The sequence below is a fragment of the Aegilops tauschii genome, chromosome 6 (assembly GCF_002575655.3).
Source record: "Aegilops tauschii subsp. strangulata cultivar AL8/78 chromosome 6, Aet v6.0, whole genome shotgun sequence".
Lineage (NCBI taxonomy): Eukaryota > Viridiplantae > Streptophyta > Magnoliopsida > Poales > Poaceae > Aegilops > Aegilops tauschii.
In genome coordinates this window covers 96,568,805-96,640,893 of record NC_053040.3, presented here as the reverse complement: position 1 = coordinate 96,640,893, position 72,089 = coordinate 96,568,805, and the positions used below count along the sequence as shown (strand labels likewise).

At 43.5% G+C, this 72,089-nt stretch overlaps 2 protein-coding genes and 1 pseudogene across 2 annotated transcripts; all 3 read right to left on the bottom strand.

Annotated features, from left to right (window-relative positions):
- Window positions 1-28,918: 28,918 nt before the first annotated feature.
- LOC109767214 (ABC transporter B family member 4-like) lies at window positions 28,919-34,427 on the bottom strand (annotated as a pseudogene).
- Window positions 34,428-35,241: 814 nt separating this feature from the next.
- Window positions 35,242-35,526, bottom strand: LOC141025548 (ABC transporter B family member 12-like). Its single transcript, XM_073501091.1, has one exon. The coding sequence runs from the start codon at window positions 35,524-35,526 to the stop codon at window positions 35,242-35,244; it is 285 nt and encodes a 94-aa protein (XP_073357192.1).
- Window positions 35,527-36,889: 1,363 nt separating this feature from the next.
- Window positions 36,890-53,268, bottom strand: LOC109767209 (ABC transporter B family member 11-like). The gene is made up of 11 exons (XM_020325970.2): window positions 53,008-53,268; window positions 52,852-52,906; window positions 50,370-50,545; window positions 49,960-50,151; window positions 49,611-49,832; window positions 42,073-42,311; window positions 38,947-39,408; window positions 38,633-38,861; window positions 38,269-38,535; window positions 37,935-38,198; window positions 36,890-37,694 (listed from the first exon to the last, which is right to left on the bottom strand). The coding sequence occupies exons 1-11, from the start codon at window positions 53,266-53,268 to the stop codon at window positions 37,050-37,052; spliced, it is 3,012 nt and encodes a 1,003-aa protein (XP_020181559.1). The 3' UTR covers window positions 36,890-37,049.
- Window positions 53,269-72,089: the final 18,821 nt, after the last annotated feature.

The window sequence follows — 72,089 nt, the reverse complement described above, 5'->3', positions numbered from 1 at the left end:
ATTTGAAATTATTTGGTGTTATTTTAGTATGAACTCTTGGATAGATCGATCAGAAAGAATAGCTTCGAGGTGGTTTCGTACCCTACAAACGATTTCTTCTTATGTTCTCCGCTAGATAGGAACTTTGGAGTGATTCTTCATTGCACTTTGAGGGGTGGTTATATGATCCAATTATATTAGCACTGTTGAGAGATTGTACTAGCGAAAGTACGGACCACAGGCCTCATTTTCAAGCATTGCAATACCGTTTTTGTGCCCGTTTACTATTTGCTACCTTGCTATTTTTTTTAGATTATAAAAATATATTTCTACCATCCATATTACACTTGTATCACCATCTCTTCGCCGAACTAGTACACCTATACAAATTGCCATTGTATTGGGTGTGTTGGGGACACAAGAGATTTCTTGTATTTGATTGCAGGGTCGTTTGAGAGAGACCATCTTCATCCTACACCTCCCACGGATTGATAAACCTTAGGTCATCTACTTGAGGGAAAATTTCTACTGTCCTACAAAACTCTACGCTTGGAGCCCCAACACGTGTCTACAAGAATAAAGTTGCGTAGTAGACAACAATAATGCATGTTCATGACCGTGTTCGCTCTCTAGCTGGCTGCTTCTCAACCTATTTGCTAGCCTTCTCCTGTACTAAGTGGGAATTCTGCTTGTACATCAAAAACTTGAAACCCAAGTTATTCCAGGTGAGTCCACCATATCTACCTATATGCGGTATTACCCTGCCGTCCTAAGTAAATTTGCATGTGCCACCTCTAAAAAACTTGAAATAAATATCCTTTTTGTGTGCCTGGATTGTTCATAGAGCGACAGGAGGTAGTCAGTATCTTCCATGCTAAGCGTGTTATTCTCATGATGAGTGTTTATTCACTCGTCCTTGCATGAGAGGGGCGGTAATAGGGATTCCCTGTCCCAAACTGCAAAAAGAATAGAGCTTACAAATAATCAAACAAAAACTCCTTCGGAGTAATAACCTTTACTTTATCGCTTGGGAACCGCCACTAATTTATTTAGCATGGAAGATACCGATAACTAATGGTCGCGAAGTAAACAAGAAGGGTGCATTTCTCAAAATTGCATTTACCTCTGTTTTAAAAACTTGAGCTCTGGCACCGCTGCAAATCACTGCTTCCCTCAACGAAGGGACTATCTATTTACTTTTATGTTGTGTCATCACCTTCTCAAATAAGCGCCAGAACCTGAGAGAACTATTGTCATGCTCATGCATTGTGTGTAGCTAATGTTGGGTGCATCATGACTGGATCTTTTCTATCATGAATTACAATGTTTAGTCGCTGCTTGAACTTTGGAGGTGCTCTGCATTTATGTTTTGCGGTCTCAGTAAGGGCTAGCGAGATACCACTATTGTCATATTATATCATGGTTGTTTTGACAACGTGTTGTTGTTTGAGATATCTTATTATTGCTTGCTAGCTGATTATGTCATTGATATGAGTTAATATAATTTCTAAGAGTTATTGTTGTCATGGTTAGTCATGATCTTTTTCATGAAAACCTGGGTGTTGTTTAAGCTTATTTATGCAAACAAGAGCAAAAGAGTTCGTCAAAGTTTTTCTTTTTCACTTTGAGTTTATCAACTGAATTGCTTGAGGACAAGCAAAGGTTTAAGCTTGGGGGAGTTTATATGTCTCCATTGTATCTACTTTTCCTAACGCTTTTCCTCTTGTTTTGGACTCTAATTTGCATGATTTGAATGAAACTAACCTGGACTGACGCTATTTTTAGCGGAACTACCATGGTGTTGTTTTTGTGAAGAAATAAAAGTTCTCAGATAATTGGAACGAAACTTTGGGAGGAATTTTTATATGAATAAAGATAATTTCTGGAGCCAAGAACCACCGGAGGGGGGCACCTAGGTGGGCACAACCCACCAGGGCACGCCACCACCTCCAGGCATGCCCAAGTAGGTTGTCCCCACCTGGTGGCCCCGCAGACCCTGAAACCGATGCTATAAAATCACATTTTCCAGAAAAAATCAGGGAGAAAGAATTATCGCGTTCCGCGAGACGGAGCCGCCGCCACTTCATGTTCTTCATCGGGAGGACACATCTGGAGTCCGTTTGGGGCTCCGGAGAGGGGGATCTTCGATCTTCATCATCACCAACCCTTCTCCATCACCAATTCCATGATGCTCCCCACCGGGAGTGAGTAATTCCTTCATAGGCTCGCTGGTCGATGAGGAGTTGGATGATATTCATCATGTAATCGAGTTAGTCTTGTTAGGGCTTGATCCCTAGTATCCATTATGTTCTGAGATTGATGTTGCTATGACTTTGCCATGCTTAATGTTTGTCACTTTTGTTGGGGAACGTAGCAGAAATTCAAAATTTTCTACGCATCACCAAGATCAATCTATGGAGTTTACTAGCAATGAAGGGAAGGGGGGTGCATCTACATACCCTTGTAGATTGCGATGCGGAAGCGTTGCAAGAACGTGGATGAAGGAGTCGTACTCGTAGCGATTCAGATCGCGGTTGATTCCGATCTAAGCGCCGAACCACGGCGCCTCCGCGTTCAACACACGTGCAGCCCGGTGACGTCTCCCACGCCTTGATCCAGCAAGGAGAGAGGGAGAGGTTGGGGAAGACTCCATCCAGCAGCAGCACGACGGCATGGTGGTGATGGAGGAGCGTGGCAATCCCGCAGGGCTTCGCCAAGCACCGCGGGAGAGGAGGAGGGAGAGAGGTAGGGCTGCGCCAAGAGAGACAGGAAAACTCATGTGTTGGGCAGCCCTAGACCTCAACTATATATAGGGGGGAGGGGGCTGCGCCCCCTCTAGGGTTCCCACCCCAAGGGGTGGCGGCCAGCCCTAGATCCCATCTAGGGAGGCGGCCAAGGGGGGAAGAGAGGGGGGCGCCACTAGGGTGGGCCTTAAGGCCCATCTGGACCTAGGGTTTGCCCCCTCCCACTCTCCCTGCGCCTTGGGCTTTGGTGGGGGGCGCACCAGCCCACCTGGGGCTGGTCCCCTCCCACACTTAGCCCACGCAACCTTCTGGGGCTGGTGGCCCCACCTGGTGGACACCCGGGACCCTCCCGGTGGTCCCGGTACATTACCGATAGCACCCGAAACTTTTCCGGTGACCAAAACAGGACTTCCCATATATAAATCTTTACCTCCGGAACTCCTCGTGACGTCCGGGATCTCATCCGGGACTCCGAACAACATTCGCTAACCACGTACATTTATTCCCTATAACCCTAGCGTCATCGAACCTTAAGCGTGTAGACCCTACGGGTTCGGGAACCATGCAGACATGACCGAGACGTTCTCCGGTCAATAACCAACAGCGGGATCTGGATACCCATGTTGGCTCCCACATGTTCCACGATGATCTCATCGGATGAACCACGATGTCGGGGATTCAATCAATCCCGTATTCAATTCCCTTTGTCTATCGGTATGCTACTTGCCCGAGATTCGATCGTCGGTATCCCGATACCTTGTTCAATCTCGTTACCGGCAAGTCTCTTTACTCGTTCCGTAACTCACATCATCCCGTGATCAACTCCTTGGTCACATTGTGCACATTATGATGATGTCCTACCGAGTGGGCCCAAAGATACCTCTCCGTTTACACGGAGTGACAAATCCCAGTCTCGATTCGTGCCAACCCAACAGACACTTTCGGAGATACCTGTAGTGCACCTTTATAGTCACCCAGTTACGTTGTGACGTTTGGTACACCCAAAGCATTCCTACGGTATCCGGGAGTTACACAATCTCATGGTCTAAGGAAATGATACTTGACATTAGAAAAGCTCTGAGCAAACGAACTACACGATCTTGTGCTAGGCTTAGGATTGGGTCTTGTCCATCACATCATTCTCCTAATGATGTGATCCCGTTATCAACGACATCCAATGTCCATGGTCAGGAAACCGTAACCATCTATTGATCAACGAGCTAGTCAACTAGAGGCTTACTAGGGACATGTTGTTGTCTATGTATCCACACATGTATCTGAGTTTCCTATCAATACAATTCTAGCATGGATAATAAACGATTATCATGAACAAGGAAATATAATAATAACCTATTTATTATTGCCTCTAGGGCATATTTCCAACAGTCTCCCACTTGCACTAGAGTCAATAATCTAGTTCACATCACCATGTGATTAACACTCATAGGTCACATCACCATTTGACCAACATCCAAAGAGTTTACTAGAGTCAACAATCTAGTTCACATCACTATGTGATTAACACTCAATGAGTTCTGGTTTGATCATGTTATGCTTGTGAGAGAGGTTATTAGTCAACGGGTCTGAACCTTTCAGATCCGTGTGTGCTTTACGAATATCTATGTCATCTTGTGGATGCTACCACGCGCTACTTGGAGCCATTTCAAATAACTGCTCTACTATACGAATCCGGTTTACTACTCAGAGCCATCCGGATTAGTGTAAAAGTTCGCATCGACGTAACCCTTTCCGACGAACTCCTTTTCACCTCCATAATCGAGAAAATTCCTTAGTCCACTAGATACTAAGGATAAGTTCGACCGCTGTCATGTGATCCATTCCCGGATCACTATTGTACCCCTTGACCAACTCATGGCAAGGCACACTTCATGTGCGGTACACAGCATAGCTTACTGTAGAGCCTATGTCTGAAGCATAGGGGACGACCTTCGTCCTTTCTCTCTCTTCTGCTGTGGTCAGGTCTTGAGTCTTACTCAATACTCACACCTTGCAACACAACCAAGAACTCCTTCTTTGCTGATCTATTTTGAACTCTTTCAAAATCATGTTAAGGTGTGCGTTCTTTGAAAGTATCATCAGGCGTCTTGATCTATCTCTATAGATCTTGATGCCCAATATGTAAGCAGCTTTATCCAGGTCTTCCTTTGAAAAACTCCTTTCAAACAACCCTTTATGCTTTCCAGAAATTTTACATCATTTCGGATCAACAATATGTCATTCACATATACTTATCAGAAATGTTGTAGCCCTCCCACTCACTTTATTGTAAATACAAGTTTCTAACAAACTTTGTATAAACCCAAAAACTTTGATCACTCCATCAAAGCGTATATTCTGACTCCGAGATGCTTGCTCTAGTCCATGGAAGGATCGCTGGAGCTAGCATACCTTTTAGCATCCTTGGGATCGACAAAACCTTTCTGATTGTATCACATACAACCTTTCCTTACGAAAACTGGCAAGGAAACTTGTTTTGACATCCATCTGCCAGATTTCATAAATGTAGCTAATGCTAACATAATTCCGACGGACTTAAGCATCGCTACGGATGAGAAAATCTCATCGTAGTCAACTCCTTGAACTTGTGGAAATACACTTTGCCACAAGTCGAGCTTCATAGACGGTAACATTACCGTCCATGTCTGTCTTCTTCTTAATGATCCATTTATCTCAGATTTCATGGCTTCTAACCATTTGTCGGAATATGGGCCCACCATCGCTTCTCCATAGCTCATAGGTTCATCGTTGTCCAACAACATGACTTCCAAGACAGGATTACGTACCACTCCGAAGTAGTATGCATCCCTGTCGTCCTATGAGGTTTGGTAGTGACTTGATCCGAAGTTTTATGATCACTATCATAAGCTTCCACTTCAATTGGTGTAGGTGCCACAGGAACAACTTCCTGTGACCTGCTACACACTAGTTGAAGTTATGGTTCAATAACCTCATCAAGTCTCCACCATCCTCCCACTCAATTCTTTCGAGAGAAACTTTTCCTCGAGAAAGGAACCGTCTCTAGAAGCAATTACTGTTGCTTCCAGATCTGAAATAGGAGGTATTCTATGAAGATGCATTTATCCGCTTTGGGTTCGAGCTTATCAGCCTGAAACATTTTCACATAAGCGTCGCAGCCCCAAACTTTTAAGAAATGACAACTTAGGTTTCTCTAAACGGTGTCATCTCAACGGAATTGCGTGGTGCCCCTTTTAAAGTGAATGCGGTTATCTCTAATGCCTAACCCATAAATGATAGTGGTAATTCGATAAGAGACATCATGGTATGCACCATATCCAATAGGGTGCAGTTATGATGTTCGGACACACCATCACACTATGGTGTTCCAGGCGGTATTAGTCGTGAAACAATTTCCACAATTTCTTAATTGTGTGCCAAACTCGTAACTCAGATATCTCTATGATCATATGATAGACATTTTATCCTCTTGTCACGACGATCTTCAACTCCATTCTGAAATTACTTGAACCTTTGAATAATTCAGACTTGTGTTTCATCAAGTAAATACACTCAGCATCTACTCAAATCATCTGTGAAGTAAGAACATAACGATATCCACTGCGTGCCTCAGCACTCATTGGACTGCACACATCAAATGTATTACTTCCAACAAGTTGCTCTCTTGTTCCATCTTACTGAAAACGAGGCCTTTCAGTCATCTTGCCCATGTGGTATGATTTGCATGTCTCAAGTGATTCAAAATCAAGTGAGTCCAAACGATCCATCTGCATGGAGTTTCTTCATGCATATATTCCAATAGACATGGTTCGCATGTCTCAATCTTTTCAAAAACGACTGAGTCCAAAGATCCATCTACATGGAGCTTCTTCATGCGTTCTATACCAATATGACTCAAATGGCAGTGCCACAAGTATGTGGAACTATCATTACTATTTTATATCTTTTGGCACGAACATGTGTATCACTACGATCGAGATTCATTTTAGGTGCAAGACCATTGAAGGTATTATTCAAATAAACAGAGTAACCATTATTCTCTTTAAATGAATAACCGTATTGCGATAAACATAATCCAATCATGCTCAACGCAAACACCAAATCTCGATGGTAGAGGGAGCATGCGATGCTTGATCACATCAACCTTGGAAACACTTCCAACACATATCGTCATCTCACCTTTAGCTAGTCTCCGTTTATTCCGCAGCTTTTATTTCGAGTTACTAACACTTAGCAACCAAACCGGTATCTAATACCCTGGTGCTGCTAGGAGTACTAGTAAAGTACACATTCATATAATGTATATCCAATATACTTCTGTCGACCTTGCCTGCCTTCTCATCTACCAAGTATCTAGGGTAGTTCCGCTTCAGTGACCGTTCCCCTCATTACAGAAGCACTTAGTCTCGGGTTTGGGTTCAACCTTGGGATTCTTCACTAGAGCAGCAAATAATTTGTTGTTTCATGAAGTATCCCTTTTGCCCTTGCCCTTCTAGAAACTAGTGGTTTTACTAACCATCAACAATTGATGCTCCTTCTTGATTTCTACTTTCGCAGTGTCAAACACCACGAGTTGCTCAAGGATCATCATCTATCCTTGATATTTATAGTTCATCACGAAGCTCTAATAGCTTGGTGGCAGTGATTATGGAGAACCATCACTATCTCATCTGGAAGATTAACTCCCACTCGATTCAAGTGATTGTAGTACTCAGACAATCTGAGCACATGCTCAACGATTGAGCTTTTCTCCCTTAGTTTGCAGGCTTAAGAAACTTGTCAGAGGTCTCATACCTCTTGACGTGGGCACTAGTCCGAAATCCCAATTTCAGTCTTCGGAACATCTCATATGTTCTGCGACGTTTCAAAAACATCTCTGGTGCCACAATTCTAAACCGTTAGCATTACGCACTGAACTATCACGTAGTCATCAAAACATGTATGTCAGATGTTTCATAACATCTACAGACGACGCTGAGGTTCAGCACACCGAGCGGCGCATTAAGGACATAAGCCTTCTGTGCAGCAATGAGGACAATCCTCAGTTTACGGACCCAGTCCGCATAATTGCTACTATCAACTTTCAACTAAATTTTCTCTAGGAACATATCTTAAACAGTAGAACTAAAGCGCAAGATATGACATAATTTGCAAAGACTTTTTGACTATGTTCATGATAATGAAGTTCATCCGATTATTGAACTCCCACTCAGATAGACATCCCTCTAGTCATCTAAGTGATACATGATCCGAGTCAAACTAGGCCGTGTCCGATCATCATGTGAGACGGACTAGTCATCATCGGTGAACATCTCCATGTTGATCGCATCTACTATACGACTCATGTTCGACCTTTCGATCTCTTGTGTTCCGAGGCCATGTCTGTACATGCTAGGCTCGTCAAGTCAACCTAAGTGTTTCGCATGTGTTCCGAGGCCATGTCTGTACATGCTAGGCTCGTCAACACCCATTGTATTCGAACGTTAGAATCTATCACACCCGATCATCACGTGGTGCTTCAAAACAACGAACCTTCGCAACGGTGCACATTTAGGGGGAACACTTTCTTGAAATTATTATAAGGGATCATCTTACTTACTACCGTCGTTCTAAGCAAATAAGGTGCAAAACATGATAAAAATCACATGCAATCAAATAGTGACATGATATGGCCAATATCATTTTGCTCCTTTGATCTCCATCTTCGGGGCACCATGATCATCTTCGTCACCGGCATGACACCATGATCTCCATCATCATGATCTCCATCATTATGTCTTTATGAAGTTGTCACGCCAACGATTACTTCTACTTCTATGGCTAACGCGCTTAGCAATAAAGTAAAGTAATTTACATGGCGTTATTCAATGACACGCAGGTCATACAAAAATTAAAGACAACTCCTATGGCTCCTGCCGGTTGTCATACTCATCGACATGCAAGTCGTGATCCCTATTACAAGAATATGATCAATCTCATACATCACATATATCATTCATCATATCTTCTGGCCATATCACATCACATAGCACATGCTGCAAAAACAAGTTAGACGTCCTCTAATTGTTGTTGGAAGTTTTTACGTGGCTTGTATAGGTTTCTAGCAAGAACGTTTCTTACCTACGTAAAACCACAACGTGATATGCCAATTTCTATTTACCCTTCATAAGGACCCTTTTCATCGAATCCGTTCCGACTAAAGTGGGAGACACAGACACCCGCTAGCCACCTTATGCAACTAGTGCATGTCAGTCGGTGGAACCTGTCTCACGTAAGCGTACGTGTAAGGTCGGTCCGGGCCGCTTCATCCCACAATGCCGCCGAAACAAGATAAGACTAGTAGCGGCAAGAAGAATTGGCAACATCTACGCCCACAACTACTTTGTGTTCTACTCGTGCATAGAAACTACGCATAGACCTAGCTCATGATGCCACTATTGGGGAACGTAGCAGAAATTCAAAATTTTCTACGCATCACCAAGATCAATCTATGGAGTTTACTAGCAACGAAGGGAAGGGGAGTGCATCTACATACCCTTGTAGATCGCGATGTGGAAGCATTGCAAGAACGCGGATGAAGGAGTCGGACTCGCAGCGATTCAGATCGCGGTTGATTCCGAACTAAGCGTCGAACCACGGCGCCTCCGCGTTCAACACACGTGCAGCCCGGTGACGTCTCCCACGCCTTGATCCAGCAAGGAGAGAGGGAGAGGTTGGGGAAGACTCCATCCAGCAGCAGCACGACAGCGTGGTGGTGATGGAGGAGCGTGGCAATCCCGCAGGGCTTCGCCAAGCACCGCGGGAGAGGAGGAGGGAGAGAGGTAGGGCTGCGCCAAGAGAGACAGGAAAACTCATGTGTTGGGCAGCCCTAGACCTCAACTATATATAGGGGGAGGGGGCTGCACCCCCTCTAGGGTTCCCACCCCAAGGGGTGGCGGCCAGCCCTAGATCCCATCTAGGGAGGCGGCCAAGGGGGGAAGAGAGGGGGGCGCCACTAGGGTGGGCCTTAAGGCCCATCTGGACCTAGGGTTTGCCCCCTCCCACTCTCCCTGTGCCTTGGGCTTTGGTGGGGGCGCACCAGCCCACCTGGGGCTGGTCCCCTCCCACACTTAGCCCACGCAACCTTCTGGGGCTGGTGGCCCCACCTGGTGGACCCCCGGGACCCTCCCGGTGGTCCCGGTACATTACCGATAGCACCCGAAACTTTTTCGGTGACCAAAACAGGACTTCCCATATATAAATCTTTACCTCCGGAACTCCTCGTGACATCCGGGATCTCATCCGGGACTCCAAACAACATTCGGTAACCATGTACATTTATTCCCTATAACCCTAGCGTCATCGAACCTTAAGCGTGTAGACCCTACGGGTTCGGGAACCATGCAGACATGACCGAGACGTTCTCCGGTCAATAACCAACAGCGGGATCTGGATACCCATGTTGGCTCCCACATGTTCCACGATGATCTCATCGGATGAACCACGATGTTGGGGATTCAATCAATCCCGTATTCAATTCCCTTTGTCTATCGGTATGCTACTTGCCCGAGATTCGATCGTCGGTATCCCGATACCTTGTTCAATCTCGTTACCGGCAAGTCTCTTTACTCGTTCCGTAACTCACATCATCCCGTAATCAACTCCTTGGTCACATTGTGCACATTATGATGATGTCCTACCGAGTGGGCCCAAAGATACCTCTCCGTTTACACGGAGTGACAAATCCCAGTCTCGATTCATGCCAACCCAACAGACACTTTCGGAGATACCTGTAGTGCACCTTTATAGTCACCCAGTTACGTTGTGACGTTTGGTACACCCAAAGCATTCCTACGGTATCCGGGAGTTACACAATCTCATGGTCTAAGGAAATGATACTTGACATTAGAAAAGCTCTGAGCAAACGAACTACACGATCTTGTGCTAGGCTTAGGATTGGGTCTTGTCCATCACACCATTCTCCTAATGATGTGATCCCGTTATCAATGACATCCAATGTCCATGGTCAGGAAACCGTAACCATCTATTGATCAACGAGCTAGTCAACTAGAGGCTTACTAGGGACATGTTGTTGTCTATGTATCCACACATGTATCTGAGTTTCCTATCAATACAATTCTAGCATGGATAATAAACGATTATCATGAACAAGGAAATATAATAATAACCTATTTATTATTGCCTCTAGGGCATATTTCCAACAACTTTGGGCCCGGGTGCCATGATTTCAGATCTGAACCGTTTATGTTATCACTATTATATCTATGTTCTAGATCCGATCTTGCAAGTTATAGTCACCTACTACGTGTTATGATCCGGCAACCCTGGAGTGACAATAGTCGGGACACTGCCCGGTGGTGACCGTAGTTTGAGGAGTTCATGTATTCACCGTGTGCGAATGCTTTGTTCCAGTTCTCTATTAAAAGGAGGCTTTAATATCCCTTAGTTTCCAATTGTACCCCGCTGCCACGGGAGGTAGGACAAAAGATGTCATACAAGTTCTTTCCATAAGCACGTATGACTATTTATGGAATAGATGCCTACATTATATTTATGAACTGGAGCTAGTGCCGTATCGCCCTAGGTTATAACTGTCACATGATGAATATCATCCAACAAATCACCGATACAATGCCTACGATTTTCCTACATATTGATCTTGCTAAGTTACTACTGCTACTGTTATTGTTGCACTTGCTAAAAAAGCATTGCTATCATTGTTACCGCTACTATTGTTGTTGCTACTAATATCAAAACTATCATACTACTTTGCTACTAATCACGTTGCTGTAGATAATTAATCTCCAGGTGTGGTTGAATTGACAACTCAGTTGCTAATACTTGCAAATATTCTTTGGCTCCCCTTGTGTCGAATCAATAAATTTGGGTTGAATACTCTACCCTCAAAAACTGGTGCGATCCCCTATACTTGTGGGTTATCACCTACCCCCCTAGGCGCGCCCTCCGTCCTTGTGGGCGCCTCGTGGCTCCTCCGACTTCATCTCCAAGTCTCCTGGTCCAAGAAAAATCATCGCGAAGGTTTCATTCCGTTTGGACTGCGTTTGGCATTCCTTTTCTGCGAAACACAAAAACAAGGAAAAACATGAACTGGCACTGGGCTCTAGGTTAATAGGTTAGTCCCAAAAATAATATAAAATAGCATATTAATGCATATAAAACATCCAAAACAGATAATATAATAGCATGGAACAATAAAAAATTATAGATATGTTGGAGACGTATCATCTTGGCAAGCTCGATCTGATGACTACTCGATAGTTCAGTGTGCCATGCTTTATGACTTAGAATCGGGACTTCAAATACGTTTTGAACATCATGGACCATATGAGATGTTCCAAGAGTTGAAGTTAATATTTCAAGCAAATGCCCGAGTTGAGAGATATGAAGTATCCAACAAGTTCTATAGCTGCAAGATGGAGGAGAACAGTTCTGTCAGTGAACACATACTCAAAATGTCTGGGTATCATAATCACTTGACTCAGTTGGGAGTTAATCTTCCAAATGATAGTGTTATTGACAGAGTTCTTCAATCACTGCCACCAAGCTACAAAGGCTTCATGATGAACTATAATATGCAAGGGATGGACAAGACAATTCCCGAGCTCTTCGCAATGCTCAAAGCTGCGGAGGTAGAAATCAAGAAGGAGCATCAAGTGTTGATGGTTAACAAGACCACTAGTTTCAAGAAAAAGGGCAAGGGAAATAAAGGGAACCTCAAGAAGAATGGCAAGCAAGTTGCCACTCCCAGGAAGAAGCCCAAAGCTGGACCCAAGCCTGAAACTGAGTGCTTCTACTGCACAGGGACTGGTCACTGGAAGCGGAACTGCCCCAAGTATTTGGCGGATAAGAAGGATGGCAAAGTGAACAAAGGTATATTTCATATACATGTTATTGATGTGTACCTTACTAATGCTCGTAATAGCGCCTGGGTATTTGATACTGGTTCGGTTGCTCATATTTGTAACTCGAAACAGGGGCTATGGATTAAACGAAGATTGGCTAAGGACGAGGTGACGATGCGCGTCGGGAATGGTTACAAGGTCGATGTGATCGCCGTCGGCACACTACCTCTACATCTACCTTCGGGATTAGTTTTAGACCTGAATAATTGTTATTTGGTGCCAGCGTTGAGCATGAACATTATATCTGGATCTTGTTTAGTGCGAGACGGTTATTCATTTAAATCAGAGAATAATGGTTGTTCTATTTATATGAGTAATATCTTTTATGGTCATGCACCCTTGAAGAGTGGTCTATTTTTGTTGAATATCGATTGTGGTGATACACATATTCACAATACTGATGCCAAAAGATGCAAAGTTGATAATGATAGTGCAACATATTTGTGGCACGGCCGTTTAGGTCATATTGGTGTAAATCGCATGAAGAAACTCCATGCAGGTGGGCTTTTGGAATCACTTGATTATGAATCATTTGATACTTGCGAACCATGCCTCAAGGGCAAGATGACTAAAACTCCGTTCTCTGGAACAATGGAGTGATACGTCTCCAAAGTATCTATAATTTTTTATTGTTCCATGCTATTATATTATCTGTTTTGGATGTTTAATGGGCTTTAATATGCTCTTTTATATTATTTTTGGGACTAGCCTATTAACCGAAGGCCCAGTGCCAGTTTCTGTTTTTTTGCCTATTTCAGTGTTTTGCAGAAAAGGAATAGCAAACGGAATCCAAACAGAATGAAACCTTCGCGATGATCTTTCTTGGAACGAAAGAAGTCCAAAAGACTTGGAGTTGAAGTCTGGAACTCAGCGAGGCGGCCACTAGGCCGGACGGCGCGCCCCCACCCTCGTGGGCCCCACGGAGCTCCACTGACGTACTTCTTTTGCCTATATATACTCTTATACCCTAAAAACATCAGGGGGAGCCACGCAACCACTTTTCCACCACCGCAACCTTTTGTACCCGTGAGATCCCATCTTGGGGCTTTTCCGGCGATCTACCGGAGGGGGAATCGATCACGGAGGGCTTCTACATCAACACCATAGCCTCTCCGATGATGTGTGAGTAGTTTACCACAGACCTTCGGGTCCATAGTTATTAGCTAGATGGCTTCTTCTCTCTCTTTGATTCTCAATACAAAGTTCTCCTCGATGTTCTTGGAGATCTATTCGACGTAATACCCTTTTGCGGTGTGTTTGCCGAGATCCGATGAATTGTGGATTTATGATCAAGTTTATCTATGGATAATATTTGGTTCTTCTCTGAATTCTTATATGCATGATTTGATATCTTTGCAAGTCTCTTAGAATTATCGTTTTAGTTTGGCCTACTAGATTGATCTTTCTTGCAATGGGAGAAGTGCTTAGCTTTGGGTTCAATCTTGCGGTGTCCTTTCCCAGTGACAGTAGGGGCAGCAAGGCACGTATTGTATTGTTGCCATCGAGGATAAAAAGATGGGGTTTATATCATATTGCATGAGTTTATCCCTCTACATCATGTCATCTTGCTTAATGCGTTACTCTGTTCTTATGAACTTAATACTCTAGATGCATGCTGGATAGCAGTCAATGTGTGGAGTAATAGTAGTAGATGCAGAATCGTTTCGGTCTACTTGACACGGACGTGATGCCTATATTCATGATCATTGCCTAGATATTCTCATAACTATGCGCTTTTCTATCAATTGCTCGGCAGTAATTTGTTCACCCACCGTAATATATGCTATCTTGAGAGAAGCCACTAGTGAAACCTATGGCCCCCGGGTCTATTTTCCATCATATAATCTTATATTTTACATCATATAAGTTTCCGATCTATAATTCTAGTTTCCTATTTATTTTATTTTGCAATCTGTACTTTCCAATCTATACAACAAAAATACCAAAAATATTTATCTTATTAGCTTTATCAAATCTCACTTTTGCGAGTGACCGTGAAGGGATTGACAACCCCTTTATCGCGTTGGTTGCAAGGTTCTTGATTGTTTGTGCAGGTACTAGGTGACTTGCTTGTTATCTCCTACTGGATTGATACCTTGGTTCTCAAAAACTAAGGGACATACTTACGCTACTTTGCTGCATCACCCTTTCCTCTTCAAGGGAAAACCAACGCATGCTCAAGAGGTAGTAAGAAGGACTTCTGGCGCCGTTGCCGGGGAGATTTGCGCCAAGTAAAGTCAAGATTTGATCTCCCGCAAACTAGCCATTTCTGGCGCCGTTGCCGGGGAGATCTACGCTCAAGTCAAGACATACCAAGTACTCATCATAAAATCTTCTCCCTCGCATTACATTATTTTCTATTCGCCTCTCGTTTTCCTCTCGCCCACTTCTAAAACGATTTTCAAAAACCTTTGCCTTTTCTTCACCCCTCTTCCGCTCGATCTTGTGTTACCATGTGCCTTCGTTTTACTTGCATATTCTCTTGCTAAAAGTTTATGGATCCTCATCCACTTGCTAATCTTTTTAAGAGATCCAATTATGATGAACCAATTGCTAGTGAGTTGAGTGCACTAGATTATATTTATGGAGTTTTGCTTGAAATCCGTGAATCTGGAAATTGTGATGAAGTACTTTATAAAGTGATTCACGATAGATCTTTGAATAAAAAGCATGATTGCAATGATATTACTATAAATTCCCTTAATGTCAATTGTGCTAATAATATGCAAAACCCTAAGCTTGGGGATGCTAATTTTGCTATGTCTACTACTTGTTGCAATGATCATGATTGGGGTGATTCTTCTTATGATCTTGAAAATTGATTTAAGCCCCATGATGAATATGAGATTGATGTTTGCAATAATATTGAAAGTGGGTTTGGAAGAGTGTCGACTTTAGATCCCACATATTTGGAGAATATTCAATCTTATGAAATTTTTGATAAAAGTGGGTTCGGAGAGGTCATGACTTTATTTTATGATAATCCCACTATTTCAGAAGAGTGTCAACTTTGCATGCATGTGGATCATGAAGAGAAATATTTATGTGATAGATATATTGTTGAATTTTAGTATGATCCCACGTGTAATTATTATGAGAGAGGAAAATATGGTTGCAGAAATTTTTATGTTACTAAATTACCTCTTGTTATGTTGAGATTGCTATTCTTTCTTTCTTATTCCTTGCATATGCTAGATCTCGCTTGCCTTGCTAATTTGTTTTCTTATAAAATTCCTATTCGTAGGAAGCATGTTAGACTTATATTTGTTTGTCACGTGTTTTATGATGCTCTCTTTGTGTTTCAATTGCTATCTTTCATGTGAGCATCATTAAAAATATCAATGCCTAGCTAGGGGCGTTAAACAATAGCGCTTGTTGGGAGGCAACCCAATTTTATTTTTGTTCTTTGATTTTTGCTCCTGTTTAGTAATAAATAATTCATCTAGCTTCTGTTTAGATGTGGTTTTATGTTTTAATTAGTGTTTGTGCCAAGTAGAACCTTTGGGAAGACTTGGGTGAAGTCTTTGTGATCTTGCTGTAAAAAACAGAAACTTTTGCGCTCACGAGATTAGCTGCCATTTTTTACTGGAGAGTGCTTTTAGGTTGCTTTTGAAGATGATTAATAGACAAATTCCTCACGTCCACCAATTTATTTCAGAATTTTTGGAATTACAGAAGTATGTGTATGAATCAGATTTCTACAGACTGTTCTGTTTTGACAGATTCTGTTTTTTGTGTGTTGTTTGCTTATTTTAATGTATCTATGGGTAGTATCGGGGGGTAGGAACCATAGAGAATTTGGAATACAGTAGGTTTAACACCAATATATTAAAGAATGAGTTCCTTACAGTACCTTAAAGTGGTGGTTTGTTTTCTAATACTAACGGAGCTCTTGAGGTTTTCTGTTAAGTTTTGTGTTGTGAAGTTTTCAACTTTTTGGGTAAAGATTTGATGGATTTTGGAATAAGGAGTGGCAAGAGCCTAAGCTTGGGGATTCCCAAGGCACCCCAAGGTAAAATTCAAGGACACCAAAAGCCTAAGCTTGGGGATGCCCTGGAAGGCATCCCCTCTTTCGTCTTCGTCTATCGGTAACTTTACTTGAGGCTATATTTTTATTCACCACATGATATGTGTTTTGCTTGGAGCGTCTTGTATGATTTGAGTCTTTGCTTTTTAGTTTACCACAATCATCCTTGCTGTACACACCTTTTGGGAGAGACACACATGAATCGGAATTTATTAGAATACTCTATGTGCTTCACTTATATCTTTTGAGCTAGATAATTTTGCTCTAGTGCTTCACTTATATCTTTTTAGAGCACGGTGGTGGTTTTATTTTATAGAAATTATTGATCTCTCATGCTTCACTTATATTATTTTGAGAGTCTTTTATAACAGCATGGTAATTTGCTTTGGTTATAAAATTAGTCCTAATATGATGGGCATTCAAGATGGGTATAATGAAAACATTCATATAAAGTGCATTAAATGCTATGAGAAGTTTGATACTTGATGATTGTTTTGAGATATGAAGATGGTGATATTAGAGTCGTGCTAGTTGAGTAATTGTGAAATTGAGAAATACTTGTGTTGAGGTTTGCAAGTCTCGTAGCATGCACGTATGGTAACCGTTGTGTGACAAATTTGAAGCATGAGGTGTTTCTTTGATTGCCTTCCTTATGAGTGGCGGTCGGGGACGAGTGATGGTCTTTTTCTACCAATCTATCCCCCTAGGAGCATGCGCGTAGTGCTTGGTTTTGATGACTTGTAGATTTTTGCAATAAGTATGTGAGTTCTTTATGACTAATGTTGAGTCCATGGATTATACGCACTCTCACCCTTCCACCATTGCTAGCCTCTCTTGTGCCGCACAACTTTCTCCGGTACCATAAACCCATCATTTACCTTCCTCAAAACAGCCACCATACCTACCTATTATGGCATTTCCATAGCCATTCCGAGATATATTGCCATGCAACTTTCCACCGTTCCGTTTATTATGACACGCTTCATCATAGTCATATTGCTTTGCATGATCATGTAGTTGACATCGTATTTGTGGCATGGCCACCATTCATAATTTTTCATACATGCACTCTTGATTCATTGCACATCCCGGTACACCGCCAGAGGCATTCATATAGAGTCATATTTTGTTCTAAGTATCGAGTTGTAATTCTTGAGTTGTAAGTAAATAAAAGTGTGATGATCTTCATTATTAGAGCATTGTCCCATGTGAGGAAAGAATGATGGAGACTATGATTCCCCCACAAGTCGGGATGAGACTCCGGACGAAAAAAAAAGGCCATAAAAAAAGAAAGGAGAAGGCCCAAAAAAAGAGAGAGAAAGAGAGAAGGGACAATTTTACTATCCTTTTTCCACACTTGTGCTTCAAAGTAGCACCGTGATCTTCATGATAGAGAGTCTCTTATGTTGTCTCTTTCATATACTAGTGGGAAATTTTCATTATAGAACTTCGCTTGTATATTCCAATGATGGGTTTCCTCAAATTGCCCTAGGTCTTTGTGAGCAAGCAAGTTGGATGCACACCCACTTAGTTTCTTTTGTTGAGCTTTCATACACTTATAGCTCTAGTGCATCTGTTGCATGGCAATCCCTACTCACTCACATTGATATCTATTGATGGGCATCTACATAGCCCATTGATACGCCTAGTTGATGTGAGACTATCTTCTCCTTTTTGTCTTCTCCACAACCACCATTCTATTCCACCTATAGTGCTATGTCCATGGCTCGTGCTCATATATTGAGTGAAAGTTGAAAAAGTTTGAGAATACTAAAGTATGAAACAATTGCTTGGCTTTTCATCGGGGTTGTGCATGATTGGAGCATTTTATGTGACGAAAATGGAGCATAGCCAAACTATATGATTTTGTAGGGATGAGCTTTCTTTGGCTATGTTATTTTGAGAAGACATAATTGCTTGGTAAGTATGCTTGAAGTATTATTATTTTTATGTCTATTAAACTTTTGTCTTGAATCTTTAGGATCTGAACATTCATGCCACAATAAAGAAAATTACATTAAAAAATATGTTAGGTAGCATTCCACATCAAAAAATCTGTTTTTATCATTTACCTACTCGAGGACGAGCAGGAATTAAGCTTGGGGATGCTTGATACGTCTCCAACGTATCTATTATTTTTTATTGTTCCATGCTATTATATTATCTGTTTTGGATGTTTAATGGGCTTTAATATGCTCTTTTATATTATTTTTGGGACTAACCTATTAACCGAAGGCCCAGTGCCAGTTTCTGTTTTTTTGCCTATTTCAGTGTTTTGTAGAAAAGGAATACCAAATGGAATCCAAACGGAATAAAACCTTCGCGATGATCTTTCTTGGAACGAAAGCAGTCCAAAAGACTTGGAGTTGAAGTCTGGAACTCAGCGAGGCGGCCACTAGGCCGGACGGCGCGCCCCCACCCTCGTGGGCCCCACGGAGCTCCACTGACGTACTTCTTTTGCCTATATATACTATTATACCCTAAAAACATCAGGGGGAGCCACGCAACCACTTTTCCACCACCGCAACCTTTTGTACCCGTGAGATCCCATCTTGGGGCCTTTTCCGACGATCTACCGGAGGGGGAATCGATCACGGAGGGCTTCTACATCAACACCATAGCCTCTCCGATGATGTGTGAGTAGTTTACCACAGACCTTCGGGTCCATAGTTATTAGCTAGATGGCTTCTTCTCTCTCTTTGATTCTCAATACAAAGTTCTCCTCGATGTTCTTGGAGATCTATTCGATGTAATACCCTTTTGCGGTGTGTTTGCCGAGATCCGATGAATTGTGGATTTATGATCAAGTTTATCTATGGATAATATTTGGTTCTTCTCTGAATTCTTATATGCATGATTTGATATCTTTGCAAGTCTCTTAGAATTATCGTTTTAGTTTGGCCTACTAGATTGATCTTTCTTGCAATGGGAGAAGTGCTTAGCTTTGGGTTCAATCTTGCGGTGTCCTTTCCCAGTGACAGTAGGGGCAACAAGGCACGTATTGTATTGCTGCCATCGAGGATAAAAAGATGGGGTTTATATCATATTGCATGAGTTTATCCCTCTACATCATGTCATCTTGCTTAATGCGTTACTCTGTTCTTATGAACTTAATACTCTAGATGCATGCTGGATAGCAGTCGATGTGTGGAGTAATAGTAGTAGATGCAGAATCGTTTCGGTCTACATGACACGGACGTGATGCCTATATTCATGATCATTGCCTAGATATTCTCATAACTATGCACTTTTCTATCAATTGCTCGGCAGTAATTTGTTCACCCACCGTAATATATGCTATCTTGAGAGAAGCCACTAGTGAAACCTATGGCCCCCGGGTCTATTTTCCATCATATAATCTTCTATTTTACATCATATAAGTTTCCGATCTATAATTCTAGTTTCCTATTTATTTTATTTTGCAATCTGTACTTTCCAATCTATACAACAAAAATACCAAAAATATTTATCTTATTATCTTTATCAGATCTCACTTTTCCGAGTGACCGTGAAGGGATTGACAACCGCTTTATCGCGTTGGTTGCAAGGTTCTTGATTGTTTGTGCAGGTACTAGGTGACTTGTGTGTTATCTCCTACTGGATTGATACCTTGGTTCTCAAAAACTGAGGGAAATATTTATGCTACTTTGCTGCATCACCCTTTCCTCTTCAAGGGAAAACCAACGCATGCTCAAGAGGTAGCATGGAGCGAGCTAATGACTTATTGGAAATAATACATACCAATGTATGCTGTCCGATGAGTGTTGAGGCTCGCAGCGGGTATCGTTATTTTCTGACCTTCACAGATGATTTGAGCAAATATGGGTATATCTACTTAATGAAACACAAGTTTGAAACATTTGAAAAGTTCAAAGAATTTCAGAGTGAAGTGGAGAATCATCGTAACAAGAAAATAAAGTTTCTACGATTTGATCGCGGAGGCAAATATTTGAGTTACGAGTTTGGCCTTCATTTAAAAAAATGTGGAATAGTGCTACCTCTTGAGCTTGCGTTGGTTTTTCCCTTGAAGAGGAAAGGGTGATGCAGCAAAGGAGCGTAAGTATTTCCCTCAGTTTTGAGAACCAAGGTATCAATCCAGTAGGAGACTACACAGCAAGCCACTAAATACCTGCACAAACAAACACCAACTTGCAACCAACGCGACAAAGGGGTTGTCAATCCCTTCACGGTTATTCGCAAAGTGAGATCTAATAGAGATGGATAAACGGTAAAGTAATATTTTTGGTATTTTTGGTTTATGGAACGGAAAGTAAGGATTGCAAAGAAAGTAAATAGAAAACTATAAATTGTAGATCAGAAACGTATATGATGGAAACTAGACCCTGGGGCCATAGGTTTCACTAGAGGCTTCTCTCAAGATAGAAATTGTTACGGTGAGTGAACAAATTACTGCCGAGCAATTGATAGAAAAGCGCAAAGTTATGACGATATCTAAGGCTGATCATGAATATAGGCATCACGTCCATGTCAAGTAGACCGAAACGATTCTGCATCTACTACTATTACTCCACACATCGACCGACTCCTTCCTGCATCTAGAGTATTAAGTTCATAAGAACAGAGTAACACATTAAGCAAGATGGCATGATGTAGCGGGATTAACTCAAGCAATATGATGAAAACCCCATCTTGTTATCCTCGATGGCAAAAATACAATACGTGCCTTGCTGCCCCTACTGTCACTGGGAAAGGACACCGCAAGATTGAACCCAAAGCTAAGCACTTCTCCCATTGCAAGAAAAAAACAATCTAGTTGGCCAAACCAAATCGATAGTTCGAAGAGACTTGCAAAGATATCAAATCATGCATATAAGAATTCAAAGGAGATTCAAATAATATTCATAGATAAGCTGATCATAAATCCACAATTCATCGGATCTCGGCAAACACACTGCAAAAGAGTATTACATCGAATAGATCTCTAAGAACATTGAGGAGAACTTTGTATTGAGAATCAAAGAGAGAGAAGAAGCCATCTAGCTACTAGCAATGGACCCGTAGGTCTGAAGTAAACTACTCACGCTTCATCGGAGAGGCAATGGTGTTGATGTAGAAGCCCTCCGTGATCGATTCCCCCTCCGGCAGGATGCCGGAAAAGGCCCCAAGATGGGATCTCACAGGTACAGAAGGTTGCAACGGTGGAAAAGTGGTTTCGTGGCTCCCCTGGATGTTTTTGGGGTATAAGAGTATATATAGGAGGAAGAATTAGGACAGGAGACCCTCGAGGGGCCCACAAGGTCAGGGGGCGCGCCCCACCCCCCTGGGCGCGCCCTCCACCCTTGTGGCCGCCTCGAGGCTCCTCTGACTTGCACTCCAAGTCTCCTGGGTGTCTTCTGGTCCAAGAAAAATCATGGAGAAAGTTTTATTCCGTTTGGACTCCGTTTGGTATTCCTTTTCTGTGAAACTCTAAAACAAGGAAAAAACAGAAACTTGCACTGGGCTCTAGGTTAATAGGTTAGTCCCAAAAATCATATAAAATAGCATATTAATGCATATAAAACATCCAAAATAGATAATATAATAGCATGGAACAATAAAAAATTATAGATACGTTGGAGACGTATCAAATAGTTTCACAACTCACGCCACCTGGAACACCACAACGTAATGGTGTGTCCGAACTTTGTAACCATACTTTATTAGATATGGTGTGATCTATGATGTCTCTTACCGATTTACCACTATCGTTTTGGGGTTATGCATTAGAGACAACTGCATTCACGTTAAATAGGGCACCGTCTAAATCCATTGAGACGACACCGTATGAACTGTGGTTTCGCAAGAAACCTAAGCTGTCGTTTCTTAAAGTTTGGGGTTGCGACACTTATGTCAAAAGGGTTCAACCTGATAAGCTCGAACCCAAATCGGAGAAGTGTGTCTTCATATGATACCCTAAAGAAACAATTGGGTACACCTTCTACCACAAATCAGAAGGCAAGATCTTTGTTGCCAAGAATGGAAACTTTCTAGAGAAGGAGTTTCTCTCGAAAGAAATGAGTGGGAGGAAAGTAGAACTTGATGAGGTAATTGTACCTTCTCTCGAATTGGATAGTAGCTCATCACAGAAAACTGTTCCCGTGATGCCTACACCCACTAGAGAGGAAGCTAATGATAATGATCATGAAACTTCAGATCAAGTTACTACTGAACCTCATAGGTCCACCAGAGCACGATCCGCACCAGAGTGGTACGGTAATCCTGTTCTGGAAGTCATGTTACTAGACCAGGACGAACCTACGAACTATGAAGAAGCTATGATGAGCCCATATTCTGAAAAATGGCTTGAGGCCATGAAATCTGAGATAGGATCCATGTATGAGAATAAAGTATGGACTTTGGTGGACTTTCCCGATGATCGCCGGGCCATAGAGAACAAATGGATCTTCAAGAAAAAGACTGACGCTGATGGTAATGTTACTGTCTACAAAGCTCGACTTGTCGCAAAAGGTTTTCGACTAGTTCAAGGAGTTGACTACGATGAGACTTTCTCACCCGTAGCGATGCTTAAGTCAGTCCGAATCATGTTAGCAATTGCCGCATTTTATGATTATGAAATCTGGCAAATGGATGTCAAAACTGCATTCCTTAATGGATTTCTTAAAGAAGAGTTATATATGATGCAACCAGAAGGTTTTGTCGATCCTAAAGGTGCTAACAAAGTGTGCAAGCTCTAGCGATCCATCTATGGATTGGTGCAAGCATCTCGGAGTTGGAATATACGCTTTCATGAGGTGATCAAAGCATACAGTTTTATACAGACTTTCGGAGAAGCCTGTATTTACAAGAAAGTGAGTGGGAGCACTGTAGCATTTCTAATATTATATGTGGATGACATATTGTTGATTGGAAATGATGTAGAATTTCTGGATAGCATACTTGAATAAGAGTTTTTCAATGAAAGACCTCGGTGTAGCTGCTTATATATTAGGCATCAAGATCTATAGAGGTAGATCAGGACGATTAATAGGACTTTCACAAAGCACATACCTTGATAAAGTTTTGAAGAAGTTCAAAACGGATCAGTCAAAGAAAGGGTTCTTGCATGTGTTACAAGGTGTGAAGTTGAGTCAGACTCAATGCCCGACCACTTCAGAAGATAGAGAGAAAATGAAAGTCATTCCCTATGCCTCAGTCATACGTTCTATCATGTATGCTATGTTGTGTACCAGACCTGATGTGTGCCTTGCTATAAGTTTAGCAGGGAGGTACCAAAGTAATCCAGGAGTGGATCACTGGACAACGGTCAAGGACATCCTGAAGTACCTAAAAAGGACTAAGGATATGTTTCTTGTTTCTGGAGGTGACAAAGAGCTCGTCGTAAATGGTTACGTCGATGCTAGCTTTGACACTGATCCGGATGACTCTAAGTCACAAACCGGATACGTATTTATATTGAATGGTGGAGCTGTCAGTTGGTGCAGTTTCAAGCAGAGCGTCGTGGCGGGATCTACGTGTGAAGCGGAGTACATAGTTACTTCAGAAGCAGCAAATGAAGGATTTCATATCTGATCTAGGTGTAATACCTACTGCATCGGGTCCAATGAAAATCTTTTGTGACAATAATGGAGCAATTGCCTTAGCGAAGGAATCCAGATTTCACAAAAGAACCAAACACATCAAGATACGCTTCAACTCCATCCGTGATCAAGTCAAGGAGGCAGACATAGAGATTTGCAAAATACATACGGATCTGAATGTAGCAGACCCGTTGACTAAGCCTCTTCCACGAGCAAAACATGGTCAGCACCAAGACTCCATGGGTGTTAGAATCATTACAATGTAATCTAGATTATTGACTCTAGTGCAAGTGGGAGACTGAAGGAAATATGCCCTAGAGGCAATAATAAAGTTGTTATTTTATATTTCCTTATTCATGATAAATGTTTATTATTCATGCTAGAATTGTATTGATCGGAAACCCAAATACATGTGTGAATACATAGACAAACACTGTGTCCCTAGTGAGCCTCTACTTGACTAGCTCGTTGATCAAAGATGTTTAAGGTTTCCTAACCATGGACATGAGTTGTCATTTGATAACGGGATCACATCATTAGGAGAATGATGTGATGGACAAGACCCATCTGTTAGCTTAGCATATTGATCGTTTAGTTTTATCGCTATTGCTTTCTTCATGTCAAATACATATTCCTTCGGCTATGAGATTATGCAACTCCCGGATACCAGAGGAATACCTTGTGTGCTATCAAACGTCACCACGTAACTGGGTGATTATAAATATGCTCTACAAGTATCTCCAAAGGTGTTTGTTGGGTTAGCATAGATCGAGATTAGGATTTGTCACTCCGAGTATCGGAGACATATCTCTGGGCCCTCTCGGTAATGCACATCATAAGAAGCCTTGCAAGCAAAGTGACTAATGAGTTAGTTGCAGGATGATGTATTACGGAACAAGTAAAGAGACTTGCCGGTAACGAGATTGAACTAGGTATGTAGATACCGACGATCGAATCTCGGGCAAGTAACATACCGATGGACAAAGGGAATAACGTATGTTGTCATAACGGTTCAACCGATAAAGATCTTCGTAGAATATGTAGGAGTGAATATGAGCATCCAGGTTCCGCTATTGGTTATTGACCGGAGAGGTGTCTCGGTCATGTCTACATAGTTCTCGAACCCGTAGGGTCCGCACGCTTAACGTTCGATGATGCTATTGTATATGTGATTTGGTGACCGAATGTTGTTCGGAGTCCCGGATGAGATCACAAACATGATGAGGAGTCTCGAAATAGGACGATAGTATTCGGACACCGAAAGTGTTCCGGAGTGTATCGGGTATCTATCGTAGTACCGGAGGGGTTACCGGAACCCCCGGGGGAGGTATATGGGCCATACGAGGGGAGCACACCAGCCCACAAGGGGTGGCGCCCCCCCCCCCCTGGCATGTGGCCAAATTGGAGAAGGAACAAGGGGGGTTCAGCCCCCCTTCCTTTCTCTCTTCCTCCTTCCTTTCTTCTCAAGTGGAAAAAAGGAAAGGGGGGCGCCACTTGGGGAAACCTCAAGTAGGATTCGGATCCTACTTGGGGCGCCCCCTGGCTGCCTCTCCTCCCCTCCCACCTATATATATGTGGGGAGGGGGGCGCCTAGAACACACAACATCAATTGTTAGCTGTGTGCGGCGTCCCCCTCCACAGTTTACACCCCCGGTCATATTCTCGCGGTGCTTAGGCGAAGACCTGCGTGGATCACTTCACTATCATCGTCACCACGCCGTCGTGTTGACGGAACTCATCTACTACCTTGACACCTTGCTGGATCAAGAAGGCGAGGGACGTCACCGAGCTGAACGTGTGCAGAACTCGGAGGTGCCTTACGTTCAGTGCTTGATCGGTCGGAGCTATAAGAAGTTCGACTACATCAACCGCGTTGTCAAAACTCTTCCGCTTTTGGTCTACGAGGGTACGTAGACACACTCTCCCCTTCGTTGCTATGCATCTCCATGGATAGAACATTGCGTGTGTATAGATTTTTTTTGTTTTCCATGCAACATTTCCCATCAGTTTTGTTGTGTGAAAGTTGGTTGAACACTAGCATGGATTCGATATGTGTACCAAGCAAAAAGGCAAGAAATATTGGGAAAAGATATTCACAAACTTTATCATGAGCAAAAACACTAGGTGAAGACACACCCAATCAATACCAACCGTGGCCCATGCTCTCTCAAACATAGATGGTCCACCATCCAAGAGAATGTGAGCAAATTTGTTGGTTTTCTGAAACAAGTTGTTGTCCGGAACCAGAGCGGCTTCGGAGTTCAAACCGATGCAACTTTGTTGGCGGCTTTGTACCATCAAGTCGAGAAGAAGGCATTCATTATGTCACATTGTTGGCTCAAATTGAATGGGAAACCTAAGTGGCGAACCATCCTCGAGGAGATTGAAAGTGGCATTAAGAAGCTGAAGAAAAATGATGGGTCTAGTTCCGCTCAATCAATTGGATTGGATGAGAGGGAGGAAAAAATGGCGGGGCGGACATATACAAGCAATGCCGAAGAGAAACCTCCAGGTCATGGGGAACAAGTGGGAGAAGGAGATGATTACGCGTCATGGTGCGGCAAACAAAATGTCCGCCACTTGGACGGGCATTTTTCCTGTAAAGGACATGAAGAAGGAGGAAATGCACAAGATGTTCATAGATGCACAAAGGGAGAAGATAGAGTTCAAACGGGAAAAGTTAAACTTAGAGAAGATAACAAAATAGAATTGAAGAGATAAGAGAATGTTGCAAAATGGGAGCTTCAACAAGCAGCCACAAATCCAAGGAATTGAGCTCGGGAGAGAGAGAAGTTGAGGCTTGCGAGAGAGTTGGAGGAGTCGAGGATCATGTTGCAGGACATGAACCTCTTGGATGATGAAGACAAGAAGTGGCTGGTCCACACGAAGAAGATGGTCAATGAACGCAAAAACTAAAGTCATTGATTCATCTGTGTATCGCCTATCTATGTATGAACTGTTGGATTTTATTTTGGCATGTAATGAATTGTCATTTACTTTTATCATTGAGTTCATGATAAACCTTTTTATGTCTTTCTTATAGTGATCATTGGAAGTCTATCAATGCCCTAGCTTCAATGAATGAAGACCGATGGGCTACGAAGTGGAGATGATGTCGTCGGGTCATTGTTCATGATGTCTTCACCATGATTTGACTTACTAGTGTGAAAGGTACCGTGCCAGTGGTTATATCATCTAGATTGAGAGTGATATTTCATTCTTGTTTAATAGATGCTCCAAGGAGCAAGGGCATCTCTAACCGATCTCCTAAAAAAATATAGAAGTAAACAACCGAGTAAAATTTAGTGGAGTACTTTTACTCCTCTAAGCTTTGGTTGTTTCTAGCCGATCCCCTAAACTAGCTGAGTCATTTTTGTTGTCAAATAGAGGACGGTGCGTCGACCCGTTGGCTGGGGAGCTGGGGTTGCTGCCAGCCCACCCGAGTTCAAGTCCCGGCTCGGACGCATGGTGCTCACGGAGTTTCTCCTATAAATAAACGCCAACAAGGAGTTTCTCACGGAGTTTCTCCTATATTCATCCTTTCTCGCTTAGTTCCACACTATTCCGAAGTGAGCATGACAAACTCTGACAGAAGTATAAACAACAAGCAAGTGCATAGCCTTGTTTTTGTACTGAAGAAATGCTTCGTATAATCGTTTTGCCATGGGTGATGCAGAACCTCGAGCACTACAGCATGCGGAACCACGGCCTGTGCCTGGTGTCGGTGAAGCAGACAGTGCAGCTGACCAACGTGGCGGACCTCTAGGCACCAACTAACAACACCAGAAGCTGTTGAAGCGAAGCTCGAGGTTGGTTTCAGCGGCGATGGCCGCACTGTGTGTCGGGGTAGAATTCCGGTGCAAGTACGCGCGTGGCTGACCCAATTCCGCAGCCCGCCGCCGTGTCCATCACTGGTTCCAGAGCCCCAAAAATCCGCCATGGCAACCGAGAGAGCCCGGCCAGATTGGTGAACTCCGGCAGTGGCGCGGACCGGGGGTGGGGGTGCGCAGCGGCAGCGGCGACGGATTCAAGGTCAGAGGGTCAGAGGGGAGCTTGGCCGGCTCGAGGCTGCCCTAAGTTATGCAAGTCCATTTCGGCCTAGCCCAGCCCACCCAGCAGCACAAACCAGAAAGAGGGATGCCCTCGAAGAAAAGGAACTCGCCGGTGAAGATGTGGCGTCGCGGCCGACGGGAGCAGCGCGGTCGCCGACCGGCCCAGAGGTATGCGATGCTCTAAAATTTGTATGGATTCTGGGTTTTCCTGTTTCAGAATGCGCGCATCCCAGAGGTAGGCGCGCTTATCAGTTTAGCCGACGTTGTCGCCCTTTCCAAGAAACCTGTGTGTTCGAAGTCATTTGGTATGCCGCAAGACGACTATCCCTACTGCTGCGTTCGAATCCTTTGCCTAGAACCTGCAGTTTTTGTGAAGTAGAGGCTCAGATCTAGATTTTTTTAAGGGTCAGAGCTCAAATCATGTCTCTTCTCTAGGCGTTCTTCTATCAGACTACCAATACTGCTGCAGTTTTTAGTTAGTATTTAAAAGCAATTATTTATTGATATCAGCTTGCACACGGGTAAACATCTTGCATTCACTTCTCAAATCACAAAACACTGTATTGCCTGGCAAAATAATTGTACTAGGAACAAACGGATGTACCCCCTCTACCAAAATATAAGGCGTTTTTGTACTGTCAATTTGAACTACAAAAACGTCTTATATTTTAGTACGGAGGGAGTGGAATCAAAAGGAAAATAATGAATGTCAAATATACACAGTTCTACTTGGAATTTGAGCGAAGTTCTACTAGCGAAGCATAGACTCCATCCTTGATCCGCATCAGGGCCTCATGATTTCCCTTTTCTGCAATTTTGCCTTCCTTGAGGACCGCAATCGCATCAGCCCCTTTGATTGTGGAGAGGCGGTGCGCCACCACTATGGTGGTCCTGCTCACCATGACTCGATCCAATGCGTCCTGAACGATGCGCTCCGATTCCGCGTCCAGGGCGCTGGTCGCCTCGTCAAGCAGTAGTATCTTCGGGTCCTTTATAATGGCCCTTGCGATGGCTACCCGCTGCTTCTGTCCACCAGATAGCTGCACTCCTTTCTCGCCAACCAGAGTGTCGTATCCGAGTGGCAAGCTCGATATAAACTCATGAGCATTTGCTGCCTTGGCCACACCCGTAACCTCTTCCTCTGTCACCTCCCCGTGTTTCCCGTATGTTATGTTTGCACGGATTGTGTCATTGAAAAGAACTGGCTCCTGGGCTACCAGCCCCATCTGATCCCTTAACCAGCTAATTCTCAAGCTCTTAATCTCGACTCCATCTACTGAGATACTACCAGAATCAGGATCATAGAAACGCTCCAGTAAAGAAATTATTGTGGACTTTCCACTACCACTCTCTCCAACTAGTGCTATGGTCTGAAAAGGGAAGAAAAAGTTTTCAACATAGCAGTTTTTGTGGTTGTCAATCATCATATGCGAAATAAATCAGCTGAAAGCTTCTTATATATGATAACACTGCAACTAGATCATGCATCACCTATTTTAAGTATTATTCTTGGTACTATGCTAAGAGGTGGCACATAAAGTTAGTTATCCGAATGAAAACAATTGGGCGCAACAATTAAACAAGACTACAAAAGATTGCAAATCATACCTTTCTTGAAGGAATGTGCAAAGTAAAGTCACTGAATATTTGGACATCAGGGCGTGATGGGTACTTGAAACTGACATTACTGAATTCAATGTCGCTAGTGACATTTTCCAGCATCATACCCTCATCGCTACTTGTATTGATTTTTGACTTCCGATCTAGAATACTGAAAACAGAAATGGCTGAATCCTTTGCTTTTGTCGCATTAGAGGCCAATGCACTTGCGTTTGAAACCCCAACAGTTGCAAAAACCAAGGCAAAGAAAACCTGAAAAAATTCAATGAATTTGTGAATGATTATTAAAAGTTAATTCTCATATACAAATAGTTACTTGAAATGATTTAGCAATTCTTACTTTGGAAACGTCTGCAAAAGTAGCTTTTCCCTGACGTACAAACTGTGCACCAACATAGAAGCATAAAGCAACCGTAAAATACAACACCATGAATGAGAAACCAAAACCAAGACCTCCAACGATTCCACTTTGAATTCCCTGTTTCCTTAAAGCTTCACATTTCTTGTTATATGTTGTAACCACTCTTTTCTCTGCACAGAAAGATGCTATAGTTCTGATACTACTAACAGCGTCAGTTGCAACTTGACTTGCGTCTTCATACATCTCCTGCACAATAGTAGTATGATCACATTATTGTAATGATTGATTCTATGGTATTCAATCTTGAAACAAACATCAAATAACTTTTAGAGTTATGTCTCACCTTAGCTTCTTCACCAAACCCCTTCAAGAACTTCGCTTGAGCATAACCCTGTGCACCCAATAAAGGAATGACACAAGTGATAATCAGTGCAAGCCTCTAGTCTGCCTTAAAAGCTATGACAAAGCCAGCTATTAGTGAAGCTGTAGACTGCACTATAAGGCGGAGGTTATCTCCTACTAAGCGCCGAACATTTAATGCGTCAACTGAGAGTCGTGTACCAAGTGCACCACTGTAAGTGATAAAGCAGAATCTTAATATATGTGTAGATTTATGCACAAGAAGATAAAGTAACTGAGATCATTTGAATATGGTACCTGGAATTTGAGGGATTATCAAACCAAGCAACTTCCTGATGCACAATATTTTGAAATGACAGAGTACGAACACGCTCTATAAGTTTGCCACCAGCAATTCCAAACAAAAGATATTCTGCTGTGATTGCAATGAAAGATGCAATCCCCAGAACTACAAATATCAATGCCCAAAAGCTACAATCTTTTCGCAGCTTATCTGGTGGCTCGTAGAATGATTTTATGCTGCCAGTCATTAGTAGGCCGTACAATGGCAAAATGACTCCATGCACTGATGCTGCTATAGTGCCGAGTAGAAGAAATGGTACCTCCGGCTTGTTAAGATAAAAAAGGCGTCCAACTGCTTCTTTCTGAAGGGTCTTCCCATCGGGAAGGTCCTCATTGTTCTGTTCACCTGTGATTGCATCCTCATGCAACTCAACTGGTAGTCCTAATGTGTTCTTGAAGGAGTGTCTGTTGCTATTGTCAAAAGAAACATTAGTCATTGACCGTCTAACCGACAAACTAGTGCTTTTTGATAAGGAATTGGGCACTTCTGAATCCTGTATTTTACGTCTTTCATCACCACGAGTTTCTTGTAGCCTAATAAGCTGGGAGTAAGCTCCATTGGGATCCTTTACCAATGCATGATGAGGACCTGCACATGTAGGATATTTTTGTGTGGTGAATGAATCATCATAGGCTGACAATAAACATATCATAGAATGGGAAAATTAATGCATATTCAAGAGATTCTAACCTTGTTCGACTATTTTCCCTTGATGAACGACTGTGATGCAGTCAACATTCCTTACAGTGCTCAAACGATGTGCAACGACAAGTGTGGTTCTTTCCACCAATATCCTATTGATTGCCTCCTGAACTATCCTCTCAGATTCCACATCCAATGCACTTGTTGCTTCATCTAGCAAAAGGATTTTTGGATCTTTAAGGATAGCTCTCGCAATTGCAATTCTTTGCTTTTGTCCTCCAGAAAGTAGAGTGCCACATTGGCCAACCAATGTGTCATAGCCCTGGTATGAAATTAAAATGCTATTAGCTTAAATATCAAGAAGTCATTTGAAGCATTCAGTCATTATTTACATACATTTGGTAACTTGTCGATGAAGTTTGCGGCATTTGCAAGCTCGGCTGATCTCTTGATCTCTTCAAGTGTTGCATTTTCTTTACCATAGATTATGTTATCTTTAATGGAGGTCATAAACAACAATGGTTCTTGGCTAACAAGGCCGATCTTCCCTCTTATCCAATCAAGACTCAGATTCTTGATGTTGACTCCATCTATCAAAACTTCGCCAGCCTGTGGATCATAGAATCTTTCAACTAGGCTGATAACAGTTGACTTGCCACTTCCACTCTCTCCAACTATGGCCATTGTTGTTCCACTGGCTACTTGTAATGATAATCCATCTAATATTAACTGCCCGGGTCTTGCATGGTAGCGAAAGTACACATCCTTTAGCTCAACATCACCCTTGATATTTTCCAAGACCATGCCACTCATATCATCTGAATCTATTTCAGGTTTCCTCTTTATTGTTTCGAACAGTCTGTATGCTGCAGATTGACCTTCCGCAATTGCAGAAATTGATGGTGTTGCACTACCTAATGAACTGTTACAAAAATTTAAGCGCCAGGTTTACGACATTAACATAACATATTTAATGGTCACCTTTTCTATTTCTTGGCATGAAGTAGAGTTTAGGAACTACTAGTACTTCATATAGGTATGCTCTGCTGAGGTAACATAAGAAGATAGAGCAATGCAAATAGAATATTTAGCGTACTGCAGTGGGTTGCAAGCTGGTTATTCGATGAATTATATCCATCTACTGAAAATGTGAATCAATTAGTAATCCATCTACTGATAGTGCTATATTCAATATATAAGCTTGTCATATTTATTGTTTGACAAAATGTTAATTTAATACTTCAAACATAATGGTTGTAATTTCAAGTAGCTTCGACAATATCTAGCGATTGCCGTTATAACTTCCTCAGGATTCATGGCACCCTGTTGTGAGGGTGCAATAGTTGCAATTTACATCTGGTTCAAAATTGTGCTTCGTGTGGTCGATTGGGTTGATGTTTTAGAGATTTTTTTTATATATAATCGGATCCCCAAAAGTAGAAATGTACCCCATTTTCTTTTGAATTTATGGTAGATACTTTTTAGGATTATTGTTTGATTTCTTTTTCCCTCAAAGGGAAGGAGGCACCTTGAATCTCGTGGGCCATTTGTATTTATAACAAAATTATTAGCCTTGAGCTCATACCAATTGACATTATTTACCACTAAACATGAATTAGTAAGCAAATGTTAACTCTCTAAAGATAATATCTGAACACACCTTGAAAGGAACATTAAACTTCCATGGAAAGTTCCTTCTAGAATTTACAGCAATATATGTATTCGCAAGTCATGTGTAAGAAAAAAGTTATTTAGAATTTTAAATTTTATTATATAATGTTCTATATTTCCATTAATTCAAGACGTCCTTCAATAAATTGAGGATTATATACGGCAAATATTAAGATTTCAGGGTATTTGCAATGTTAAGGTTTCAGAAACTCACGTTGCGCCAGTCATTACGGCAAACAAAACAGTGATGATCTTCCCTCCAGTGTATCCTTTGTCAATGATTAGCTTTCCACCATACCAGAAACCTAGACCATAGCTGCTAAATATGATGCAGAAGACAGAGCCCATGCCAAAACCATTGACAAGGCCTTCCTCAACAGCAGTCTTGTAGGCTTTCTTTATGAATTTATTATACATTTCTATAGCTTTCTTCTCTCCATTGAAGGACACAACCTGATTACACGAGGGTTGCTAAATTAATGTTTGCTATTTATTTGTATTAGTTGAGATAATTGATATAATTTCGAATGACTAATATAATTTGAACTCACTGTTCGTATAGATCCAATTGTCTGTTCAACTGTGTCTGCAGCATCACTATACGATGTTAGTCGCTTGCTAGAAACCCGGGTTAGCAGCTGTGCAGACACTGCACCAGCGATAGCAACTAATGGTAGTGACGTTAGCATGACAAGAGTCAGGAGCCAGCCTTTTGTGAATGCTATGATAAAACCCCCAAAGAAGGCAGATATGGCTTGTACAAGCTTCCCTCCCTGTAAATCAGAATGCAGGAATGTCAGCACTTGTAGCACTGGATAGGCTGCATAGAATGTATGAAATATGAAATACACTTAGGTGAGTAACACAAAAGTTTATGTAGTAGCAAGAAATATTGATGCTTGTCATTGACTTGCACCTGCAGATCTGCGCACACTTGCAGTGTGATGAAAAATATTATGTTTCCTTATTTAGTAGTACTACAGAGGAAGTATTACCTTCTCACCAAGAGCATCTTGAATTATGACCGTATCGCTAGACATTCTAGAAACTGCTTCACCAGTTGTCATTTCTGTGTCGAAGAATGCAATATCTTGCCTCAGAACTGATTTCAGGTACAAAGAACGGATGCGGGCTGACTGCCTTTCTCCTGACATTGTCCAGCATGACATCTCTGGAAGATAATGAAGGGTGAGCCTCTTTTAGTGGGGTAACTTCTTTGCCATTAGCATAAATTTAACCAGACATATTCAATTTTTAGGAATGCAGTTGGTACTTCATGGAATGAATAGATGATAATTGATAACGAATTGAAGAATGCATTCCTCACCCAAGTGAGAACAAATTTGTGTCTCCTACACTTTTTTTTTCTTGATCACGCACCAAAGTGTGTATCATTTTGTATTAATAAGATGACACTGAGAAGGAGGTGGAAACAACAAAGCTCACCCAATATCTAACTAAATGTCTGACCGCGAACGTGGCGCTATATGATTGCACATAACTGTTTCGTTTCATTGCTCACTGCTCGTTTATTTTGTATCTTTGAACTGCAGTTGAGTTTGATATGAAAATTTACAAGTTTATAGAGTACTCTTCCGATGGAGTTTTGAGTTTTCACGGAGAAGCTGGTTTCCATCTGATATTAAATAACCTTGTTAATTATTCTCTGCATTTAGGTATAGTTGTTAGCGATGATAACTTCCTCTTCGAAAAAGAAAAAGAAAAACAATCCTCTGTGGTTAAGTCCATTTGAAAGTGGTATGTACTGAATGTATTACTATCTTTTCCTGTGTACTATTTCTTGACATCTAAATTTTCAATGACAGGAAACATGTATTGCAAGAATAGAATGGGAACCGCACTTACGAAGAAAGGAAGAAACTGCTATCCCAATGCCCAAATATACGAAGTTGAGAACAACCTGGAGATCAAAAGAACATTCTCTGTTAACTCGTCTAGCCAATCTTCAGGCTAAGTGATCTGATCACCGTAAGCTGGGGCGCACCTTGGTGACAGCGGGGAGGACGGTGCTGGTGGTGCTCTCGCCGAAGGAGTTGATGGCGTCTCCAAAGACGACCAACATGAGGGACCCCGCCACGCCGTTGCCCACCGCCCCCAGCGAGCCAACCACCATGAGCAGCACGTCGAGGCTGTCGGCGTACCTGAACATGCCGAGCAACGACACCTTCTTCTCCGGCTGTTCACCTTTTTCTTGCTCGCCGCCGTGGCGTGCTCCTTCTCCGCTGCGAGCTTCTGCTGTCGCGTCCATTTCCTGGCAGCTACAGCTTGCGTTGCTGGTGTGCTCGACGAGCCCAGGCCTGCACCGTGCCGTGTGTAGTTCCTGTCCCCGGGGGTGGAGGAGGCACTGTGTATAAGCATTTCGCCGGCCGCCCAGAGCCCAAGACAGAGTGCTTTGACTGTTCTTGGGCTGGTTGGGTGCTCCGAAGCAGAGGAAGGGCCCGGGAAAGTTTGCGATGGAAAAGTACTTTTGTGCGCACGGATTTATGGATTTTTGTATGTGGGTTTGCACGGATTTATCGTTGGCATGTGGTGATTTGCTGCGACAATTCAAGATTCACAGCCTACTTTTGTGCGCAGCGTCAGCGTAGTCACTAGTTGGTCAAATGGATTGACCAGTATTGTTTCTAGAAAGGAAAAAAAGGTGCGCTAAGATGGTCTCGGGTGGTCACCGGCACTTGTTTCTTTTTTTAAGTTGACCAATGTTTGTTTCTAGAAAGGAAAAAAAGGTGTCGACAGATCGTAAGCTGGTACGGCCATGAAATATGGATATATTCATGGAATATTTTTTTCCTATCCATGCAGCAATGTCACATCAACAAATCATGCATGTTAACCATAGTTTTCTTTTTTCACTAATCTATCCATGCAATCATGACAACATCAACAAGTCATGCATGACAGTCCTAAGTTATGTTTTTCCATTATTTTTTGGATCTTTTGATAACCAATGAATATTAGATTTTCTTTATTGGCAGTCCTAAGGTATCCGATTGTACAATGAAATATTTTAAGGCGTGACCGATCATTGTCCGCGGACGCGTCCGGACGTTTGAGGGGTCGGATTTGCAAGGTCCTTGGAAGCTCTTTACCGGTTTAGGGCCAGAGGTGCCCTAAGTTATGCATGTCCATTTCGGCCTAGCCCAGCCCACCCCAGCAGCACAAACCAGAAAGAGAGCTGCCCTCGAAAAAAAAGAACTCGCCGGTGAAGATGGCGACGCGGCCAACGGCCGGCGGTCGCCGGTCGGCCTAGAGGTATGCGATGCTATAAAATTTGCATGGATTCTATGTTTCCCGGTTTCAGAACGCAAGCATCCCAGAGGTGGGTGTGTTTATCACTTTAGCCGACGATGTCGCCCTTTCCAAGAAACCTTGTGTGTTCATAGTCATTTGGTACGCCGCAAGACGACTATCCTTACTGCTGCGGTTGTCAAACAAACAAACAAAACTCCCTACTGCTGCCTGCGCGTTCTTTGCGTAGAACCTGCAGTTTTTGTGAAGTAGAGGCTCGGATCTAGATTTTTCTAAGGGACAGAGCCCGACATCCTATCTCTTCTCTAGGCGTTTCTTCGATCAGACTACTAATACTGCGGCAGTTTTTAGTTGGTACTATTTAAAAGCAATTATTTATTGATGTCGGCTTGCATACGGGTAACTTCTTGCATTCACTTCTCAGATCACAAATCACTATATTGCCTGGCAAAATAATTGTACTAGGAACAAACAGATGTAGTAAGAATCAAAAGGAAAATAGTTAATGTAATATACACAGTTCTACTTAGAATTTGAGCAAAGTTCTACTAGCGAAGCATAGACTCCGTCCTTGATCCGCATCAGGACCTCATGATTTCGCTTTTCTGCAATTTTGCCTTCCTTGAGGACTGCAATCGCATCAGCCCCTTTGATTGTGGAGAGGCGGTGCGCCACCACTATGGTGGTCCTACTCACCATGACTCGATCCAATGCATCTTGAACGATGTGCTCTGATTCCGCGTCGAGGGCGCTGGTCGCCTCGTCAAGCAGTAGTATCTTCGGGTCCTTTATAATGGCCCTTGTGATGGCTACCCGTTGCTTCTGTCCACCAGATAGTTGCACTCCTTTCTCGCCAACCAGAGTGTTGTATCCCTGTGGCAAGCTTGAGATAAACTCATGAGCATTTGCTGCTTTGGCCACACCCGTAACCTCTTCCTCTGTCACCTCCCCGTGTTCCCCGTATGTTATGTTTGCGCGGATTGTGTCGTTGAAAAGCACTAGCTCCTGGCCTACCAGACCCATCTGATGCCTTAACCAGCTAATTCTCAAGCTCTTAATCTCAACTCCATCTACTGAGATACTACCAGAATCAGGATCGTAGAAACGCTCCAGTAAAGAAATTATTGTGGACTTGCCACTACCACTCTCTCCAACTAGTGCTATGGTCTGGAAAAGGAAGGAAAAGGTTTCAACATATCAGTTTTTGTGGTTGCCAATCATCATATGTGAAATTAACCAGTTGAAAGCTTCTTATATATGAGAACATTGTAACTAGACCTTGAATCACCTGTTCTTAAGTATTATTCTTGGTTTTATGCCAAGAGGTGGCACCTAAAGTTAGTTATCCGAATGAAAACACTTGGTGCGACAATAATGAACAAGACTAGAAAAGATTGCGAATCATACCTTTCTGGAAGGAATGTGCAATGTGAAGTCACTGAATATTTGGACATCAGGGCGTGATGGGTACTTGAAACTAACATTACTGAAATCAATGTCGCCTGTGACATTTTCCAGCATCATGCCCTCATCGCTACTTGTATCGATTTTTGACTTCCGATCTAGAATACTGAAAACAGTAATGGTTGAATCCTTTGCTTTTGTCGCATTAGATGCCAATGCACTTGCCTGCGAAACCCCAAGAGTTGCCAAAACTAAGACAAGGAAAACCTGAAAAACATCCAATGATTGTTAATTCTCATATGGAAACAGTTACTTGAAATGATTTAGCAATTCTTACTTTGAAAACATCTGCGAAACTAGATTTTCCTTGACGTATAAACTGTGCACCAACATAGAAACATAGAGCAAATGTCAAATACAACACCAAGAACGAGAAACCAAAACCAAGCCCTCCAACGATTCCACTTCGAATGCCCTGTTTCCTTAAAGCTTTACATTTCTTGTTATATGTTGTAACCACTCTTTTCTCTGCACAGAAAGATGCTATAGTTCTGATACTACCAACAGCGTCAGTTGCAACTTGACTTGCATCTTCATACATCTCCTGCACAATAGTAGTATGATCACATTATTGTAATGATTGATTCTATGGTATTCAATCTTGAAACAAACATCAAATAACTTTTAGAGTTATGTCTCACCTTAGCTTCTTCACCAAACCCCTTCAAGAACTTCGCTTGAGCATAACCCTGTGCACCCAATAAAGGAATGACACAAGTGATAATCAGTGCAAGCCTCCAGTCTGCCATAAAAGCGATGACAAAGCCAGCTATTAGTGAAGCTATAGACTGCACTATAAGGCCCAGGTTATCTCCTACTAAGCGCCGAACATTTAATGCGTCAATTGAGAGTCGTGTACCAAGTGCACCACTGTAAGTGATAAAGCAGAATCTTAGTATATGTGTAGATTTATGCACAAGAAGATAAAGTAACTGAGATCATTTGAATATGGTACCTGGAATTTGAGGGATTATCAAACCAAGCAACTTCCTGATGCACAATATTTTGAAATGACAGAGTACGAACACGCTCTATAAGCTTGCCACCAGCAATTGCAAACAAAAGATATTCTGCTATGATTGCAATGAAAGATGCAAACCCCAGAACTACAAATATCAATGCCCAAAAGCTAGAATCTTTTCGCATCTTATCTGGTGGCTCGTAGAATGATTTTAGACCGCCAGATATTAGTAGGCCATACAATGGAAAAATGATTCCATGCACCGATGCTGCTATAGTGCCGAGCAGAAGAAACGGTAACTCTGGCTTGTTAAGATAAAAAAGTCGTCCAGCTGCTGCTTTCTGAAGGGTCTTCTGATCGGGAAGGCCCTCTTTGTCCTGTTCACCTGTGATTGCATCCTCATGCAACTCAAGTGATAGTCCTGAGGGGTTCTTGAAGGAGTGTCTATTGCTATTGCTAGAGGAAGCATTAGTCATTGACCATCTAAGTGACAAACTAGTGCTTTGTGATAAGGAATTGGGCACTTCAGAGCATTGTAGATATAGAAATTTGCAAAATACTTACGGATCTGAATGTGACAGACCCGTTGACTAAAATTATCTCACAATCAAAACATGATCACACCTTAGTACTCTTTGGGTGTTAATCACATAGCGATGTGAACTAGATTATTGACTCTAGTAAACCCTTTGGGTGTTGGTCACATGACAATGTGAACTATGGGTATTAATCACATGGTGATGTGAATTATTGATGTTAAATCACATGGCGATGTGAACTAGATTATTGACTCTAGTGCAAGTGGGAGACTGAAAGAAATATACCCTAGAGGCAATAATAAATTTTATTTATTTCCTTATATCATGATAAATGTTTATTATTCATGCTAGAATTGTATTAACCGGAAACATAATACATGTGTGAATACATAGACAAACAGAGTGTCACTAGTATGCCTCTACTTGACTAGCTCGTTAATCAAAGATGGTTATGTTTCCTAGCCATAGACATGAGTTGTCATTTGATTAACGGGATCACCTCATTAGGAGAATGACGTGATTGACTTGACCCATTTCGTTATCTTAGCACTCGATCGTTTAGTATGTTGCTATTGCTTTCTTCATGACTTATACATGTTCCTATGGCTATGAGATTATGCAACTCCCGTTTACAGGAGGAACACTTTGTGTGCTACCAAACGTTACAACGTAACTGGGTGATTATAAAGGTGCTCTACAGGTGTCTCCAAAGGTACTTGTTGGGTTGGCGTATTTCGAGATTAGGATTTGTCACTCCGATTGTCGGAGAGGTATCTCTGGGCCCACTCGGTAATGCACATCACTATAAGCCTTGCAAGCATTGCAACTAATGAGCTAGTTGCGGGATGATGTATTACGGAACGAGTAAAGAGACTTGCCGGTAACGAGATTGAACTACGTATCGAGATACCGACGATCGAATCTCGGGCAAGTAACATACCGATGACAAAGGGAACAACGTATGTTGTTATGCGGTCTGACCGATAAAGATCTTCGTAGAATATGTGGGAACCAATATGAGCATCCAGATTCCGCTATTGGTTATTGACCGGAGAGGTGTCTCGGTCATGTCAACATAGTTCTCGAACCCGTAGGGTCCGCACGCTTAACATTACGATGACAGTTTTATTATGAGTTTATGTATGTTGATGTACCGAAGGAGTTCGGAGTCCCGGATGAGATCGGGGACATGACGAGGAGTCTCGAAATGGCCGAGACGTAAAGATCGATATATTGGACGACTATATTCGGACTTCGGAAAGGTTCCGAGTGATTCGGGTATTTTTCGGAGTACCGGAGAGTTACGGGAATTCGTATTGGGCCTTAATGGGCCATACGGGAAAGGAGAGAAAGGCCCCAAAGGGAGGCCGCACCCCTCCCCATGGACTAGTCCGAATTGGACTAGGGAGGGGGGGCGCCCCCTTCCTTCTTTCTCCTTCTCCCTTCCCTTTTCCTACTCCAATAAGGAAAGGAGGAGTCCTACTCCCGGTGGGAGTAGGACTCCCCCTTGGCGCGCCTCTCCCCTTGGCCGGCCGCCTCCCCCTTGCTCCTTTATATACGGGGGCAGGGGGCACCCCATAGACACAACAATTGATCTATTGATCTCTTAGCCGTGTGCGGTGCCCCCCTCCACCATATTACACCTCGATAATAACGTAGCGGTGCTTAGGCGAAGCCCTGCGTCGGTAGAACATCATCATCGTCACCACGCCGTCGTGCTGACGAAACTCTTCCTCAACACTCGGCTGGATCGGAGTTCGAGGGACGTCATCGAGCTGAACGTGTGCTGAACTCGGAGGTGCCGTGCGTTCGGTACTTGATCGGTCGGATCGTGAAGACGTACGACTACATCAACCGTGTTGTGTTAACGCTTCCGCTTTCGGTCTACGAGGGTACGTGGACAACATTCTTCCCTCTCGTTGCTATGCATCACCATGATCTTGCGTGTGCGTAGGAAATTTTTGAAATTACTACGTTCCCCAACACAATTGCCGTTATAGCTTTCTCAGGATACATGGGACCCCGCTGTGTGGTTGCAATAATTGCAATTTACACCTGGTTCAAAATTGTGTTTTGTGTGGTTGATTGGGTTGATTTTTTTAGAAAGAGAATTTTAATATATAATATGATCCCAAAAACTAGAATTGTAGCTCATCTATTTTTCTTTTGAATTTATGGTAGATATTTTTTAGGATTATTGTTTGATTTCTTTCACCCTCAAAGGGAAGGAGGCACCTTGAATCTCGTGGTCTATTTGTATTTATGACAAAATCATTAGCCTTGAGGTCATACCAATTGACATTATTTACCACTAAACATAAATAAGTAAAAAAAGTGTTAAATATAAAAAGGTAATCTCTGAACACACCTTGAAAGGAACATCAAACTTCCATGGAAAGTTCCTTCTAGAATTTACAGAAATATATGTATTTGCTAGTCATGTGTAAGAAAAAGGTTATTTAGAATTTTAAATTTTACTATGTGATATTTTATATTTCCATTCATTCAAGTAGTCCTTCCATAAATTGAGGTTGTATTATGATTTCAGGGTATTTGCAATGTTAAGGTTTCAGAAACTCACTTTGCGCCAGTTAATACGGCGAACAAAACAGTGATGATCTTCCCTCCAGTGTATCCTTTGTCAAGGATTAGCTTTCCACCATACCAGAAGCCTAGACCATAGCTGCTCAATATGATGCAGAAGACAGAGCCCATGCCAAAACCATTGACGAGGCCTTCCTCAACAGCAGTCTTGTATGCATTTTTATTGAATTTGTTATACATTTCTATAGCTTTCTTCTCGCCATTGAAGGACACAACCTATTTATATGAGAGTTGCTATATTAATGTTTGCTATAATTTGTATTGACTGAAATAATTGATATAAGTTTGAATAACTGATATACTTTGAACTCACTGTTCGTATACAATTGTCTGTTCAACTGTGTCTGCAGCATCACTAAACCAACACTAACTTGACGAACTATCGTTGTGGTTTTGATGCGTAGGTAAGAATGGTTCTTGCCCAGCCCATAGCAGCCACGTAAAACTTGCAACAACAAAGTATAGGACGTCTAACTTGTTTTTGTAGGGCATGTTGTGATGTGATATGGTCAAGACATGATGCTATATTTTATTGTATGAGATGATCATGTTTTGTAACCGAGTTATCGGCAACTGGCAGGAGCCATATGGTTGTCGCTTTATTGTATGCAATGCAATCGCCATGTAATTGTTTTACTTTATCACTAAGCGGTAGCGATAGTCGTAAAAGCAATAGTTGGCGAGACGACAACGATACTACGATGGAGATCAAGGTGTCGCGCCGGTGACGATGGTGATCATGACGGTGCTTCGGAGATGGAGATCACAAGCACAAGATGATGATGGCCATATCATATCACTTATATTGATTGCATGTGATGTTAATCTTTTATGCATCTTATCTTGCTTTGATTGACGGTAGCATTATAAGATGATCTCTCACTAAAATTTCAAGATAAAAGTGTTCTCCCTGAGTATGCACCGTTGCGAAAGTTCTTCGTGCTGAGACACCACGTGATGATCAGGTGTGATAGGCTCTACGTTCAAATACAACGGGTGCAAAATAGTTGCACACGCGGAATACTCAGGTTAAACTTGACGAGCCTAGCATATGCAGATATGGCCTCGGAACACGGAGACCAAAAGGTCGAGCGTGAATCATATAGTAGATATGATCAACATAGTGATGTTCACCGTTGAAACTACTCCATCTCACGTGATGATCGGACATGGTTTAGTTGATATGGATCACGTGATCACTTAGAGGATTAGAGGGATGTCTATCTAAGTGGGAGTTCTTAAGTAATATGATTAATTGAACTTAAATTTATCATGAACTTAGTCCTGATAGTATTTTTGCAAATTATGTTGTAGATCAATAGCTCGCGTTGTTGCTTCCCTGTGTTTATTTTTGATATGTTCCTAGAGAAAATTATGTTGAAAGATGTTAGTAGCAAAGATGCGGATTGGATCCGTGATCTGAGGATTATCCTCATTGCTGCACAGAAGAATTATGTCCTTGATGCACCGCTAGGTGACAGACCTATTGCAGGAGCAGATGCAGACGTTATGAACGTTTGGCTAGCTCAATATGATGACTACTTGATAGTTTAGTGCACCATGCTTAACAGCTTAGAATCGGGACTTCAAAGACGTTTTGAATGTCATGGACCATATGAGATGTTCCAGAAGTTGAAGTTAATATTTCAAGCAAATACCCGAGTTGAGAGATATGAAGTCTCCAACAAGTTCTATAGCTAAAAGATGGAGGAGAATAGCTCAAGCAGTGAGCATGTGCTCAGATTGTCTGGGTACTACAATCGCTTGAATCAAGTGGGAGTTAATCTTCCAGATAAAATAGTGATTGACAGAATTCTCTAGTCACCATCACCAAGTTAGTAGAACTTCGTGATGAACTATAGTATGCAAGGGATGACGAAAGTAATTCCCGAGCTCTTCGTGATGCTGAAATCGACGAAGGTAGAAATCAAGAAAAACATCAAGTGTTGATGGTTGACGAGACCACTAGTTTCAAGAAAAGGGCAAAGGGAAGAAGGGGAACTTCAAGAAGAATGGCAAGCAAGTTGCTGCTCAAGTGAAGAAGCCTAAGTCTGGTCCTAAGCCTGAGACTAAGTGCTTCTACTGCAAAGGGACTGGTCACTGGAAGCGGAACTACCCCAACTATTTGGTGGATAAGAAGGATGGCAAAGTGAACAAAGGTATATTGGATATACATGTTATTGATGTGTACTTTACTAGTGTTTATAGCAACCCCTCGGTATTTGATACTGGTTCAGTTGCTAAAGTAGTAACTCGAAACGGGAGTTGCAGAATAAACAGAGACTAGTAAAAGGCGAGGTGACGATGTGTGTTGGAAGTAGTTCCAAGATTGATATGATCATCATCGCACACTCCCTATACTTTCGGGATTAGTGTTGAAACTAAATAAGTGTTATTTGGTGTTTGCGTTGAGCATGAATATGATTTGATCATGTTTGTTGCAATACGGTTATTCATTTAAATTAGAATATAATTGTTGTTCTGTTTACATGAATAAAACCTTCTATGGTCATACACCCAATAAAATGGTTTGTTGGATCTCGATCGTAGTGATACACATATTCATAATAATGAAGCCAAAAGATGGAAAGTTAATAATGATAGTGCAACTTATTTGTGGCACTGCCGTTTAGGTCATATTGGTGTAAAGCGCATGAAGAAACTCCATACTGATGGGATTTTGGAATCACTTGATTATGAATCACTTGATGCTTGCGAACCGTGCCTCATGGGCAAGATGACTAAAACGCCATTCTCCGGAACTATGGAGAGAGCAACAGATTTGTTGGAAATCATACATACAGATGTATGTGGTCCGATGAAAATTGAGGCTCGTAGCAGGTATCATTATTTTCTGACCTTCACAGATGATTTGAGCAGATATGGGTATATCTACTTAATGAAACAGAAGTCTGAAACATTTGAAAAGTTCATATAATTTCAGAGTGAAGCGGAAAATCATCGTAACAAGAAAATAAAGTTTCTACGATCTGATAGTGGAGAAGAGTATTTGAGTTACGAGTTTGGCATTCAGTTAAAACAATGTGAAATAGTTTCACTACTCACGCCACCTGGAACACCACAGTGTAATGGTGTGTCCGAACATCGTAACCGTACTTTATTAGATATGGTGCGATATATGATGTCTCTTACTGATCTACCACTATCGTTTTTGGGGTTATGCATTAGAGACAGCTGCATTCACGTTAAATAGGGTACCATCTAAATCCGTTGAGACGACATCTTATGAACTGTGGTTTGGCAAGAAACCAAAGTTGTCGTTTCTTAAAGTTTGGGGTTGCGATGCTTATGTGAAAAGGTTTCATCCTGCTAAGCTCAAACCCAAATCGGAGAAATGTGTCTTCATAGGATACCCAAAGGAGACAGTTGGGTACACCTTCTATCACAGATCCGAAGGCAAGACATTCGTTGCTAAAAATGGATCCTTTCTAGAGAAGGAGTTTCTCTCGAAAGAAGTGAGTGGGAGGAAAGTAGAACTTGATGAGGTAACTGTACCTGCTCCCTTATTGGAAAGTAGTTCATCACAGAAATCTATTCCTGTGACTCCTACACCAATTAGTGAGGAAGTTAATGATGATGATCATGTAAACTTCAGATCAAGTTACTACCAAACCTCGTAGGTAAACCAGAGTGAGATCCACACCAGAGTGGTACGGTAATCCTGTTCCGGAGGTCATGTTATTTGACCATGACGAACCTACGAACTATGAGGAAGCGATGATGAGCCCAGATTCCGCGAAATGGCTTGAGGCCATGAAATCTGAGATGAGATCCATATATGAGAACAAAGTATGGACTTTGATTGACTTGCCCAATGATCGGCGAGCCATTGAGATTAAATGGATCTTCAAGAGGAAGACAAACAGTGATAGTAGTGTTACTGTCTACAAAGCTAGAATTGTCGCAAAATGGTTTTCGACAAGTTCAAGGTGTTGACTACGATGAGAGTTTCTCACTCGTATCTATGCTTAAATCTGTCTGAATCATGTTAGCAATTGCCGCATTTTATGAAATATGGCAAATGGATAAACAAAATTGCATTCCTTAATGGATTTATTAAAGAAGAGTTGTATATGATGCAACCAGGAGGTTTTGTCAATCCTAAAAGTGCTAACAAAATATGCAAGTTCCAGCGATCCATCTATGGACTGGTGCAAGCATCTTGGAGTTGGAATATACGCTTTGATAAGTTGATCAAAGGATATAGTTTTGTACAGACTTGCGGTGAAGCCTGTATTTACAAGAAAGTGAGTGGGAGCACTACAACATTTCTAATAAGTATATGTGAATGACATATTGTTGATCGGAAATAATGTAGAGTTATTCTGCAAAGCATAAAGGAGTGTTTGAAAGGAGTTTTTCAAAGAAAGACCTCGGTGAAGCTGCTTACATATTGAGCATCAAGATCTATAGAGATAGATCAAGACGCTTGATAAGTTTTTTCAATGAGTACATACCTTAACAAGATTTTGAAGTAGTTCAAAATAGAACAGTCAAAGAAAGAGTTCTTGCCTGTGTTACAAGGTGTGAAATTGAGTAAGACTCAAAGCCCGACCACGACAGAAGATAGAAAGAAAATGAAAGTCATTCCCTATGCCTTGGCCATAGGTTCTATAAAGTATGCCATGTTGTGTACCAGATCTATTGTATACCCTACACTGATTTTGGCAAGGGAGTACAATAGTGATCTAGGAGTAGATCACTGGACAGCGGTCAAAATTATCCTTAGTGGAATAAGGATATGTTTCTCGATTATGGAAGTGACAAAAGGTTCGTCGTAAAGGGTTACGTCGATGCAAGTTTTGACACTAATCTAGATGACTCTAAGTCTCGGTCTAGATACATATTGAAAGTGGGAGCAATTAGCTAAGAGTAGCTCCGTGCAGAGCATTGTAGACATAGAAATTTGCAAAATACTTACGGATCTGAATGTGACAGACCCGTTGACTAAAATTATCTCACAATCAAAACATGATCACACCTTAGTACTCTTTGGGTGTTAATCACATAGCGATATGAACTAGATTATTGACTCTAGTAAACCCTTTGGGTGTTGGTCACATGACAATGTGAACTATGGGTGTTAATCACATGGTGATGTGAATTATTGATGTTAAATCACATGGCGATGTGAACTAGATTATTGACTCTAGTGCAAGTGGGAGACTGAAGGAAATATGCCCTAGAGGCAATAATAAAGTATTATTTATTTCCTTCTATCATGATAAATGTTTATTATTCATGCTATAATTGTATTAACCGGAAACATAATACATGTGTGAATACATAGACAAACAGAGTGTCACTAGTATGCCTCTACTTGACTAGCTCGTTAATCAAAGATGGTTATGTTTCCTAGCCATAGACATGAGTTGTCATTTGATTAACGGGATCACCTCATTAGGAGAATGACGTGATTGACTTGACCCATTCCGTTAACTTAGCACTCGATCGTTTAGTATGTTGCTATTGCTTTCTTCATGACTTATACATGTTCCTATGACTATGAGATTATGCAACTCTCGTTTACCGGAGGAACACTTTGTGTGCTACCAAACGTCACAACGTAACTGGGTGATTATAAAGGTGCTCTACAGGTGTCTCCAAAGGTACTTGTTGGGTTGGCGTATTTCGAGATTAGGATTTGTCACTCCGATTGTCGGAGAGGTATCTCTGGGCCCACTCGGTAATGCACATCACTATAAGCCTTGCAAGCATTGCAACTAATGAGCTAGTTGCGGGATGGTGTATTACGGAACGAGTAAAGAGACTTGCCGGTAACGAGATTGAACTAGGTATCGAGATACCGACGATCGAATCTCGGGCAAGTAACATACCGATGACAAAGGGAACAACGTATGTTGTTATGCGGTCTGACCGATAAAGATCTTCGTAGAATATGTGGGAACCAATATGAGCATGCAGGTTCCGCTATTGGTTATTGACCGGAGAGGTGTCTCGGTCATGTCTACATAGTTCTCGAACCCGTAGGGTCCGCACGCTTAACGTTACGATGACAGTTTTATTATGAGTTTATGTATGTTGATGTACCGAAGGAGTTCGGAGTCCCGGATGAGATCGGGGACATGACGAGGAGTCTCGAAATGGCCGAGACGTAAAGATCGATATATTGGACGACTATATTCGGACTTCGGAAAGGTTCCGAGTGATTCGGGTATTTTTCGGAGTACCGGAGAGTTACGGGAATTCGTATTGGGCCTTAATGGGCCATACGGGAAAGGAGAGAAAGGCCCCAAAGGTAGGCCGCATCCCTCCCCATGGACTAGTCCGAATTGGACTAGGGAGGGGGGCGCCCCCTTCCTTCTTTCTCCTTCTCCCTTCCCTTTTCCTACTCCAATAAGGAAAGGAGGAGTCCTACTCCCGGTGGGAGTAGGACTCCCCCTTGGCGCGCCTCTCCCCTTGGCCGGCCGCCTCCCCCTTGCTCCTTTATATACGGGGGCAGGGGGCACCCTATAGACACAACAATTGATCTATTGATCTCTTAGCCGTGTGCGGTGCCCCCCTCCACCATATTACACCTTGATAATATCGTAGCGGTGCTTAGGCGAAGCCCTGCGTCGGTAGAACATCATCATCGTCACCACGCCGTCGTGCTGACGAAACTCTCCCTCAACACTCGGCTGGATCGGAGTTCGAGGGACGTCATCGAGCTGAACGTGTGCTGAACTCGGAGGTGCCGTGCGTTCGGTACTTGATCGGTCGGATCGTGAAGACGTACGACTACATCAACCGCGTTGTGTTAACGCTTCCGCTTTCGGTCTACGAGGGTACGTGGACAACACTCTCCCCTCTCGTTGCTATGCATCACCATGATCTTGCGTGTGCGTAGGAAATTTTTGAAATTACTACGTTCCCCAACACAATTGCCGTTATAGCTTTCTCAGGATACATGGGACCCCGCTGTGTGGGTGCAATAATTGCAATTTACACCTGGTTCAAAATTGTGTTTTGTGTGGTTGATTGGGTTGATTTTTTTAGAAAGAGAATTTTAATATATAATATGATCCCAAAAACTAGAGTTGTAGCTCATCTATTTTTCTTTTGAATTTATGGTAGATATTTTTTAGGATCATTGTTTGATTTCTTTCACCCTCAAAGGGAAGGAGGCACCTTGAATGTCGTGGTCTAGTTGTATTTATGACAAAATTATTAGCCTTGAGGTCATACCAATTGACATTATTTACCACTAAACATAAATAAGTAAAAAAAGTGTTAACTATAAAAAGGTAATCTCTGAACACACCTTGAAAGGAACATCAAACTTCCATGGAAAGTTCCTTCTAGAATTTACAGAAATATATGTATTTGCTAGTCATGTGTAAGAAAAAGGTTATTTAGAATTTTAAATTTTACTATGTGATATTTTATATTTCCATTCATTCAAGTAGTCCTTCCATAAATTGAGGTTGTATTATGATTTCAGGGTATTTGCAATGTTAAGGTTTCAGAAACTCACTTTGCGCCAGTTAATACGGCAAACAAAACAGTGATGATCTTCCCTCCAGTGTATCCTTTGTCAAGGATTAGCTTTCCACCATACCAGAAGCCTAGACCATAGCTGCTCAATATGATGCAGAAGACAGAGCCCATGCCAAAACCATTGACGAGGCCTTCCTCAACAGCAGTCTTGTATGCATTTTTATTGAATTTGTTATACATTTCTATAGCTTTCTTCTCGCCATTGAAGGACACAACCTATTTATATGAGAGTTGCTATATTAATGTTTGCTATAATTTGTATTGACTGAAATAATTGATATAAGTTTGAATAACTGATATACTTTGAACTCGCTGTTCGTATAGATCCAATTGTCTGTTCAACTGTGTCTGCAGCATCACTATACGATGTTAGTCGCTTGCTAGAAACCCCAGTTAGCAGTTGTGCAGACACTGCACCAGCGATAGCAACTAATGGTAGTGATGTTAGCATGACAAGAGTGAGGAGCCAGCCTTTTGTGAATGCTACGATAAAACCCCCAAAGAAGGCAGATACGGTTTGTATAAGCTTCGCTGCCTGTAAATCAGAATGCAGGAATGTCAGCACTCGCAACACTAGGTGGGTTGCATAGAATGTACAGTATGAAGTATGAAATACACTTATGTGAGTAACACAATGTAGTAGCAATAAAAACACAACTTTCCCCATTGACTTGCGCCAGCAGATTTGCACACACTTGCAATGTGATGAAAAATATTATGTTTCTTTATTTAGTACGACAGAGGAAGTGTTACCTTCTCACCAAGAGCATCTTGAATTATGACCGTATCGCTAGACATTCTTGAAACTGCTTCACCAGTTGTCATTTCTGTGTCGAAGAATGCAATATCTTGCCTCAAAACTGATTTCAGGTACAAAGAACGGATGCGGGCTGACTGCCTTTCTCCTGACATTGCCCAGCATGACATCTCTGAAAGAAAATGAAGGGTGAGCCTTTTGTACTAACATCTCTGCCATCAGCATGAATTTAAGTAAACATATTCAATTATTTGGAATGCAATTGGTACTTCTCATGGAATGAATACATGATAACTGATGACGAATTGACGATTACATTCCTCACCCAAGCGAGAGCAAATTTGTGTCTCCCAGTTCGACACTGTTTTTTTTTCCTTGATCACACACCAAAGGGTGTGCCATTTTGTGTTAAGAAGATTTTTCTTTTTTGAAAAGGTTGTATCAAGAAGATGACGCCGAGGAAGTGGAAACAACAAAGCTCGCCCCACAGCTAACTAATAAACATCTAATGCAAACACGGCGATATATGATTGCACATCATTGTTTCGTTTCATTGCTCACTGCTTGTGAATTTTGTATCTTCGAACTGTAGTTGAGTTCGATATTGAAAATTTACTAGTTTATACAGTATTCTTTTGATGGAGTTTTCATAGAGAAGTTGGTTTCCATGTGATATTAAATAATTTACGGTACATCAGATTAATTTTGACCGTTTATTTCTTTAGTTCAACGGCCCAGATGAGCCAATACTACAGGCAGTAATTAAGGGCGTTTTGGGTAGTTCACATGTATCCATCCCGCAGGTACCTTTCCCTGAAATCTCACGCAGTAATTCTCCATCCCACACTCGTCCATTTTCCATCGCCATTGCCAGCCCGCACCGTCGCCATCGCTCGTCGCGTCCTAGCTAGCCGTCGGCAGCGGCGAGTTGTCATGCCTTTGTGTTGCCCTCGAACCTACAGGATTTTCAGTGGGTCACGGGTCACCCGACGAAGACGACGAACGGACGAAGGCGAGTGCGTCGCCCCGGCCGCATGCCCTCTTCCTCGCCTTGCCGGCTGTCGTCCACGGCTAGATTACCCGGGTTTTGGTCTTCTCGTCAAGCCTCCGGGATCTGGAACTGGTCGCTGACATAAAGATGACAGCCTTCGCTTGGGCCGCATGACCCCGACCTTGCCCAGCCCGTCCCATGAATGACCATGCAGAAACTAGAATACTAGTATCATAGTAAGTAGTCAACCCCATCGAGCTCTCTTCTTGACATCATGCCATGTGCATTCTTTTCCAAAAAAAAGCTAGCTAATTAAGTTAGTTCCTGCCGCCGCCGGCGGCCTGCAAGGCTGTGACTATGCGCTGGGAGCAGTGCATGCGGTGTTGGGATGGAGGGGCGCCAGCCTGCACGGAGAGTCTGGTTGGCCCAGAACATGGGGCGGCGACCTGCAGGCTGATTATTTTGCTAGCGATAGCGATGGATGGCCGGCATCGGGGACGGAGGCCTGCAGCGGCGGTCGGCAGTCTAAGAGCAGGTGCAATAAAGCTGAGTCAGCTGGCTATAAAAAATAAACTACTCTTTCCGTTTATTTTTGTAAGTCGTTTCAGATAACTTAAAATGGGCTGTTTTGCACATTATCTGAAATATCTTGAAAGTCTTATAAAAGTCTTATAAAAGTGAACAGAGAAAGTAGTATATTTTTGCTTAATTGGAGGAAAGAAAAGAGGAAAGAGAAGGTAAGCGGGCTCTTGGTGAAGAGCCAGCTTCAGCACGTGCTCCTAGGCACTTTGTGAGAGTGAAAGATGGACCATATAATAAAAAAGTAGTACACTCTTCTAATCAACTATTATACATATTGGCTACAAGATGGGCTATACATGACATGGCAATGGCTTATATCCAGCAGTTGGCTATACTATTAACCATGCTTTAATTAATTAGACGAAACATAATTACCAATATGTCCTTAAATCAAAATTTGACGGTCTCATGCTGACCATTAGATTAACTTAATACTACCCGTTATGTTGAGTAGTCCCTCCCTTTCAAAATATAGTGCGCCCGCGCTTCCCGAGGTCCAACTTTGACCATAAATTTAACCAACGAGACCGACTGCGGCGGGAAAAAAATATAATTGAAAAGTTCTTTTGAATACGAATTCACTGGTATAACTTTTGCTCCCGCCGCAGTCGATTTCGTTGGTTAAATTTATGGTCAAAGTTGAAGCACGGGAATAGAGGAAGCACTATATTTTGAAACGGAGGGAGTAATATGATGTACCGCAAAATTTGTTGTTCGCAATGATGCAGCGGCTGGGGTTAAACTTCCTTTTCGAAAAAGAAAAACAATCCTCTGCGGTTAAGTTTACTTTAAAGTGGTATCTACTGAACGTATTACTATCTTTTTCATATGTACTATTACTTGACATCTAAAGTTTCACCGACAGGAAACATGCATCCCAAGAATAGAATGGGAATTCCACTTACGAAGAAAGGAAGCAACTGCTGTCCCAATGCCCAAATATATGAAGTTGAGAACAACCTGGAAATCAAAAGAACACTCTGTTAACACTCTGTTAACTCGTCTAGCCACTCTTCAAGTTAAGTGATCTGATCACCGTAAGCTGTGGCGGCGTGGCACACCTTGGTGACGGCGGGGAGGACGGTGCTGGTGGTGCTCTCGCCGAAGGAGTTGATGGCGTCTCCATAGAGGACCAATAGGAGGGACCCCGATGCGCCGTTCCCCACCGCCCCCAGCGAGCCGATCACCATGAGCAGCATGTCGAGGCGGTCGGCGTACCTGAGCATGCCGAGCAACGACACCTTCTCCGGCTGGTCATCTGTTCGTTGCTCGGCGCCGTGGCGTGCTCCTTCTGCGCTGCTAGCTTCTGCTGTCGCGTCCATTTCCTGGCAGCTACTGCTTGCGTTGCTGGTGTGCTCGACGAGCCCAGCCTGCACCGTGCCGTGTGTGGTTCCTGTCCCCGGGGGTGGAGGAGGCACTGTATATACGCATTTCGCCGGCCGCCCAGAGCGGGACAGAGTGTTTGACTCTTCTTTGGCTGATTGGGTGCTCCGAAGCAGAGGAAGGGCCCGAGAAAGTTTGCGATGGAAAAGTACTTTTGTGCTCCGAAGTAGAGTATGTGGGTTTGCACAGATTTGTCGTTGGCATGTGGTGATTTGCTGCCACAATTCAACATTAACAGCCTACTTTTGTGCGCTGCGTCAGCATAGTCACTGGTAGATTCTCTAAGTTCACCTAAGCTAGATTAGATCGGTAGCTAGCTCTGTTCATTGATTTGACTATGCATCCGAGAGAGATAATCAGAGAGAGATGGGGAGGATGAGGAGTACCTTCTCCTTGGCTCGATGAGCCCGTGGTGCCGGACATGGTGAGGGTGACGGCGACGGCAGGGAGTGCTTGAAGTGGCGGCGGCGGAGCTTCCCGTCACTACTGCGCAAACCTAGATCGGTAGGGTGTGTCGGTGGGGTATGCGGCTCGCGACGAACCTCGTGTTGCGTGCCGCCGGCCGCCACCTCTTTATATTGTGCAGGTGACAGGGGCCGTCAACCATAGTGGGTTGGGCACCCCTGATCAGGGCGCGGATCTAAGGGCCCGGTGGGCCGTTGGGCCCACACGAGAGGAGATCAACCTACCATTCTCCCCCTTGATCTCAACTTTTCTTTTAACCATATACTTTTTGCTTTACTCGTTTCATCATGGATCAATACATAGAACATCTTTCATCATCACAGCTCAATTGCCGATAGAGTCAGACAGCTACAACATACCTCTTTGTTTTGAAACAAATTCTGTTCCTTTTGGGCCTCTCATGATCTAGGAATCATAGACTTTCCCTTAAACCCATGCCGGCTAAGTGTTCCTTGAACACATTGGGTGGTAAGCCTTTGGTAAGCGGATCCGCAAGCATATCCTTTGTCCTTATATGCTCGAGACTTATAGTGTGATCCTGGATTTTATCTTTCACAACATAATACTTTATCTATATTGTTTTGTCAGTATTACTCGACTTCTTGTTGTGAGCATAGAATACTGCGGGCTGGTTGTCACTGTACAACTTTAGTGGTTTGTCAATACAATCTACCACTTTCAAGTCGGGTATAAATTTCATTAACCATATCGCCTGCCCCGTGGCCTCATAACATGCTATAAATTCTGCATACATCATGGACGATGCAACTATTGACTGTTTGGAGCTTCTCCACGAAATAGCCCCTTTAGCGAGAGTGAACACGTATCCTGACGTGGATTTTCTATCATCTCTGTCTCCCGCAAAATCTGCGTCTGAATACCCTCTTATCTCTAGGGAATCAGATTTCCTGTATGTTAGCATGTGGTCCTTCGTGCCTTGCGCATAACGCAATGCTTTCTTTACCATCTTCCAGTGCTCTGTGCCTGGATTCTCTTGATATCTACCGAGTACCCCGGTGATAAAAGCTAAGTCAGGGCGAATGCACACTTGTGCATACTGTAAACTTCCAACAGCCGAAGCATATGCTACTGCTTTCATTTGATCGATCTCGTACTGGTTCTTGGGACATTGGAATTTCCCAAAACTGTCGCCCTTGACTATAGGAGCAGGTATGGCTTTCCTCGCAAGCATATTATACGTTTTAAGAACCTTTTATAAATATGCCTTCTGTGATAGTCCTAAAACTCTATTTTTCCTATCTCGGTGAATTTCTATGCCCAAAACATATGATGCTTCACCAAGATCTGTTATATCAAAATTTGAGGACAAGAACTTCTTTGTTTCTTGTAGCAAACTAACATCACTGCTAGCAAGCAAGATATCATCCACATACAAGATTAGGATAATATATTTCCCATTTTTAAACTTTGCATAAACGCAGTTATCCTCAACATTCTCTTTAAATCCAAATCTTTTAATTTTCTCATTAAACTTTAGATAGCACTGTCTAGAGGCTTGCCTTAATCCATAAATGGATTTCTTGAGGCGGCATTCCATATCTTCCTTGCCTTCCATGATAAAACCCTTGGGTTGTTTCATGTAAACATTTTTTTAAATCCCCGTTCAGAAATGCCGTCTTTACATCCATTTGATGTAACTCTAAATCAAAATGTGCAACTAATGACATTATGATTCTGAAGGAATCCTTACAGCCTACTGTTTTGGCTCCTTTAGGATTATTCTCTAAGTCTCAAACATCTTTGGAACTCATCGATTTCATCTCGTCTTCCATTGCCTCCAGCCACTTTGATGAGTGAGGGCTTCTCATGGCTTCTTCATATGAAGTGGGATCACTTTCCATATGAACTATTTATGTGTTATAAACTTTATAATTAGTAGAAATAGCTGACTTTTTGGGTCTTGTAGACCTTCTAAGGGCCTCACTCCTAGGCTCATTCCGTGCCTCAACTTCCGGCACATCTTCTTAAAGTGGCTGCTGCACCTCCCCTTCATGCTCAACAACGGTTCAGTCGGCTCCTGACGGACAGGTTCCGGATCTTCTCGCGTAGTTGTCATGGGTGGAGTTACAACAGGTGCTTGCACCGCAACCTCAGGTAAAACATGTAGTGTCGTGGAATTGTCACGGCAGGTGTCCTAGTGTGAGGACTTAATCGTGAGGCTAACGCATCTATATGGTAGCTTGAGAGGGGTTGAGCGGAATCAAGAGACGCAACACAAGACAAGGGTTTAGACAGCTTCGGGCCCCGGGAAACATCATCCGGTAATAACCCTACATGTTGTTTGTGGCTAGATCTCATTATGCTCATGAGGGAGACATCGCATAAACCGGCTCCCCTTTGTTGTGTCTAGCCCTAGAGATTATTGCGTGTTGCTTGTCTCTTTTGGGGAGCCTTGCCCCTCCTTATATAAGTTGAAGCGGCCGGCCTACATGTAGAGTCCTAGTAGGATTAGGACTAGTCTCTTTTCTATTACAAGACAGATAGCAATCCAGGTCTTATTCAAACTGTTTAAGTCGGCCTGCTGGGCCACCTCCCATGATGGGCCGCGGCCTACCTCCATGAGGATACCCGTGTCCCGTATCCACGACAGCAGCCCCCGAGCTTTCGGGTGACTCGAAGAGTCGGGCGGAAGGTCTTGATTTTGTTGATGATTTTGTCTTCCTTGAACGTGGAGCTTTTTTCCGGGTCGTTGACGTAATGGATGCCAAAATGTGGATGAAGAGATTGCCGGGTCATGAAGTGTCGACGTTGATGTTGCCGGGTTGTCCTCCCAGGCTGGATTCTGTCTCCAAGCCGGGTCTTTCCGAATTTTTTCCAACACTAATAGCATGTATCACTAGTAGGAAAAGGGGCTTTTACCCCGGTTTGTAAGGGCCTTTTGTCCCGGTTTTTGAACCGGGACTAAAGGGTCGTTACTAAAGCCCTAACCCTTTAGTCCCGGTTCTTACACGAACCGGGACAGAAGGTCCTCCACGTGGCCGCTGCTGCCAGCCCAGACAGGGGGGGCCTCTGGTCCCGGTTGGTGCCAACAACCGGGACTAATAGGCAGGGCCTTTTGTCCCGGTTGGTGCCACCAACCGGGACCAATAGGCAAGGCCTTTTGTCCCGGTTGTTGTCACCAACCGGGACCAATAGGCATCCACGCGTCAGCATTTCAGGGGCTGGGGTTTTTGTTTTTTTTGAAAGGGGGGGGGTTGGGGGGTTAATTTAGGTGTTTCATATATTGTGTTAGCTAGCTAATTAATAGAGAGAAGTGTCCTCTCTTATCTCCCTGCTTGGTCGACGCTAGGTACTATATACGTATGGAGAGGACTAGACACGCTAGCTAGTAATCAAATGAAGGAAACAGAAGATCGTCATGAACATATGCATACAGAGAGAAGTGATATCGACCACCTCTCCTTCTCCGAGAGATTGGTCGAACAACAAGTTCTCGTATATCTATCCGAAACTACCGGCTACATATATACAATAATTATCTCTTACAATACAATCTCCTAATTAAATTGTAAGAACACAGGGTCCACATAGTATTCTCCGTTTTCAGCGATCACGTGGTCAAGGAAGAATGCCGCCAATTCCTCTTGAATTGCTCGCATACTATCTGGTGCTAGGAGTTCATCCTGCTTCCGAAACATCTAATTTGAAGAACGGGGTCAATACATATATATATGAATAAATGAAACTCAACACAAATGATGGTAATAAAATAAAATTGTGAATATTATTGCTTACGCACTTCATATTGTTCATCAGAGTAGCCCCGCTCACAGGTCGTGTAGTGGATGGACTCGCAAACGTAGTATCCACAGTAATTATTCCCGGGTTCCTGCCACAACCACTTTACAAGAAATAGAGGTCAATCAAACTGATAAGCAAGCATGCTAAATGGTATTGATGAAACTAGCGCTTGAATCACTAGGAGATGCGCGGAACATGCTACTATAGTACTTACTTTCGGGTGTTTAAATTGCAGCTTCTTCGGCAGTCCTGGAGCTTTTGTGGTGAATTTTCTCCAAACCCTGCCAGATAAAGAAAATAATTACTTGATATCAGGAAATGAACAAAGTTGCTGATATGGTGGATAATGATCGATTTAACTTACTTCTCGAGCATTTGAGTCATGTTCGCATAGTCCTGGGGATCTTTTCGTCTCGAGTCTAGGACGGTTACTACTCCCTGCTCAAGCTTAATCTCCAGGAGAATATAGTGGAAGCTGCGCATGCATGCATAAGTCATCAATTACATTACCATAACCTGGACTAATAAGGGAAACCGAATATGCACAAGACAGTAACACTCACTTGAAGTTGTAAGGAAAGAGTATTATATCTTTGTTTTGATTTAATACCAATGATCGTAGCAAGTTGGCCTCGGCTTCTTTGGCATGTTTTTCAACCGTATATGCATCTATGAGATTTGTGTTAATGAACCCAATATCACCGATTTGTCTTTTCTTCAATTCGGCGATCTTCAATCTGCATAATATAGTGAGGATAATTATAAATACATGCAATGAAAGAGCTGACCTATATAGAGAGACTTAATGACAGAAGTAGTACTACTTACAGACAGTAGCAAGTGATCGTTGTTTTATCGAGGGCCTTTTGATTGTAAAACTGGAAGAAATCCTCAAACGGAACATTCAGCAGTTCAATTCCAACGAGGTCATGCTCCGGTTTAACTCTCAGCGTCAAAGTATTCATCCCATCAGACTCTCTGCAGGTTTTCATGTACCAATCATGTAATCTTCGCATCATCGTTGTTAGAGATCTTTCATCTTTGACGAGAGGCTTCCCGTAATGGTATTTGTGTTCGTCCACCTCCATGATTTCATAATGTGCATCGTCGGGCAGGTAATCTCCAAGATTGCTATAACCGGCCACCATCCTCGGATCATTAGCGACGATGTCTTTTGACACCTTGAGCGGGGGGCACGATTGGTTCGCTTGTTTTCCCAGTTCGTCGTTCTTTTAACCTTTGATCACTGACAGTACTTCTCGACCGCTCCGCTTCGGCATATGTCTTTGCAGGAATGCGCTCATAGTTGCCTCTCGGCGGAGACTTTGGTGGTTTTGTCAGGGCAGCCAGAGTGCGCTTTGCTTTCACCGGATCTACCTTCTCCTCCGGAGCTGGATGTTTCTTTGCTTTCACCCCTTCAAAGAAGTTTGTCACTTCGGCTCGCACGATCTTCCTGGTTTCCTCCTCGGTCCTCTCGTATGGTAACTTCTCTGGAGTCTTCAGAGAAGGACCGAATCTGTATTGCCTCCCGCCTCTGGCAGCTGTACTGCTAGACGCCGGCAGAGCAGACGGAGTGGCTGCGGCTGTCTTCTTTCCTTTCTTACGAGGCGGAGGAGAAGGACTACGACGCGCTGGAGCAGCCGGAGCGGCGGCGGGTCTCTTCCGCCCTTGCTGACGAGGCGGAGAAGGAGGAGGCTGGCTGCTCTGGCGTGCCGGCGCAGGCGGAGAAGGAGGCGGAGTGCCGCCACGCGCCGGAGAAGGAGGCTGAGTGCCCTGATCACTCGCCGGAGGAGGAGGCGGAGGAGGAGGCGGAGTGCCGCCACGTGCCGGAGAAGGAGGCTGAGTGCCCTGATCACTCGCTGGAGGAGGAGGCGGAGTGCCCTTACTCGCCGGAGCCGTCCAGTTCGGAAGGTTGATGAGCTCCTTCCGCCATAGGCACGGAGTCTTTAGAGCTAAACCCAGCCGAGTCTCCCCTTCACCGGTAGGGTGGTCAAGCTGGAGGTCCTCAAATCCCTCTGTTATTTCATCCACCATCACCCTAGCATATCCTTCTGGAATCGGCCGGCAGTGGTAGGTTGCGCCGGGTTCAGCAGGTAAAACAGAGCCAACAGCCGCCTTGACTTTGAAGTTCTGCCATTGCGCCATAAGGTGGCAATGTTGAGACTCCGTGATAGCATCCACGGGGTAGCTAGCAGGAGCCGTCAAGACATGCTCCAGCTGAAGCAGCTCGGTGGAAGCCACGCTGCTTCTCCGCTGAGATGGCGGGGTAGCTTCGGGGGTAGTTTCGGCATGTCGATTGCCGTCTCGTTCCTCTAGCGCTTGAACCCTTTCGTGCAGCTTCTGAATTTGGGTCTGCTCCATTTTTTTTCCTCCTCTCCTGGCTTTTGTAACCGCCTGCGTCCGGAAAACCAACCTTCCACGGAATGGAGCCTGGCGTGCCTCGTGTCCGTCCAGGGTGCTCAGGATTCCCGAGGGCCATTGTGAGCTCGTCGTTCTCTTTGTCTGGAACGAACGTCCCTTCCTGCGATGCATTGATATATTGCTGAATCTTCTTGACTGGTATTCTCAAAAGCTCGTTCGTCCAAACGCACCTCCCTGATACAGGGTCCAAGGTTCCGCCAGCCCCGAAGAACCAAGTCTGGCAACGGTCTGTCCAGTTCATTGTCTGTGGTTCGATCCCTTTTTCAAGCAGATCATTCTCAGCCTTGGCCCACTTAGGCCGGGCTTTGAGGTAGCCACCTGACCCCGTGCGATGGTGAAGCTTCTTCTTCGTAGCATTCTTCTTGTTTGTCGCTGACATCTTCTTACTCGTTTCCGATGTCTTGTGGGCCACAAATCCGGGCCAGTGATCTCTGATCTTCTCATACCGGCCGATGAATTCTGGTGTCTCTTCTTTGTCGACAAACGTTTTCAGCTCATTCTTCCACCTCCTGAATAGGTTTGCCATCTTCTTAAGAGCATGAGACTTGATTAATTGCTCTTTAACTGGCTTCTCCGGATCCTCCTCTGGCGGTAGGGTGAAATTTGCCTTCAGCTCAATCCAAAGATCATCTTTCTGCATATCATTGACATAAGACACCTCAGGGTCTTCCTTCTTAGGCTTATACCATTGGTGGATGCTGATCGGGATCTTGTCCCTAACTAGAACCCCGCACTGAGCAGCAAATGCATCCTTTGTCCGGATGGGTTCAATCGGTTGGCCGTCGCGCGCGATTGCTGTGATCTCAAACCTTTCATCCGAGCGAAACTTTCTCTTCGGGCCTCGTCTCTTTACCGCAGTTGTGCTCGATCCGGAGGGCTAGAAAAAAGAAGAAAGACGAGTGTTAATTAATATGTGTATATACCAAAACAATGAATGCATCAATTAGCTAGTCAGCACAGGCTTAACTAATATATTTACCTGGTCGGACTCTGTTCTGTCACCGGAGCCGTCACCACGGGCTCCTTCTTGCACCAGCATCGGGTCACCGGAACCATCATAATCATGTCTTTCCTCCTCCACTCTTCGATCACCGTAGCCTGCTTCTTCACCCTGTTCTTCCAGACCATCATTGTCGTTAAGATACGATAAGATATCACCTCCGGCTAAGATTATGTCCCCCAACTCCTCTTCTGCTTGCTCGTCTCGTCCGTGCTCCATTGTTTCTGCAAATATTACAACATGGCAATTATTACACAAACATGACAGCAGGTGGTTAGTGCAAACGTAGACCTAGCTTATTCCGGGTTTGGGGTGGCCTCGGCAACGCTTCAAGGGTAGGGGCGCGGCGGGAGGGGGTAGGAGACCGACATCGTTTTTTTCTAGGGTTTGGGTGTCCTCGAGAGTTTTGGTCGAGCGGGAGGGCCGGGGGGTGCTCCCGTGGTATAAGTTATCACGGTCGAGAGGGGGTATAAATATCGACCGTCCATCATGTCGAAGTTATCTGGGAGGGAGTTATATATATCGACAACGACGACATACATACATGGGAAAATAATGTTATCGGGGAGGGGTATATCGACCCCCCCCCCACGTGTTGAAGTTATCGGGAGGGGGTTATATCGACAACGACGACATACGTACATGGGAAAATAATATTATCGGGGAGGGGGTATATCGACCCCCCCCTCATGTTGAAGTTATCGGGAGAGGGGTATATCGACGACGACAGACCCGATAAAACATAAGAAAACGAAGAAGAAATAAAAAGAGGAGAAGAAGAAAAGGAATAGAGGAGAAGATCAAAGAAAAAAAAGAAGAAAAAAAAAGAGGAGAAGAAGAAAGGAATAGAGGAGAGAAGAAGAAAAAATAGAATTTTTCCTATTTTTTTCTTCTTCTCTTCTATTCCTTTCTTCTTCTCCTCTTCTTTTTCTTCTTTTTTCCTCTTCTTATTTATTTCTCCTCTTCTTCCTCTCCTCTTCTTCTCCTTTCTTCCTCTTCTTATTTTCCTTTTTCCTCTCATTCATAAAAAAATGTTCAAATAGAAAATTTTGAAAAAAAGTAAAGGTTTTGCCTAATGCATTGTTCATATGAATAAACAAACATTTGCATATTCTACAATAATTAATATCACCAAAAAAATCTATGAACAGAAAAAAAATCCTAACTTTACTAAAAATCTATCTTTTGCATATATACATGAACATATATATACATAGAGAACATATATACATACATATACTCATACATGAACATATCATCATATATATATATAAACAAGCATATATATGAAAAAAAACAAGCATATATATGAAGAAAGGGCGCCTGCCGGACCAAGGTGAGGAGGACCGCGGGGTCGGCGGCGAGGATGGCGACGGGGCAGTGGGCGTGCGCTCGGGGTAGCGAGCGGCGGCGGCGAAGGGCGGGGCAGGGCGACGGCGACGACGGGGACGGGCTAGGGCGGCGCGCGTCGGGGCAGGGGCGCGGCTGACAGCGAGGGCGCGGGCAACGGCGACAGCGACGACGGGCACGGGCGACGGCGACGGCGACGGCGGGGGCGGCGGGCGGCGTCGGGGCAGCCTGGCGGCGTCGGGGCGGCAGGCGGCGTCGGGGTAGCCTGGCGGCGTCGGCGTCGTCGGGGCAAACTGCAGATGAACTCTGAAAAATTTCCTAAGTGTTTGCTTATATAGAAAAGCCTTTAGTCCCGGTTCGTGGCACCAACCGGGACTAAAGGTAGGCTTTAGTCCCGGTTGGTGCCACCAACCGGGACCAAAGGCCTCTTGCTGCCCGCGTCGCGGCCAAAAGTTTAGTCCCACCTCGCTAGCCGAGGGGCGCCCGCACCAGTTTAAAAGCCCCGGCGCGGCTGCTGTCTCGAACTCCTCACTATAGCAGGCTTCTGGGCCTAACTTTGGCGCGCTGCCTGTTGAGCCCTCTAGCCCTTCTGGGCCTGTATTTGCAAACCCGAGGGTTGGAAGGCCCAGCGGGCAGCGCCCCAACAATTTTTTTTGCTGTATTTAGTTTTTTTGTTTTCTTTTTTGCTTTATTTATTTTGTTTTGTTTCTACTTACAACAAAAAACTTATTTATTTTATTTTATTTTGTTTCTAATTACTTATTTATTTTACTTTATGATAATTCTTTTTGCTATTAAAGTTTCTATCAAAAAAGTTCTTTATGAAAATTCTTTTTGCTGTATCTAGTTTTTTTGTTTTCTTTTTTGCTTTATTTATTTTGTTTTGTTTTTACTTACAACAGAAAACTTATTTATTTTATTTTATTTTGTTTCTAATTACTTATTTATTTTTACTTTATGATAATTCTTTTTGCTATTAAAGTTTCTATCAAAAAAAGTTCTTTATGAAAATTCTTTTTGCTTTTAATGATTTTTAACAGAAAATACTTCGATAATTTTAGTTGCATCAATTTTATATGATTTTAGTTTCAATAATACTAGAGGTTTCTTACAATGTTTTGAACAGAAAATACTTTGTTAATTTTAGTTTCATAAATTTTATTAAAGTTTATTTTATTTTGTCGTAACACAAGAAGTCCGGAGTTGTAATAAGTTATTAAAAATAAAAAAGAGGCGCAATGCTCGTTGATTAGCTTCAAGCCTTTCGGAATAGTGTAGACTGCACTGCACATAGCTCCATGCAGTCTACCTTATTCCTCAAGGTTTGAAGCTAAGCAACGTGAAGGTGAGCATTGCGCCTCTTCTTCATCGTCTCTACACTCAGGGCTTATAAACCGCTCCTAGTGCCTCTCAGCTAGCAAGGTGGGACTAGAAAACTGCTTAGTAAGAAACTCTAGTACCGGTTCGTGCCACGAACCGGTACTAAAGGTGCTCGTGGGGCCACAGCCTCATTAGTACCGGTTCGTGGCACCAACCGGGACCAAAGGGTGGAATTGGTCCCGGTTCGTGCCACCAACCGGGACCAATGGCCTTGCACAGCGGCGTGGTGGTGGGAGTTTAGTCCCACCTCGCTAGCTGAGAGAGAGTCGCACCTGTTTATAAGGTGCGGTGCGCCTGAGCTGTCGAGCTCCTCTCTAAAGCAGGCTTACAGGCCTAACCTCTCTGTACATGCCTGTCGGCCTACTGGGCCTTCTGCGGGCCTGAATCTTGGCCCATGGATGGGTTTCTAATCGTATTCAGGCCGTGGTGGCCCAGTAGGTGGCATAATTTTTAATTTTTGGCCTGTTATTTTTCATGCATTTACTAATTATTTTGAGCTATACGACCCTAAAATTGAAAAGCATTTCAAATGAACTCTGAAAAGGTTGAAAGTTGGCATGGTATCATCATTTCATCCACATAGCATGTGCAAGAAAGTTGAGAGGGTTACGGCAAAAACTAGATGCACTTCGTGTACAAAACGGACAATGGTATCATACTCGTCTGTTACAAAGTTGGCATGGTATCATCATAATAGTTGCGGGAGAAAGTCTTCACTTTTTCTTCGCTTGTGTCATTTGCTTATTGCGCCGTAACCATGGATAATCTTCATCGACTTTGAAGGGAGGAATTTCATGAAACTTTTCAAAATCTTCAGACATGTCTGTCTTGCCCTCCACTCCCACAATGTTCCTTTTTCCTGAAAGAACTATGTGGCGCTTTGGCTCATCGTATGATGTATTCGCTTCCTTATCTGTTCTTTTTCTCGGTCTGGTAGACATTCCTTCACATAGATAACCTGTGCCACATCATTGGCTAGGACGAACGGTTCGTCAGTGTACCCAAGATTGTTCAGATCCACTGTTGTCATTCCGTACTGTGGGTCTACCTGTACCCCGCCTCCTGACAGATTGACCCATTTGCACTTAAACAAAGGGACCTTAAAATCATGTCCGTAGTCAAGTTCCCATATGTCCATTATGTAACCATAATATGTGTCCTTTTCCCTCTCGGTTGCTGCATCAAAGCGGACACCGCTGTTTTGGTTGGTGATCTTTTGATCTTGGGCGATCGTGTAAAATGTATTCCCATTTATCTCGTATCCTTCGTAAGTCAATACAGTCGAAGATGGTCCCCTGGACAACGAGTACAACTCATCACAAACAGTGGTGTCACCTCTGAGACGTGTTTCCAACCAACTGCTGAAAGTCCTGATGTGTTCACATGTAATCCAGTCGTCACACTGCTCTGGGTGTTTGGAGCGCAGACTGTTCTTGTGTTCATCGACATACGGGGTCACCAAGGTAGAGTTCTGTAGAACTGTGTAGTGTGCTTGAGACCAAGAATATCCGTCCCTGCATATTATTGAGTCCCCTCCAAGTGTGCCTTTTCCAGTCAGTCTCCATACCGCGATTTAGGGAGACCTATCTTCTTAAGGCCAGGAATGAAGTCAACACAAAACCCAATGACATCCTCTGTTTGATGGCCCATGGAGATGCTTCCTTCTGGCCTAGCGCGGTTATGGACATATTTCTTTAGGACTCCCATGAACCTCTCAAAGGGGAACATATTGTGTAGAAATACGGGCCCCAGAATGACAATCTCGTCGACTAGATGAACTAGGACGTGCGTCATGATATTGAAGAAGGATGGTGGGAACACCAGCTCGAAACTGACAAGACATTGCGCCACATCACTCCTTAGCCTTGGTATGATTTCTAGATCGATCACCTTCTGAGAGATTGCATTGGGGAATGCACATAGCTTCACAATGGCTAATCGGACGTTTTCCGGTAGAAGCCCCCTCAATGCAACCGGAAGCAGTTGCGTCATAATCACGTGGCAGTCATGAGACTTTAGGTTCTGAACTTTTTCTCTGGCATATTTATTATTCCCTTTATATTTGACGAGAAGCCAGTCGGGACCTTCATACTGAGCAGGCATTCAAAGAAGATTTCTTTCTCTTCTTTCGTAAGAGCGTAGCTGGCAGGACCTTCATACTGCTTCGGACACATGCCGTCTTTTTCGTGCAAACGTTGCAGGTCCTCCCGTGCCTCAGGTGTATCTTTTGTCTTCCCATACACGCCCAAGAAGCCTAGCAGGTTCACGCAAAGGTTCTTCGTCACGTGCATCACGTCGATTGAAGAGCGGACCTCTAGCTCTTTCCAGTAGGGTAGGTCCCAAAATATAGATTTCTTCTTCCACATGGGTGCGTGTCCCTCAGCGTCATTTGGAACAGCTAGTCTGCCGGGACCCTTTCCAAAGATTACGTGTAAATCATTGACCATAGCAAGTACGTGATCACCGGTACGCATGGCGGGCTTCTTCCGGTGATCTGCCTCGCCTTTGAAATGCTTGCCTTTCTTTCGACATTGATGGTTGGTCGGAAGAAATCGACGATGGCCCAGGTACACATTCTTCCTGCATTTGTCAAGGTATATACTTTCAGTGTCATCTAAATAGTGCGTGCATGCATGGTATCCCTTGTTTGTCTGTCCTGAAAGGTTACTGAGAGCGGGCCAATCGTTGATGGTTACAAACAGCAACGCGTGCAGGTTAAATTCCTCCTGTTTGTGCTCATCCCACGTACGTACACCGTTTCCATTCCACAGCTGTAAAAGTTCTTCAACTAATGGCCTTAGGTACACATCAATGTTGTTGCCGGGTTGCTTAGGGCCTTGGATGAGAACTGGCATCATAATGAACTTCCGCTTCATGCACATCCAAGGAGGAAGGTTATACATACATAGAGTCACGGGCCAGGTGCTGTGATTGCTGCTCTGCTCCCCGAAAGGATTAATGCCATCCGCGCTAAAACCAAACCATACGTTCCTTGGGTCAGCTGCAAACTCAGCCCAGTACTTTCTCTCGATTTTTCTCCACTGCGACCCGTCAGCGGGTGCTCTCAACTTCCCGTCTTTCTTACGGTCCTCACTGTGCCATCGCATCAACTTGGCATGCTCTTCGTTTCTGAACAGACGTTTCAACCGTGGTATTATAGGAGCATACCACATCACCTTCGCAGGAACCCTCTTCCTGGGGGGCTGGCCGTCAACATCACCAGGGTCATCTCGTCTGATCTTATACCGCAATGCACCGCATACCGGGCATGCGTTCAGATCCTTGTACACACCGCGGTAGAGGATGCAGTCATTAGGGCATGCATGTATCTTCTGCACCTCCAATCCTAGAGGGCATACGACCTTCTTTGCTGCGTACGTACTGTCGGGCAATTCGTTATCCTTTGGAAGCTTCTTCAATATTTTCAATAGCTTCTCAAATCCTTTGCCAGGCACAGCATTCTCTGCCTTCCACTACAGCAATTCCAGTACGGTACCGAGCTTTGTGTTGCCATCTTCGCAATTGGGGTACAACCCTTTTTTGTGATCCTCTAACATGCGATCGAACTTCAGCTTCTCCTTTTGACTTTGCGTCCTTGCATCGACAATGACCCGGCGGAGATCATCATCATCGGGCATTGGTTCCTCTTGATCTTCAGCAGCTTCCCCCCTTGCAGCATCATTGGGCACATCGTCTGGTTCCTCTTGATCTTTAGCAGCTTCCCCCATTGCAGCATCACCGTATTCAGGGGGCACATAGTTTTCATCATCCTCTTCTTCTTCGTCGTCTTCCATCATAGCCCCTATTTCTCCGTGCCTCGTCCAAACATTATAGTGTGGCATGAAACCCTTGTAAAGCAGGTGGGTGTGAAGGATTTTCCGGTCAGAGTAAGACTTCGTATTCCCACATATAGGGCATGGACAACACATAAAACCATTCTGCTTGTTTGCGTCAGCCACTTCGAGAAAATCATGCACGCCCTTAATGTACTCGGAGGTGTGTCTGTCACCGTACATCCATTGTCGGTTCATCTGCGTGCATTATATATAATTAAGTGTGTCAAAAACCATTACAGAACATCATGAATAGATAATTAAGTGACCAAATTAATAGAAGTTCATCATCACATTAAAACCAAAGTACATACATAGTTCTCATCTAACAACATATATATAGCTCTCCAGAGCATCTAATTAATTAAACCATACATTGAAACTATGTAAAACATTTCAATGCGAAAACAAATGCGATCATAATCACAACCAAGGTAACAATTGATCCAACGGCATAATGATACCAAGCCTCGGTATGAATGGCATATTTTCTAATCTTTCTAATCTTCAAGCGCATTGCATCCATCTTGATCTTGTGATCATCGACGACATCCGCAACATGCAACTCCAATATCATCTTCTCCGCCTCAATTTTTTTATTTTTTCCTTCAAGTAATTGTTTTCTTCTTCAACTAAATTTAACCTCTCGACAATAGGGTCGGTTAGAATTTCTGGTTCAACCACCTCCTAGATAAATAAAATCTATGTCACGTTGGTCGGTATATTTGTCATAAACAATAAATGAACCAAATAGTTATGAAAAGATAATATATACCACATCCGAATCATAGACAGGACGAGGGCCGACGGGGGCAGATACCAAAACCATCGCACTATGTAATAAGAAGGAATAATAAAAGTAACAAAATTAGACAAGTAACTATCTAAAGTAAGAATTTTTTTCTTTCAGAAAGAAGATAAGAACAAGAGGCTCACCACGGTGGTGCTGGCGACGAGATCGGCGCGGGCTATCGACGGCGGTGAAGACGGGGACGGGACGTGACGGACCGCTAAACCTAGACAAATCTCGGGGAAAATTGAGCTCGGAAGTTTCGAGAGGAGAAAGATTAACTAGTGTGGCTCAGACATTTCATCGAACACCTCATGTGCATAGGAGGTGAGCTAGAGCACCCAAATGCCCTCCCCTCGCCGGCCAGAAAAACGGAGCACTGTGGAGTGCTCTGCTGTGGCGATGGGGTATATATAGGGAACTCATTGGTCCCGGTTCGTGGCACCAACCGGGACTAAAGGCCTTTGGTCCCGGTTGGTGCCACGAACCGGGACCATGACCCCCTTTAGTCCCGGTTGGTGGAACCAACCGGGACCAAAGGCCTTGTGCTGCCCCGCGTCAAAAGTTTAGTCCCACCTCGCTAGTTGAGAGGGCTCGAGAGTGGTTTATAAGCGTTGCTGCGCCCACCCTCTCGAGCTCCTCTCAACTGCAGGCTTTCGGGCCTAACCGTTCTCTTTGCCTGTGGGGCCTACTGGGCCTTCTGCGGGCCTGAATCCTGGCCCATGGATGGGTTTCAAGTTGTATTCAGGCCGTGGTGGCCCAGTAGGTGGCATAATTTTTTTCTCTGTTTTTTGTTTTTTGTTTTCTCTTTTGCTTTATTTGTTTTGTTTTGTTTCTACTTACAACAAAAAACTTATTTATTTTATTTCTAATTACTTATGTATTTTATTTTTATTTATTTTACTGCTGCTATTTTTATTTATTTTACTGCTGGTATTTTTATTTAATTTATTAAGGTTTATTTATTTTAGTTACTATAGTTTATTTTATTTAGGTTTATTTATTTTATTTACTATAAAAAATGAACATAGATGCGCCTATAGAGAAAATTCAACCTAAATTCATAATAAATTTCTATGAAATTCAAAGAAATTTACTGTGAATTTAGATCAAATTCCCTGTATAAGGGCATCTATTTTCACTTTGAGAGGAGCTCAACAAGGCAGAGAGGGACGGACTTATAAACTGGTGTGAGCGCCCTTCGGTTGGCGAGGTGGGACTAAACACTGGCCGCAACTAGGACTAGCCCTTTAGTCCCGGTTTGTGGTATGAACCGGGACTAAAGGGTGGTGGGCCAGGAGCGTGGCCCATTGGTCCCGGTTTGTCCCACCAACCGGGACCAAATGGTCCGGACGAACCGGGACCAATGCCCCCACGAGGCCCGGCAGGCCCCTGGCCGCACGAACCGGGACCAATGCTCACATTAGTCCCGGTTCGTGACTGAACCGGGACTAATGTGAATATTGCCCTGTGACCAAAGCCCAGTTTTCTACTAGTGTATATCATCTGTAGCCCCCGAGCGCCGGGTTTGTTTAGGCCTTTAACAACCCGGGGGTCTGTGAACTTGTGTTTTGGTAACGAACAAAGTCCATTTTTCACAAATTCTGGCTTGATAGCCCCCAAGGCTTGAGGCGACTCGAGGAGTCGTCTTCAGGCTCTTTGTTCCTGAAATAAAACACATGAATGCATTACACCGTTCGTGATATATAAAACAAAATTAAATAATAATTTTGATGACTTTGTCAACTTGTGTTCAAGTTGTTAATTGTTCGACTCGACTAAGTAGGCTTTCGCGTGGACTTTTTTCATGGAATATGATATGTTCAGGGTCGACAAAGTCCATGATAGGCATCAGAGTCGATTGACAATACCATACCCACTACTTGGTCGGTTACGAGTTGCATCTGACTTAGTAAAGAACGAACGTAAAATTATTTCGCTGATATGTAGGGCACCCATGTTTGAACTGTGCATCGTGGCAAATAGTCCTCTTTGGTAACCTCACGACTCAACTTTATGAGAAGAAACGATAGCCCCCAAGATTAAATCAAAGGTGCCGGATATATTTAACTGACTGGAAAAAATGAAATTTAAATATCAAAGTGACTTAGCTTGTTTTTATGATGTGGCATAAGCCAGCGGACCGTTGGGGTCGATGAGGCAGTGGAAATGGCAGGCTGGCGAAGGCAACTCGACGGAGACGAAGTCACAGTGGCCTAGATGACGTGGCGATTCACGACAAGCCGTGAGCATCAGTGGAGTTTTCCCGGGCTCATGCTTTCTGCTCTTACTTGCACCTTCAGTCAAGGTAATGGACCTCCTCAATAATATCAACTTCAGATCTCCAGTACTCATCATGTTGAACGCAACTTATCCTTTGTTTAAGGGTCAAGTCCTTTTGAGGTTTTCTTCGAGGCCTGACTCCGTATGATTCCCTTTTTCAATTTGCTCAAATGCCGGGGTAGCTCGCAGGACACAGAGGCGACGGCGGCGGCCCGCAGTTGGTGATTTGAGGCTGGCCCGGCGATAGCGAGTCACAACCGTGCCGCGTGGTGAATGTAGCAAGCCTCTCCTGGGGAACAGCTTGAGGAAGCCCCGGGGAAGCAGAACGAAACGGCCATAACGGCGGCTCTGTCACATCCATACTTTATACTAATTGAAGCCTTGTTATAGTACTTGATACTAGCACCAATACCGTACGCGGCGCTGTCACATCCATGTACTGCTATAGCTGTAGCTTTGTGCTTCGATCTGTCCTGGCGGTCTGGCCTTCCCAGACGGTGCCGCATCTCCGCTTCTCTTTTTTTTATGGACGAAAACAATAGCAATTCAGCAGCAGATCTGCAGAACTTTTCCATCTCGATTGACCAGCTTGGAAAGTCAACCTTTTTTTCAGAACAGACAGGGCATGGCTCTTCACACCAACGAAGGAAGGAAGCCAACGCTGTTGGCCGCAGCGTGACGAGGCCATGGCAGCAAAGGCAGTCTGGCTCGAGGCGGATACGGGTTGGAAGCAGAGGCGAATCACCTCAATGGGGCGGTGATGCGGGTTGTCGCACCAGCGCAGCTTGCAGGCGACTCGGAGGCACACCGGTGTGAGCGGAGCGAGGCCGGCGTTGGTCTAGTTGCCGGCAGCTTGATGTGTGGGTGCCAGCGTTTTGCAAAGGCAGCGGCGGCTCTCCATGGCCACGTTGGAGGCGGCTTAGAACAGGGTTGAACCGGCGGAAAAGGCCGCTCGGCGGAGCAGCTCAGACGCGGACGGCACCGGTGGCGGAGGAGATTCGCGTCCGAGACCGAGGCGAGGCAGATTTATCCGCGGCGGGTCACCGCGGTAGACGGGGCAGAAGCGGCCCATTGGAAAGAGCGGCGGCTCGTCTGCGGGGGAGCGAGGCCGAGGCGCACGTGATGATGGGCCGGGTAGCGGCAGCGGAGAAAAACACGTGAGGCCAGGCTGCAGCGGTGGAGCCCGTGTTCCCGAATCACCACTTCCGAGTCATGGCCAAATCTGATTCCGTCCCGTTGACTATCCGTGGGCTGTCTCTTCTTCTCTTTCTGCTTTTCTTTTGCATGCGGATTTGAAGTGACCCTGTAATACGGCCATTATGGACTGAAAACATGTCCGTGTTCCCGAATCGTGGTGACGCTTGACGGAAGTCCTGTTGGTTTCGCCGACGCGCAAGCGCTCCAAAAGATTTGATCTGACTTTTGATTGCACCGCCTGTCGGTCTCGTCAACTCGGCAACCGTATGACGGCCCACC

Bases quoted from the DNA above. Each gene is read 5' to 3' on its own strand.
- LOC141025548 (XM_073501091.1), bottom strand. From the start codon at position 35,526: ATGGACGCGACAGCAGAAGCTCGCAGCGGAGAAGGAGCACGCCACGGC.
- LOC109767209 (XM_020325970.2), bottom strand. From the start codon at position 53,268: ATGGACGCGACAGCAGAAGCTAGCAGCGCAGAAGGAGCACGCCACGGC. The intron at 42,312-49,610 runs GTATTAACTGGC...TCATATAAATAG, and splicing joins TCATCACTGTTTTGTTTGCC to GTTGTGTCCTTCAATGGCGA. The intron at 38,536-38,632 runs GTGAGACATAAC...ACTATTGTGCAG, and splicing joins GGTTTGGTGAAGAAGCTAAG to GAGATGTATGAAGATGCAAG.